General features: G+C 38.8%; 2 protein-coding genes across 3 annotated transcripts in view; both read right to left on the reverse strand.

Annotated features, from left to right (window-relative positions):
- Nucleotides 1–15,320, reverse strand: part of LOC110445271 (sodium- and chloride-dependent creatine transporter 1-like) — a 31,280-nt gene extending 15,960 nt beyond the window's left edge. Inside the window, exon 1 of the mRNA XM_021489791.1 lies at nt 14,998–15,320. Coding sequence (XP_021345466.1) covers nt 14,998–15,187 — 190 coding nt within the window. The 5' untranslated portion in view covers nt 15,188–15,320. The remainder of the gene's footprint in view (nt 1–14,997) is intronic.
- An 18,716-nt stretch (nt 15,321–34,036) lies between these two features.
- On the reverse strand, nt 34,037–51,552 carry LOC110445272 (paramyosin-like). Of its 2 annotated transcripts, XM_021489792.1 has the most exons (16): nt 51,266–51,552; nt 48,578–48,802; nt 47,437–47,493; nt 45,025–45,111; nt 44,545–44,790; nt 43,593–43,838; nt 43,179–43,375; nt 42,343–42,475; nt 41,675–41,891; nt 40,444–40,684; nt 38,747–38,942; nt 37,541–37,669; nt 36,673–37,044; nt 36,109–36,309; nt 35,491–35,660; nt 34,037–35,059 (listed from the first exon to the last, which is right to left on the reverse strand). In XM_021489792.1, the coding sequence occupies exons 1-15, from the start codon at nt 51,362–51,364 to the stop codon at nt 35,502–35,504; spliced, it is 2,805 nt and encodes a 934-aa protein (XP_021345467.1). In that variant the 5' UTR covers nt 51,365–51,552; the 3' UTR covers nt 34,037–35,059; nt 35,491–35,501. The 2 variants fall into 2 exon arrangements, with proteins under 2 accessions (XP_021345467.1, XP_021345469.1); XM_021489794.1 differs by lacking the exon at nt 48,578–48,802 and having other exon boundaries at nt 51,266–51,550.
- Nucleotides 51,553–55,464: the final 3,912 nt, after the last annotated feature.

The following is a 55,464-nucleotide window of genomic DNA, read 5'->3' on the forward strand; positions in this document are numbered from 1 at the left end:
GGTTAAAACAGGGACCCCCCCCCCCACACACACACACACACACACAAATAAACCCAACAAGATCATAAATTATCAACTTCTATCATTGAACTTATGACAAAGATAGTATGATAATATAGAAGAGCTGTTACGTAGTCAGTTACCTTTAAATATTAAACCTTCCTTTTCCCAGAACAGTAGTCTAACTAGGCCGAGATTTACATATTACTATTACTTATACAGTGTGTCCCTGACCAAGTAAACAAGTCGTTACTTATGAAAGACACTGGAGTCACGTTGTTTAAAATCAGGTCATAGTGAGTTTTAAGGTAAAATCGTGGCTCAGTAGGTTCTTGGTCAGAAGTCTGGCAGGGTAGTCAATTCTGTTTCACGTGGTCCCAGTTTCAGCGTTTACTGACGAGGTTAGTCGATGACATCATGAAGGTGTTGAGAGAAATGGGTTCTTCAATACGTGATGCTTGTTAGCTTCTTACTCAACTCTTCTTAGTTAAATGAAATTTGAAAATTAAATTAAACTAACTCGAGTTTGATGTACAACAGTCATGACTATTAAACTACAAATGTATACCAATTAAGTGGCCGATAGCCTTTTTAAAAATGTGAATATACACACTCGTCACGATAAGTAGTATTTTGGGAGAGGAGTTCGTAAAAGGTCACCGCTCGGTTTTTATCGTTTGCATTAACGAGGACGAGAGCGAAAAAAAATATATATTCAAAATACCTCTCACTTATACGGAATGTATAACTGGAGTTCAACGGCTGATTAAAATATATTTTTTAACTGAAACCGGGACCCAGGGGGACATGGTGGTACCGAATTATGTCGGCCTGTCCCAGGTTTTGTGGGACAAAGTGGTACCTAATTATGTCCGCCTGTCCCAGGTTTTGTGGGACATGGTGGTACCAAAATATGTCCGCCTGTCCCAGGTTTTGTGGGACATGGCGGTACCGAATTATGTCGGCCTGTCCCAGGGTTTTGTGGGACATGGTGCTACCGAATTATGTCGGCCTGTCCAAGGTTTTTGTGGGACATGGCGATACCGAATTATGTCGGCCTGTCCAAGGTTTTGTGAAATCAACGCCTGTTACGTTACAGTTTTGACAAGATTCACTTCAAATTCGTTCATAGTGTCAGTATGATACGAAAATGTGCACCTCCCTTTTTTCATCAAATTTCCATCCCCTTTTCAGCTCGTGAAATCAACTCCATCCACAGGATGAGCCAGATTCACTTCAAATTTGGTACACAACCTCAGTATGACATGAAGAGGTACACAACCTCAGTATACATGTAACATGAAAAGGTACACAACCTCAATATAACATGAAAAGGTACACAACCTCAGTATAACATGAAAAGGTACACAACCGCAGTATAACATGAAAAGGTACACAACCTCAATATAACATGAAGAGGTACACAACCTCAGTATAACATGAAGAAGTACACAACCGCAGTATAACATGAAAAGGTACACAACCTCAATATAAACATGAAGAGGTACACAACCTCAGTATACCTCTTCATGTTATACTGAGGTTGTGTACCTCTTCATGTTATACTGAGGTTGTGTACCTCTTCATGTTATACTGAGGTTGTGTACCTCTTCATGTTATACTGAGGTTGTGTACCTCTTCATGTTATACTGAGGTTGTGTACCTCTTCATGTTATACTGAGGTTGTGTACCTCTTCATGTTATACTGAGGTTGTGTACCTCTTCATGTTATACTGAGGTTGTGTACCTCTTCATGTTATACTGGCGTTGTGTACCTTTTCATGTTACATGTATACTGAGGTTGTGTACCTCTTCATGTTAACTGAGGTTGTGTACCTCTTCATGTTATACTGAGGTTGTGTACCTCTTCATGTTATACTGAGGTTGTGTACCTCTTCATGTTATACTGAGGTTGTGTACCTCTTCATGTTATACTGAGGTTGTGTACCTCTTCATGTTATACTGAGGTTGTGTACCTCTTCATGTTATACTGAGGTTGTGTACCTCTTCATGTTATACTGAGGTTGTGTACCTCTTCATGTTATACTGAGGTTGTGTACCTCTTCATGTTATACTGAGGTTGTGTACCTCTTCATGTTATACTGAGGTTGTGTACCTCTTCATGTTATACTGAGGTTGTGTACCTCTTCATGTTATACTGAGGTTGTGTACCTCTTCATGTTATACTGAGGTTGTGTACCTCTTCATGTTATACTGAGGTTGTGTACCTCTTCATGTTATACTGAGGTTGTGTACCTCTTCATGTTATACTGAGGTTGTGTACCTCTTGATGTTATACTGAGGTTGTGTACCTCTTCATGTTATACTGAGGTTGTGTACCTCTTCATGTTATACTGAGGTTGTGTACCTTTTCATGTTATACTGAGGTTGTGTACCTCTTGATGTTATACTGAGGTTGTGTACCTCTTGATGTTATACTGAGGTTGTGTACCTCTTCATGTTATACTGAGGTTGTGTACCTCTTCATGTTATACTGAGGTTGTGTACCTCTTGATGTTATACTGAGGTTGTGTACCTCTTGATGTTATACTGAGGTTGTGTACCTCTTGATGTTATACTGAGGTTGTGTACCTCTTGATGTTATACTGAGGTTGTGTACCTCTTGATGTTATACTGAGGTTGTGTACCTCTTGATGTTATACTGAGGTTGTGTACCTCTTGATGTTATACTGAGGTTGTGTACCTCTTGATGTTATACTGACGTTGTGTACCTTTTCATGTTACATGTATACTGAGGTTGTGTACCTCTTGATGTTATACTGAGGTTGTGTACCTCTTCATGTTAACTGAGGTTGTGTACCTCTTCATGTTATATTGAGGTTGTGTACCTCTTGATGTTATACTGAGGTTGTGTACCTCTTGATGTTATACTGAGGTTGTGTACCTCTTCATGTTATACTGAGGTTGTGTACCTCTTCATGTTAACTGAGGTTGTGTACCTCTTCATGTTAACTGAGGTTGTGTACCTCTTGATGTTATACTGAGGTTGTGTACCTCTTCATGTTATACTGAGGTTGTGTACCTTTTCATGTTATACTGAGGTTGTGTACCTCTTGATGTTATATTGAGGTTGTGTACCTCTTCATGTTATACTGAGGTTGTGTACCTCTTCATGTTATACTGAGGTTGTGTACCTTTTCATGTTATATTGAGGTTGTGTACCTTTTCATGTTATACTGAGGTTGTGTACCTTTTCATGTTACATGTATACTGAGGTTGTGAAGAGGTACACAACCTCAGTATAACATGAAAAGGTACACAACCTCAGTATACATGTAAATTACTAAGATTTAAAGGGGGATAGATACATGTACATGTATGTCGTAGTCAGATTACTCTTGTTCTCAGAGGGGACTATAAACTCAGAGCTTAGAATCAACTTCGGGGTTTCTTTAAATAGTGACAACGTGATGAAACGTAATACTTGGGTTTGACCTTAATCTGAAATAGGGAAGGACGTAGTTATCAACCCCGACTTACTCCAGTGATCATACACAGTACAAACTGTTCACTAGGCTAAAGTGGACGCTGCTTCAGCGTGAGATGGCCGGACAGGGTAACAGGTTTCCGGATCAACGCCGGACAGGGTAACAGGTTTCCGGGTCAACGCCGGACAGGGTAACAGGTTTCCGGGTCAACGCCGGACAGGGTAACAGGTTTCCGGATCAACGCCGGACAGGGTAACTGGTTTCCGGATCAACGCAGGACAGGGTAACAGGTTTCCGGATCAACGCCGGAAAGGGTAACAGGTTTCCGGATCAACGCCGGATAGGGTAACAGGTTTCCGAATCAACGCCGGACAGGGTAACAGGTTTCCGGATAAACGCCGGACAGGGTAGCAGGTTTCCGGGTCAACGCCGGACAGGGTAACAGGTTTCCGGGTCAACGCCGGACAGGGTAACAGGTTTCCGGATCAACGTCGGACAGGGTAACTGGTTTCCGGATCAATTTCGTATCTATTTATGTACATTGTATCATCCAACGGACAAGGTAACGACGTAGTGTGATTTTCACATCCGTTAGTTTTACAGGTGAAACTGCCTCTTATCGATTTAAAACATCAAAAAATAATGTTTTTCTAACTTAATATCCAGTTTTTAACCCTAACCAATTTTTAACTGAAATACATCGTATGTTTATTTATAAATTTCACTTTTTATGCTGCAAAAGGTCGGGGAACTGGCGTGCTATACATTTTCAATAATAAATGTTAGTATGTGGTACAACAAGAGACGGAGTCTTAAATGTCCATTAAACACTGACACAATGATGTCGTACAACAAGAGACGGCGTCCTAAATGTCCATTAAACACTGACACAATGATGTCGTACAACAAGAGACGGCGTCTTAAATGTCCATTAAACACTGACACAATGATGTCGTACAACAAGAGACGGCGTCTTAAATGTCCATTAAACACTGACACAATGATGTCGTACAACAAGAGACGGCGTCTTAAATGTCCATTAAACACTGACACAATGATGTCGTACAACAAGAGACGGCGTCTTAAATGTCCATTAAACACTGACACAATGATGTCGTACAACAAGAGACGGCGTCTTAAATGTCCATTAAACACTGACACAATGATGTCGTACAACAAGAGACGGCGTCTTAAATGTCCATTAAACACTGACACAATGATGTCGTACAACAAGAGACGGCGTCTTAAATGTCCATTAAACACTGACACAATGATGTCGTACAACAAGAGACGGCGTCTTAAATGTCCATTAAACACTGACACAATGATGTCGTACAACAAGAGACGGCGTCTTAAATGTCCATTAAACACTGACACAATGATGTCGTACAACAAGAGACGGCGTCTTAAATGTCCATTAAACACTGACACAATGATGTCGTACAACAAGAGACGGCGTCTTAAATGTCCATTAAACACTGACACAATGATGTCGTACAACAAGAGACGGCGTCTTAAATGTCCATTAAACACTGACACAATGATGTCGTACAACAAGAGACGGCGTCTTAAATGTCCATTAAACACTGACACAATGATGTCGTACAACAAGAGACGGCGTCTTAAATGTCCATTAAACACTGACACAATGATGTCGTACAACAAGAGACGGCGTCTTAAATGTCCATTAAACACTGACACAATGATGTCGTACAACAAGAGACGGCGTCTTAAATATCCATTAAACACTGACACAATAATGTCGTACAACAAGAGACGGCGTCTTAAATGTCCATTAAACACTGACACAATGATGTCGTACAACAAGAGACGGCGTCTTAAATGTCCTTTAAACACTGACACAATGATGTCGTACAACAGGAGACGGCGTCCTAAATGTCCATTAAACACTGACACAATGATGTCGTACAACAAGAGACGGCATCTTAAATGTCCATTTAACACTGAAACAATGATGTCGTACAACAAGAGACGGCGTCTTCAATGTCCATTTAACACTGACACAATGATGTCGTACAACAAGAGACGGCGTCTTAAATGTACAACAATAGCGATGGTTTAACGAGACACATTAATGTAAGTATTTAAATAAGTATTTCTTAATCCTATACTTACTTATGTATATAATAAATGATATTGAAAAAAAAAAATATTTAAATTAATAGCGATGGTTCTTCGTCTCACCTAGCTCCTCTCGACATTTAATACTCTTTTTTCTCTCTCAACATATTGTATCACTCAGCTGGAGCCTATCAATGAGCTGTTATATTGTTGTGTACTACATATATCTAAATGGGTTTACCAACATTACAACATTTTAATACCGTATCATAACTATCTTCCTCGTTAAAAGTAATAAAAACAAGTGTTCCGGTTAAAAACAAGAGGCCCAGAGGGCCTGTATCGCTCACCTGAATATGTTAAATATAATTGGTATGAAGTAAAGATATAGCACTCCATGGTAGGTGCTGTAAGTACATATGAAATTTCAGAAAGATTCATCCAGTACTTGAGATATAGCGAGAACAAACTTCAAACAGAGCCCCACCCCTATGCCCCTAGGGGGTCATACCCACCGTTTATACAAAATTGAGTCCCCTTGGCCCAAGGATGCTCCAGACTAAACAAGGATAAAATCCAGTCATTCGTGCAGAAGAAGGTATTTGAAGAATTTGCTATGTTTCCCCTATCGGGCCCACCCTTCTGCCCCCAGGGGGGTCACACTCACTGTTTATACAAAATTGAGTCCCTTAATTTTGCCCAAGATCCTCCAGACCAAATTGGGAAGAAAAATCCCTTCATCCCTATGGCAGAAGAACGATTTTAAAGGTTTTACCTCTATTTCCCCTATTGGGCCCCACCCCTCAGGTCCCAGGGGGACTACACTCACCGTTTATACAAAATTGGTTCCCCTTCACCCAAGGATGCTCCACACCAAATATGGAACAAGTCCTTTCATTCCTACAGAAGAAGGATTTTGAAGAATTTGCTATATTTCCCCTATTGGGCCTCGCCCCTCAGTCCCAGGGGGTAAGACCCGCCGTTTATACAAAATTGGTTCCCCTTTACCCTAGGATGCTCCACACCACATATGGACTAAATCCTTTCATTCCTACAGAAGAAGAAGGATTTTAAAGAATAATTTGCTATGTTTCTCCTATTGGGCCCTGCCCCTTAGGCCCCTTGGGGGGCCAGACCCACGGTTAATACAAAATAGGTTTCCCTTAATCCAAGGATGCTTCAGACCAAATATGGACTAAATCCTTTCATTCCTACAGAAGAAGAAGGATTTTGAAGAATTTGCTATGCTTCCCCTATTGGGCCCATCCTTCCTTCTGCCCCCAGTGAGGCCACACTCGCTGTTTATATGAAATTGAGTCCCTTTTGCCCAAGGATGCTCCAGACTAAATTAGGATAAAATCCCTTATTCCCTATGGTAGAAGAAGGATTATAAAGGTTTTACCTCTATTTCCCCTATTGGGCCCCACCCCTCAGGTCCCAGGGGGGCTACACTCACGGTTTATACAAAATTGGTTCCCCTTCACCCAAGGATGCTCCACACTAAATATGGAACAAGTCCTTTCATTCATACAGAAGAAGAAGGATTTTGAAAAATTTGCTATATTTCCCCTATTGGGCCCCGCCCCTCAGTCCCAGGGGGGGTAAAACCCGCCGTTTATACAAAATTGGTTCCCCTTTACCCTAGGATGCTCCACACCAAATATGGACTAAATCCTTTCATTCCTACAGAAGAAGAAGGATTTTAAAGAATAATTTGCTATGTTTCCCCTATTGGGCCCTGCCCCTTAGGCCCCTTGGGGGCCAGACCCACGGTTAATACAAAATAGGTTCCCCTTAACCCAAGGATGCTGCAGACCAAATACGGACCAAATCCTTTCATTCCTACAGAAGAAGAAGGATTTTGAAGAATTTGCTATGTTTCCCCTATTGGGCCCCGTCCCTCAGCCCCAGGGGGGTAAGACCCACCGTTTATACAAAATTGGTTCCCCTTTACCCTAGGATGCTCCACACCAAATATGGACTACATCCTTTCATTCCTACAGAAGAAGAAGGATTTTAAAGAATAATTTGCTATGTTTCCCCTATTGGGCCCTGCCCCTTAGGCCCCTTGGGGGCCAGACCCACGGTTAATACAAAATAGGTTCCCCTTTACCCAATGTTGCTTCAGACCAAATATGGACTAAATCCTTTCATTCCTACAGAAGAAGAAGGATTTTAAAGAATAATTTGCTATGTTTCCCCTATTGGGTCCTGCCCCTTAGGCCCCTTGGGGCCAGACCCACGGTTAATACAAAATGTGTTCCCCTTTACCCAAGAATGCTTCAGACCAAATATGGACCAAATCCTTTCATTCCTACAGAAGAAGAACTTGATTTTAAAGAATTTACTATATTTCCCCTATTGGGCCCAACTTCTCAGGCCCATGGGGGACCAGACCCACCGTTTTCACAAAATGTGTTCCCCTTTACCGAAGAATGCTTCAGACCAAATATGGACCAAATCCTTTCATTCCTACAGAAGAAGAAGGATTTTAAAGATTTTTACTATGTTTCCCCTATTGGGCCCCACCCCTCAGGCCCATGGGGGGCCAGACCCACCGTTTATACAAAATTGGTTCCCCTTCACCCAAGGATGCTTTATGCCAAATATGGAACAAATCCTTTTATTCCTACAGAAGAAGAAGGATTTTAAAGAATTTGCTATATTTCCCCTATTGGGCCCCGCCCCTCAGCACCCAGGGGGGCCAGACCCACCATTTATACAAAATTTGTTCTCCTTCCCCCAAGGATGCTTCTGACCAAATTTGGTCAAAATCTTCTCAGTCCTTCATGACTAGTAGTTTTTTAAAGGAAAAGTTGACGGACGGACGACGGACGCTGCGGTATGGCATAAGCTCACCATGGTCCTTCGGACCAGGTGAGCTCAAAACTCGTGTAAGGGAAAGAGAGTATGTATTTTTGATGTTTATTTTATTTACCTGTTTAGCTATAAATTTATTTTTTTGTGGGGTGATGGTGGTGGGGTTAGACGGAGGTTATAATTTGTTTGTTTTATTTTCAATATGAGTTTTAAACATTATTACTTTATGACACATCCGACAAAGGAATATGGAACCTGAACATTTTAGATCAAAGGAGGCGTGTCCACGTCAGTGCTGTATTGGACAATAAGGGTACAATGAGATTCTGCAGCAGTACAGTCTGGGGATAGATTATTGTTCCTAGGGGTCAATCAGTCCATGCAGAGAAAAATGAGGGGGTGAAGTTGTAAAGGTGTAAACATGGTATTTTATTAAGATTATTATAGTAAAACTGAAACTCTAACATTTGTAAATACATTCTACTCCAAACTGTTATATAGTTGGGTAGCATGCAAAGCGCAAGGCGCTTCATTCCCTGCCCTTTTATTATTGTATTATGTAACTCGCCGTTTGAAACTTTTCCAATATAGTTTTATACATTAATTCGTTTTAACATGTAGAATATATATATAAAGTTCTAATTACCTTTCATTGTTTTGAAAATCAGAGCTCTAGTTTTTTTCTATAATAGTCTAAATAATACCTTTCCCTACCGACACATTATAAATCCCCCAACCCATTCCTGCAAATCTAAGTATATATCATAATCTAATATGGGAGAAAGTTCGGTAGCTAGTACACCACGTTTCACCCCTTTTCAATTTCACTTCTGCATTGCTCTAGGCAGCGACTGTATAATTGCCTAGCCCTATAATCTAAACAAATGTACCAGTACTCCGTTTATCCGTCAGGCGCATCCGATTTTGTGGGTTAAACATCATTTGATCTACCTTTATGACGCAAGTTTATAAAAACGTTCAGTTTTTAAATATCTCAAATGAATGACATTACAGGTAAATTTCCTGGTTTAATGGTTTAACCTGTAAGGAATATGCACTGTTCCATTGAAAGTACATGTATGTGGTATTTTTAGATACAATGGGTCATTCTTTGATTCTGCATAATTACTTTTGGGCTAGATACATAGCCTGCTTTATACGAGATACACCTAGACGCCAGACATGTTCAAAGTCTACCATATCCTTACCCACTATTCTGTCACAAAATGTCATTTCTCTCTATAAAGAAGATGGATCGATGCACAATTTATAAACATAAAAATGGTCATATCCTGTTTCTATACCTACCTATCCAAATTGTATTAATTGTTTATGAAAGAAAAGAAATAACAAAGACCTGCTATATTTCGGTTTTTTATCGTTATATGTGTCTTTTATTGGGCCCCCTTACCGAAACGAGTTTTATCGTCTGCTTTTTCCTGGTGAACACAACAGACCAACACTTGTGATCTCTATTGGTTCATTGGTTCATTGCAGGTGACACCGTTGTAAGCGTCTAGTCGCTTCTTGAGGTGATTCCTTCTCCAGTGTCGCCCTTACCAACACCTCGTTTTCGGCGGTGTCTCGGAGCACCTATGGTGTTCTCGTTTACAGAACAATGTGACGAGGTGTTCCGAGTGCCTAAAAATGGTGAAACAAAGAATGCTGTGTTGTGACGTCACATTAAGAATTTATCAGGGCTTTTAGGACAACACCCATAGTTGGTTGTTTTGGCATAAAACTTTGCCCTTCTGATCACTTCAAGTGAAGATTATTAGAAGTGTTGTCATCGCTTGAAAATGTTTAATGCATTGGTAAAAATGTAATAAATTCCCTGGTTTGAAATTATAGCTTCCTTCTATATTCCTGTAACAAGGTATAAACACTTAGGCTCATCAGGACAGAAGCATGAAGAGATTATTATACCAAGTACGTGATTGTCTGTGGTAGAAATTGTTCTCCACTGCAGCAGTCATTTCCCCGCCATTAGCATAACAACAGTATATCTTGGAAGTATATCAACATATTTCGTCAGCTTAGGACGTTGAAGTGGCTGACAATAGTCTACAAGCTCTTAAAAATTGCATTTTGTATATTATATACAAAACACAATTGTTGTTTTTATATGTGACTATTCCAGTGTTGTAGGAAATTGGAGTTGCCAATCATTAAACATGTAGCAACTTCGCAGACATTTTTCAAAGTTCCCAATGGCTCTTCGGAACACTCGAGTTTCTTTCGGAAAAGTTTATAACTCGGGATTATTCCAGCCATTTTAGTATATATTAATGTGTGCTTCCTACAACCAATCTTTTAAAATTTATGCGTAAATATAATAATTAATATTTAAATATTTCAATTAAACTTATTGATAATATTTTATATTGGTGTAAGTTCTACTTCCTGTTCAAAAATACGAAACTATACGTGCGCAAAGCTAGTTTTACACAGCTCCCGTTTATCGGACTCAAAATTATGACTTGACGGAACGCCAATGATATAATGACGGAAAGAACCGGAGTTTGAAGACGTGCACCTATCTAAGTTCTTGCTCTTTAGGTATCTGGAGCGTTAACCTATGTGACGTAGATACATGTCTCGACCAGTCTCGACGGACGTTGTACACTCTAGATATATAAAACTAATATATATATATATATATATATATATATATATATATACATAAATAAATGCTTATCTGCTTTATAATAAACTGAGGAAACTACACCTGGTTGTCGATGCAATTGTTCATCTGGGTAGACTAGAACAAACACGACAGGATTAATAGCATAACTACATTGGCTTACTGCCGTAATCGCAATTATACCGACGACCTTTGGTCAGTAGACAGACGCACGACCGACTGCGCTATGACGTCACTGATATCTGATAAAATAAACACAAATGTGGTGTTGATAAAGTCCATAATAATCAGAGAGTAACAAAATACCTAGCTATCGGTGATTTGTTTTAAAACTAAACGTAAATGTAGAACAAGGCGGTCATTGACACACTGACATATTACTTACAAGGCAGTCAAGACACATATTTACGAGATGTAGCCGCGTGTTGGAACATTTCATTAATCAATTAACCCAATTCATGCTTGTTTTCTCAATATAAATTTTAAAACTAAAACTAAGTTTGTTTTCATATTCTGTCTGAATGCGATAATATTGTCAGGATGTTTTTAAATGGTTTGAACAAGAAAGTCTGGCGTTCCACGTAGACGACACAGATTTGACCGAAGTTTTAACTTGCATGAGAGACGTCAAGTTTCTATTTACCCGCTCTAGGCCCATTATCCAAGGCCAAGTCAGGACAATACAGTGCCCAAAAAAACATACTTCCACCGATGTATGCCTTTATATACACAGAGCCCTTTACAAATATGAAGGTGGTGTCATATTCAATCTGCTTGTCCCCGAGTGTTTTGGTCGATCCGTCTTTAGATGACTATCTCTATCCGCGAGTTATGTGTTACGTGTTGTAATCTTTTTAAGATATGGAGATTAAGATTTGCATGTTAATACCACAGAAGAGATAATCTAGCTTTCTTTGTCCTTATCTGTGAACACATGAAATCTCCAGGTGTAAACGCAGACTTAGCATTAACTTATTTCAGATTCGGTTCATACGCAATATGAATGCCAATTGCATCATAGGAAATGACACGAGCCGCTTTTTTCTCATTTCCGTCTATAAAGGTATATATTATGGCTAAAGTGTTAATTTCGTGGTGGAATAGGCAACTCTCGTCCAGAAACCAAAGTATGATGACCCGAACCTTATTTCCTTGGTTTACATAGTGACATTGCAGCTTAGAATTGTAACCAATCACTGTGACACGCACGCTTAGGAATTTAACCTATCACTGCTGTGACACGCACGCTTAGGAATTTAACCAATCACTGTGACACGCACGCTTAGGAGTTTTTATTCAAAAACATCCTATCTCTCCTAGCAGAATCTCCGTGTATAAAGTTTGGCGATTTTGGGAAGAGTAGCGTATTTTATATGAGAAGTTCAATTTTGGACAGTGACGTACATAATGTAATTCTTATAGAAGCGCAATAGAACCCGCCATTGTGAGATTATATCTAGAATGGTTGCGGCCTTCACCTTCAGAAAAGATACCAAATGAACAGAGATATGAGTGAAGTTATGAAAATATGTTCATCGACTAAAAGTTAGAGTTCGGTCAAATTTCATATGTCTAATTTGATTTAAAATCGCATTATATTTCATCCGCGAATTTTTATTTTTTTCTAATATAATGTTTTGGTCAATCAAATTAACATTTTACCACGAATACGAGTTGTCAAATATCCAGGAAAAGATCAGCCAAGCCGTTGTCGTCTGCCTATATATATATATAGTAGTCCAGGGTTACCCTCCCTTTATGTAAGGTGGAAACGCGATATCTCTAATCGTGTCAAATATGTCTCGTTGCTTTTTCTCAACGATATTAAATGTATAAAGAATACCTAATGAACTACCTCTCTGGGAGTTCATCCGGGACCCTCACGTATCACAAAACAAGTCCGCGCTTTACAAGGGAGCCACCTACTGTCGGTTGCTTCGAGTCGCGACAAGAAAATTAAATGAAAGGAATAATTACCAAATTAGTTTTTCTATTTCTGTAATTGCTGTGAATGTTTTTTATTCCGCGGGACAGGAAGTTTGCTTTAACTCTAAAGGGGACGCGTCCGTCGGCTCAAATTACCTAATGGCTATGTATGTATCCGTGGTAATTGTGGTAAACAGACAAAATGTGGCAGTGGTAATTAACCGGGGACATATAGTGGTCATGTCGTAACTACTGGCTGTGGTGTAGTGTATAGCCGCTGCACCTCGGAGATTAAATTTAAAATAAAAATAATAACGCTAGTGGTCCTTAACGTCTTCAAACACATCCACAGCACATGCGTATCCTGTCAGTTTGAATGATGCTCGTGAATCGGAAAGATTTACAAATATCAGCTGGTTAAAACCACAATTACCACAACGCTGAGCAATCTTCTAGACGACTTCTGATTTCGAAATCTACATCATCACTGCATGGTCAAGTGTCCTTGGGCTTTATCACCTGAGCAATGACATGTGCCATTATGATAAACAGCCGACTAACGTGACAATGTGTTCAGTTGAAAAGTAACTGATGTAATATCAATCCAACAATGAGCCTACAATTATAAGAAAACATCTTTTTTAAACAGATCGATCAACCTGTCACCCGTTCATCATTACGAAGCTTTGGCTCAGCAACGTCATCACCGCGGAATTGTTTTATAAAATGAAATACAGTTTATTTATTATTTTATCTACACCGGAACAGTAGCAAGTCCGGGGATCTACCAGGAGCGAAGGTGGGTGATGAGGGGGTGGAGAGTCGCCAAATTTCCTCCGGTGGTCGAGTGGGTGATTTAAATGAGGGAATATTTATCTATTTTAAAGAAAATTGCCAGGCTAAGGTGTTCGGGACCCCCTGAATACCCGCCACTGCCTAAATATAAGTTAACACTGATGTCACCATTTTCTCCTGGGTCGAATTTGAAATGGTGACCTTGTTAATTGTTAATAAACATCCAAAATAACCAGACTTTGTGTTTTTTGTATTGAACGTATAACACATTCCGATTTTTGTACATAGATAAGTTAAAAGCGGTGAACAATATGGCTTCTTCGAACAATATATAAATGTTTACGGACCAGTGCACACGTACGAATAGCTCTGTACTGACAGTATGGACCCGTATTTGGCTGGGAACACCGAGTTAAGGTCGGTTATTACACACTGGGTTTAAATAACAGACACCAGGCAGAGGACAGTCGTACACGCCTGTACTAACTTGAAAGTTTCATATTTACATATATTTCAATGCAGACATCTTTAGGTCAATCGTCTGAAGACTTTTAGATATGCAGACATTAAAAAATAACAAGACATTCAAACCTTGTGGCCATCACCAGGCGCACTTTTATCCTTACATTTTACGACATGATGACGCAATACAGTCGATAGGGAGGTGATCATACAATGGTATTTGCTGACATATTTGCCACATTATTTACGATAATGAGCTCTACATACTTACCAAAGTTATGTCACGCGAAAAAAAAACCCGCTAGCATTAGTTTTAATATGATTAATTAAAGCTGAAAGTAACCGTGAACCGATACCACCAGTTCCAGTATTGTAAACAAGCCTTACAACACATACACAGTCTGTTCTTTTGCATGTAAAAGTTATATTTCTTTTCTTCTATGCATTTAATTTATACCAAGAATTTAGCCAATTCCTTTCCTCTCCCCAAACTTCTTAGTTTTATCTTATGCAAATAGCATGAAAACATTTTCTACACAAGTTTTCAGGACGGGACCAGCCCCTCCCTATTCGTGTGACCAAACAAAACGATGATAGCTATCTAAAGCAATTTACTGGTCCCCATTCAATTTTTAGATAATAAACACTTTCTACCATATGACCTCTTGACCTACAAACAGTCCTGTTTGACCGTTGTAAATTTGGGTTGTACCATATATACGACTGTCATCAGTTTAATCATGCATATTCAAAACGCATTAACACGTGAAATTCAAAATGCAAACATGCGTCTTTGAACAAATAAAAACATCCACAAACCTCCGCCGTTCTTGTAGCACAGATATGGAAACCTCCACACGTTTCCCAGGCCCACGGAGAACCCTATACAAGCCAGGAGAAAGTCCATTTTCGTCGACCATGTTTCTCTTTTGTGGAGCTTTTCTCCATCATCAACAACTTCCAAAGAATTCGTAGGATTTGATTCAATTTCTTTTTGTTTAGAAGACATTTTCAAAGAAGAGAAAAATCACTTCACAGCTAGCACAACCTCCGACGCCCTATATATTGCCAGTGTACTTGCTGATCACGACTAAGCTTTAAGTCGCTCGGCGTTCCGCAACGTTGATTTTGTCTACTCGTGTTTGTAAACAAGGAGTCTTTTGGCTTGTCAATGTGACATCGCTATTTACTGACGTTATCAAACTTAACCGCAACCGTCGCATGATGATGTTAAAATTTTACCACTTAATCAAACACTATTCATTTTATAAACAACTAAAAAAATATGCTTTAAGTTTATTAATCTTTTAAGAGTTTCTCAGATAACCCTATATTTGAGGGCCAGTTATACTCGTTCAGTAACACTGTTATATGTTTATAACGTTATAAACGGGCCAGATACACTGTTATAAGAGTGACTTAAATCAAAGAATCGAAAGCAGATTTGAAAGAAAACTTAAAGTGTTTCGCTATTTACTTTCTTTCTTTTATTTTTTAAAGTCCTTGAACAGGTAGTGACACAGACCCCACCTGTAGGTAGCACCTACAGAAGGTGTATTTACTGTACATTACTACGGACATACCTCCATTAGGATCCAGTGTTATACGGGATTTTACCGTCTATATTACTCCTCTGACCCTTACTGTACATTATAGATATATAGACGTAAAGATATGTCGATCTTTTAGAAAAACCGGTTTTGATAAAGTACTCATTGAACAGCACAGCACACACCCTTTACTATTATTATAGGTACAAATTGGGCGTTCTTGCAGAAAATTCTCCGAATGGTATTCAGTTGGTATCATTTTCTGTCACCTAGAATTAGAGTCTACCATCGAACACATTACACGGAAGTGCCGGTATAATCTGTGTACATACATGTAGCCGGCTACCCCGAAGGTCTCGGGTCGTAAAGCTAGGTGATCATTATATGGATGTGGGGCTATACAACACATATATATTCTGTGACACGTTCTGAGTCCGGTGACTCTCACGAGCTTCGTGTTACAAATAAATAAACACGTTACTGATAGGTACAATAAGAACACCTAAAACCACTGGAGCGCAGTGATGGAAATAACGTCTGACAACAAAAGTATGTCGGTTCAAGTCTAAATAATATACGTGGTAAGCCCGACTGTACGTGGTAGGCCCGACTGTACGTGGTGGGCCCCGACTGTACGTGGTAGGCCCGACTGTACGTGGTGGGCACCGACTGTACGTGGTAGGCCCGACTGTACGTGGTGGGCACCGACTGTACGTGGTAGGCCCGACTGTACGTGGTGGGCCCCGACTGTACGTGGTAGGCACGACTGTCCGGGGAGATGAACATGATCATTTATGATATGCATAGATCGTTCTGCAGAGTAATCGGGTAAAGATATCCGTACACTGCACCAGGTGTCACAGAGTAGAGAAAGTCGTCCGTTTTTAATTCTATATGATTTTAAATTTCACCACTTTGAAGAAAATTCACGGTAATCAATATTTTTACAAGTATTGATTTAAAAAAAATATATTTTGAAATGGACTCTTGCAATATGACATTTGTTTTAGCAGATTTTGTTATATGATTATGAGCCAATCACAGTCTTTGTTGCATACACTGTATAATTAAATTCGTCACGCTTGACGACAAGGCTGTGCGCCATTTTGAATGGGATAATCAACGCAATTCCGACGTTTTCTGCTATTTTCTGGTATGATTGCTTATAAAAATGTTATTAATTGTATTTTGATGTAAATACTTAAGTTTGTATACCAAACTTTTACCATAACAATCACTTATCCTACCGTCGCTTCATTTGAACCTGAACTTGACAAAAAATCGTTGCCTTTGAATGCAGCGAATAGAAGATACCGTTATGATTGGTCAATACCAAAAAGTGATATTTTCACACAGTGCAAATATCACTTTTGATATTTGTCACAGTGATAAGATATCAGTTTTATCGAGTTGATAGAATTCGATATTTAACATATTGTTACATTCCAAAACCTCACTATTTTGATTAGTGTATTAGTTTAATTTTCTGGTTATGTAGTACTGTTGCAAACCAGTTAAGTATTGAACAATAATATAATGTGATGTATTATATATATATATATCATGCTATTAATATTTAGAATTACAGGTATCTACGTAGGGGAATATTCAACCCAGACAGATAATGTGAACCCATTGTTTATTAGGTGGTATATCTGTATTACGAATACAATTTCAAATCGACGACGTAGGAAGCACGAGCCAGCATTGTTGTTTATTGTAACTACACGACACACACAGTTAAGTGGAGTTACCGCCCCTTTTCATTTATATTCCCGCTGCGCACTCTATAGTTACTGGTCGGGATCGCTATATCGAAAATTATAGCCGAGCGATCGGTTAATGGAGGACTAAGATGATACAACATGCATCAACATATGTGTACCTGTGTTTTCCACCTGTCTGCTGATTGCGTAACTCTGATCTGCATCGTTTAACACAGCCCAGGTCGTTCATCAGCAAGCTATTGACAGGGTGACACCCAGACCGGACAGATATAGGCCATTTATTGTAAACGTCGACACTAAATCTTTGTCACCATCTTACATTTACGTTTTAAGACGTCACGTTGTAATTGGATAATTCGATGATATAGGACATGAACACGCCTGATTGGATTGTATTCATTAAATGTCGAAAGAGGACGACAACAATAACACGTAGACCTGATCACCCTCACTTGTTTTATTGTGGTATTTAGAAATAATTTAATCATATATTGTCCTTTGTCATCGTGATCCATTATTATTCTCAGGGAAACAAATAATCATGTTTTCCTGCCACAAAGGTAATACGGTATGATAGGGGAGTTCTGGGCAGTGTGGCAAACATTTGCTGATTTTTCTGTGTAAGCTAATTATACAACATTTGTAACAGAAATTCCATGCCTTTCACGAAAAAAAAAGGCAAAACATGTCCGCATTTCAGGAATAACTTTTTTTTCTGTCGGCCTACGTTTGAATCGTATTATTATGACGTCATAAAGCATGCAACACCAGATTTTCCCGCCAATTTCATTACTTGTTATGTGTTGCACAGGCCGTTCTGTTCCAAATTGATATTCTAATAAGTTCGTATATTACAGCAACACGAAAGTCAATGCTAGGCTTTTATATATACAAGATTACCATCATGAGAAGCTGTCAATTTGTTACACGTATGACATAAATATGACACATCCTATACACTATTCCTACACTTATATATAGAGCGAGTGAGTTTTTATGAATTCCTCTCATATTACTTATATTATATGGTTTGGGTCTACTGCCACATTCTAATTAATTTGACAGGTCACACGTTATTTGGTTGGTCGATTAAATTAAGTTACAATCATATAGCCTCAATATACTGTCAGTGAAGTAGAGTGGTCGGGTAGACAGTGGATAGCGCAATCGCCTTTCACCAAGGCGACAGGGGTTCGATTCCGATTATAATGACGTCACGAACAATAGCCTTACCCCAAAAGGTCAATGCAATTCCGCTTCATTTTGAATTCATATTTCTGAACAACGCACTCAAAAAACACTCAACCCTTCGTTTCTGATGTCAGTAGATAGACTATTTGTTAGAATAGGGGTAGTTTGCGGCGGTAGCTACATAATTATACATAATTACTTTACTATATTGTCATTCATTTCCTATGTCTGATCAAGTCCTGTGTATCCGGATTCATGAAACCATTCTCGTGCTCAAACTCACATTCTGTGCCCAAGCCATTTGTTGTTGTTTGTTTCGGCTTTAAGTAAACAAAAGAAACGGGTAACTATTTAAACAAACTTTTAAAAAAAATGCATATTGTTTTACAAATTAACTTTTGCGCCCACGTTACTTAAGTGTTGTGTTATATAGTTAAGTTATATATGACGTTGTTGACTGGTGAGAAACTGCTGCTGTTTAACCTGCTATGTTTGGTTTATGTCTGGCGGCTACATGCATATTACATACACATTGACAAATGTTAAAAGCTACGGGTATTTGAATCAGAAACCTGTTTTCAGTGCATGTCATAATTAACAAATTAAACACGAAGTTATTAAAGGGTGATGCTGGCTCCGCCACATAGCCAGACTACCAGACTCCTATGATCATAATAATCATATGTATAGCAATACTAAAAACCTATAAAAAATCAACAGATGTATGACATATATTAGTTCGTCTGTTCATATACTGATACATATCACATATTCTGTATTTATATCACACAACAAACCTTTTTAAAGAAATAAGTCATGTTGAAAATTTAACCATAAAATTGTTAAGCTTGATGCAATAAACCTAATACAATGGTATATGCTACTTTCATCAAAACTCTCGATGGCATAATATTTTTAAACTCTTTGATAAATAGCATAGTTTTAAGCAGGCTGCAAACCATGACCGCTTCCGTGTATCGCGACCCAAACGGTTGAACCGATTGGACAACGTTTATGAAGTAAGATCCGACTTAGTAGGTAATCAGATGATGTTTTCAGGCGAGACTTGTCAAAGCCTTGCAAGGCCTGCATATATAAACAAATGTTACATTTAAAAACAGCCCAACCGGTTGTTTGGCATATTACCGTATTATGCTCATTAATAACCCCTTCTTTTATAGTATAGATGAGGGTAGGAATCACGCTACCCATACTACTGATGTTAGATTAGCACAGTCTCGGTAATATTTGTATAGGGTCTCCACACCAGGTCCGACGTATGAACGGTATCTACTTTCTTTGAATGCAGCGAATAGAAGCCAATAATATAATGTGATGTATTATGTATGGGGTCTCCACACCAGGTCCGACATATGGACGATATCTACTTTGTATAGGGTCTCCACACCAGGGTCGACGCATGAACGGTATCTACGTTGTATAGGGTCTCCACACCAGGTCCGACTTATAGACGGTATCTACTTTGTATAGGGTCTCGACACCAGGTCCGACATATGGACGGTATCTACGTAATATTTGTATAGGGTCTCCACACCAGGTCCGACGTATGGACGGTATCTACTTTGTATAGGGTCTCCACACCAGGTTCGACGCATGAACGGTATCTACGTTGTATAGGGTCTCCACACCAGGTCCGACATATAGACGGTATCTACTTTGTATAGGGTCTCCACACCAGGTCCGACATATGGACGGTATCTACTTTGTATAGGGTCTCCACACCAGGTCCGACATATGGACGGTATCTACTTTGTATAGGGTCTCCACACCAGGTCCGACATATGGACGGTATCTACTTTGTATAGGGTCTCCACACCAGGTCCGACATATGGACGGTATCTACTTTGTATAGGGTCTCCACACCAGGTCCGACATATGGACGGTATCTACTTTGTATAGGGTCTCCACACCAGGTCCGACATATGGACGGTATCTACTTTGTATAGGGTCTCCACACCAGGTCCGACATATGGACGGTATCTACTTTGTATAGGGTCTCCACACCAGGTCCGACATATGGACGGTATCTACTTTGTATAGGGTCTCCACACCAGGTCCGACATATGGACGGTATCTACTTTGTATAGGGTCTCCACACCAGGTCCGACATATGGACGGTATCTACTTTGTATAGGGTCTCCACACCAGGTCCGACATATGGACGGTATCTACTTTGTATAGGGTCTCCACACCAGGTCCGACATATGGACGGTATCTACTTTGTATAGGGTCTCCACACCAGGTCCGACATATGGACGGTATCTACTTTGTATAGGGTCTCCACACCAGGTCCGACATATGGACGGTATCTACTTTGTATAGGGTCTCCACACCAGGTCCGACATATGGACGGTATCTACTTTGTATAGGGTCTCCACACCAGGTCCGACATATGGACGGTATCTACTTTGTATAGGGTCTCCACACCAGGTCCGACATATGGACGGTATCTACTTTGTATAGGGTCTCCACACCAGGTCCGACATATGGACGGTATCTACTTTGTATAGGGTCTCCACACCAGGTCCGACATATGGACGGTATCTACTTTGTATAGGGTCTCCACACCAGGTCCGACATATGGACGGTATCTACTTTGTATAGGGTCTCCACACCAGGTCCGACATATGGACGGTATCTACTTTGTATAGGGTCTCCACACCAGGTCCGACATATGGACGGTATCTACTTTGTATAGGGTCTCCACACCAGGTCCGACATATGGACGGTATCTACTTTGTATAGGGTCTCCACACCAGGTCCGACATATGGACGGTATCTACTTTGTATAGGGTCTCCACACCAGGTCCGACATATGGACGGTATCTACTTTGTATAGGGTCTCCACACCAGGTCCGACATATGGACGGTATCTACTTTGTATAGGGTCTCCACACCAGGTCCGACATATGGACGGTATCTACTTTGTATAGGGTCTCCACACCAGGTCCGACATATGGACGGTATCTACTTTGTATAGGGTCTCCACACCAGGTCCGACATATGGACGGTATCTACTTTGTATAGGGTCTCCACACCAGGTCCGACATATGGACGGTATCTACTTTGTATAGGGTCTCCACACCAGGTCCGACATATGGACGGTATCTACTTTGTATAGGGTCTCCACACCAGGTCCGACATATGGACGGTATCTACTTTGTATAGGGTCTCCACACCAGGTCCGACATATGGACGGTATCTACTTTGTATAGGGTCTCCACACCAGGTCCGACATATGGACGGTATCTACTTTGTATAGGGTCTCCACACCAGGTCCGACATATGGACGGTATCTACTTTGTATAGGGTCTCCACACCAGGTCCGACATATGGACGGTATCTACTTTGTATAGGGTCTCCACACCAGGTCCGACATATGGACGGTATCTACTTTGTATAGGGTCTCCACACCAGGTCCGACATATGGACGGTATCTACTTTGTATAGGGTCTCCACACCAGGTCCGACATATGGACGGTATCTACTTTGTATAGGGTCTCCACACCAGGTCCGACATATGGACGGTATCTACTTTGTATAGGGTCTCCACACCAGGTCCGACATATGGACGGTATCTACTTTGTATAGGGTCTCCACACCAGGTCCGACATATGGACGGTATCTACTTTGTATAGGGTCTCCACACCAGGTCCGACATATGGACGGTATCTACTTTGTATAGGGTCTCCACACCAGGTCCGACATATGGACGGTATCTACTTTGTATAGGGTCTCCACACCAGGTCCGACATATGGACGGTATCTACTTTGTATAGGGTCTCCACACCAGGTCCGACATATGGACGGTATCTACTTTGTATAGGGTCTCCACACCAGGTCCGACATATGGACGGTATCTACTTTGTATAGGGTCTCCACACCAGGTCCGACATATGGACGGTATCTACTTTGTATAGGGTATCCACACCAGCAGGTCCGACATATGGACGGTATCTACATCTGGTGGGACCTCTCTAGGGCCGCTATAAAGTCCCGTCAAAACGTATAACACCTGGACACGGCACCATTCTATTCCACAATATTCTGAAAACACATTGATCAGAGGTACTGATACATGTTTATTATGTTAAAGATGTACAGAGAATTCCAACCTACATCACAGTACGTTTTTATTCAGTATTTTCGAAACAAATTTGGAGAACCCCATTCAAAGTTTCAAAGGTGTGCCCAGTTCAATATCATGCATGTATATATATATGATGCTTACTTTCTGCGCGTGTTTTTCCCGTTCATAATCCATTGTAGTGCGGTTTGCATGATATTTTATACTGCTATATGTAATCAATCTTATAACGTTCTGTGTTGTTTTAGATGATGTTTATTAGCGTGTCTCTGTCCAATGTTATTTTTGCCATAATGACAATTATGTGTATTCGACTTAAGTCTATTATTACAATAACCATGTATATGTGGTGTATGAGATTTATGTTTGTAGGACCTTTCACGTGTAAGTGAGGTTATCTAGCTATCTGTGATGTTGTGATAATGTTTGTTGTGATTATATTTCATTGTTATTGTAATAATAGATCCGCCGAGCTTAACGTTGCGATGTTTTAAAACACGACGTTATATAAAGTCTTGTATTTTGTTCTTTGAAATGATATGTGTTGGTGTATTATTTGTAACGATATCTGGGACTCAGATTTGTTATGATATTTGAGACTCAGACTTAATTATATTTGGGACTCAGACATACAATGATATTTGAGACTCAGACTTAATTATATTTGGGACTCAAACCTATAATGATATTTGAGACCCAGACTTAATTATATTTGGGACTCAGACATACAATGATATTGGAGACTCAGACTTATTTGGACTCAAACCTATAATGATATTTGAGACCCAGACTTAATTATATTTGGGACTCAAACCTATAATGATATTTGAGACCCAGACTTAACTATATTTAGGACTCAAACCTACAATGATATTGGAGACTCAGACTTAACTATATTTGAGACTCAGACTTAATTATATTTGGGACTCAGACATACAATGATATTTGAGACTCAGACTTAATTATATTTGGGACTCAAACCTATAATGATATTTGAGACTCAGACTTAATTATATTTGGGATTTAACCTATAATGATATTTTGGTCTCAGACATACATTGATATTTGAGACTTAGACTTAATTATATTTGGGATTAAACCTATAATGATATTTTGGTCTTAGACATACAATGATATTTGGGACTCAAACCTATAATGATATTTGAGACTCTGATTTAATATATGGGACTCAAACCTATAATGATATTTGAGACTCAGACTTAATCATATTTGGGACTCAAACCTATAATGATATTTGAGACCCAGACTTAATGATATTTGGAACTCAAACCTATAATGATATTTGAGACCCAGATTTAATGATATTTGGGACTCAACCCTATAATGGTATTTGAGACATAGACTTAATTATATTTGGAACTCAAACCTACAATGATATTTGAGACCCGGGCTTAATGATATTTGGAACTCAAACCTATAATGATATTTGAGACCCAGACTTAATGATATTTGGAACTCAAACCTACAATGATATTTGAGACCCAGACTTAATGATATTTGGAACTCAACCCTATAATGATATTTGAGACCTAGACTTAATGATATTTGGAACTCAAACCTATAATGATATTTGAGACCCAGACTTAAATATATTTAGGACTCAAACCTACAATGATATTTGAGACACAGACTTAATTATATTTAGGACTCAAACCTACAATGATATTTGAGACACAGACTTAATTATATTTAGGACTCAAACCTACAATGATATTGGAGACTCAGACTTAACTATATTTGAGACTCAGACTTAATTATATTTGGGACTCAAACCTACAATGATATTTGAGACCCAGACTTAATTATATTTAGGACTCAAACCTACAATGATATTGGAGGCTCAGACTTAATTATATTTGAGACTCAGACTTAATTATATTTGAGACTCAGACTTAATCATATTTTGGACTCGGACATACAATGTTCTTTTGGACACAGTTTTACAACTATCTGAGGACATCATTTGTAATGATCTTTAGGACTAAAATTAATCATTATATGTTGGACTCATTTTGTAAAGATATGTGAAATTGATTTTTTAATAACGAGTGGTACTCGAATTTGTATTCACAAATAACTATTCATTATTATTTGTACCGATATATCGTGCTATTATTTTCAACTGCATGACAGTATTATTCGCATTGCACCGAGATCTTAACCTATAATTGTGAGAAACAATGAATACATTTCACATGTGTGACATCCTCTTTTAAAAGGCTTCACAAAAGCAAATAATATAAATTTTGCAATATAATATGAACGTCAATCACTTGCTCGTTCTTTATAGACGTTAAACTACAATTGTGGGACTGTGAATGTTATCAAAATTACCTTTTATATTGTGACGTCATCAATGTGGACATGCGCATACGGCCGAACTAGGCTTTCCAGTATCATGCTCGTTTTAAATGTGAGTCAGTTGAACATATAAAGAATTTATAACAAAGTTTCTGTCTCTACCTTTCACAAGTCTTAGTGATCGGTAATGTTTCACTATAGCAGGGCTACCAAGCATGGCGAACAGTTTTCTAGTATAATACGACTCATTGTAATCAAAAGATAATCGGTACAATTAAAAAAAAACCAGACCTGGGCAAAAGCTGGGAACACGAAAATTATCTGTGGTAAATCTAACATGTGGTCAGACATCTAACCTCCATCAGCTATTTACACGGGTCAATCACAGGTTTTTTTGTTACACACATATACTGATATGGGTCACAGCACACCTTAGCATCACAGGGACCTGATAATTTGTTACAGCTATATTTGGACCTAAACTAAGGTGTTCAGAGTAATTGTACATGTTTTAGGGGTTTAGATCGACTTTCGGTAATAATGACACCCAATCACAAATGATTGATATGTATACTTGGTGTCAATTTTACCGAAAGTCGATCTTAACCCCTAAAACATGTCAAATTATTCCGAACACCTTAGTTGAGGTTCAAATATAGCTGTAACAAATTCTCAGGTCCTGTGCTCAGCATTGTACTTTAGACATTTGTAACGAGCCCCTTTGGTTCAGTTCATGGGTACATTGTAATTTGCGGTTTGGTTCCTTTATATAAGACGTGGTATAAGTCATCCCTGTTAACCCTTTCACTGAAATTTGACCCGCCCTACTGAACACGGACAGACCGCGCTGTCCTTGTAAGCTTACAATCAGTCGGGCTGGGATTTTATGTGAAATCAAATCGCAAAAAAAACCTCCTAAACAGTATAGCGCATAATTATGTTTAGTCAACGTTGAAGCGTTGCAACAAGGAAAACATGACAAACATGTATAAAAATACCAAAAATCGGAGGAAATCTGTCTTCTACTTTAAACTTTATTTTTGGCGAGATACCCGGGTAACTTGTCCATAGCAGACGGATACCCGACGCTGTTAAACTGTAAAACACCCATATTTGTTTTGGTCTGGTAATAATGAATCTCGACATTACAATGTGACAGAAACTCCAATATTTACTGTCTTTTTGTTGAAGATCACGGACAGTTTACTTTCTTTTGGGAGTTAACAATGTTCGCCGCTGTTGAAGGTTTTTAATGTGTACAAAGCAAATATACTACCGCTCCACAGACTCTAAGGACCATTAGTGGTGTTAGTATTCTGTTACCTTGATACAGGTTTTCAGTTGTTATTCAATTGCACAGATATTTTATAACTTATACTATGGTAAGTACGCCATAACTCTATTCGTAGTTGTATATCAGATTGCGTCTCACGTGATGAAGTGTATTGTAATGAAAACGTCACGCGTGACGGAGTAAGATTGATATGTACTTTATGAGAGTCAATTATATTTTCTCACATCTATACTGATAATTCAAATTCAAATTGAAAATTTTGTTTGCACATTTGTAACTACAAAGTAGTTTGAAGGCAAAATAGAAAATCACAGTGAAATACATTCATAGACATGTACATGTAGAAAAGTCGCAAAGTGATTGCTTATATTTCTAATATATATTAACATGAATAAAATTAACATAGCTTCAAATAGAAAACTTGATTTAAACATTTTTAGCTGCAAAGTACATACCTTACACTGTCAGCAACCCCACTCTTCTCAGTTCTAGAGACTGTTAAATGAATAAGCAAGAGTCCAGTATAAATTGGGAGTTGTTTGTAGATAATATTGAGATCAAATAAGTGGTATCTATGGTAACATCATTGTGATCAACTCTTTATGATTACTCGAGTGTAACACAACTTCCGTAGTCAGAGAGGAACACAACTGTATAGAATGAAGGGTCTGGGAGAGGGGCCTAACATTAATGAAAGTTCTAGGATGAAGGGTTTGGGAGAGGGGCCTAACATTACTGAAAGCTCTAGGATGAAGGGTTTAGGAGAGAGGCCTAACATTACTGAAATTTATTGGATGAAGGGTTTGGGAGAGGGGTCTAACATTACTTAAAGCTCTAGGATGAAGGGTTTGGGAGAGGTACCTAACGCTCTAGGATGAAGGGTTTAGGAGAGAGGCCTAACATTACTGAAATTTCTTGGATGAGGGGTTTGGGAGAGGGGTCTAACATTACTTAAAGCTCTAGGATGAAGGGTTTGGGAGAGGTACCTAACGCTCTAGGATGAAGGGTTTAGGAGAGAGGCCTAACATTACTGAAATTTCTTGGATGAAGGGTTTGTGGGAGTTGTTTGTAGATAATATTGAGATCAAATAAGTGGTATCTATGGTAACATCATTGTGATCAACTCTTTATGATTACTCGAGTGTAACACAACTTCCGTAGTCAGAGAGGAACACAACTGTATAGAATGAAGGGTCTGGGAGAGGGGCCTAACATTAAAGAAAGTTCTAGGATGAAGGGTTTGGGAGAGAGACCTAACATTACTGAAAGCTCTATGATGAAGGGTTTAGGAGAGAGACCTAACATTAATGAAAGCTCTAGGATGAAGGGTTTGGGGGAGAGGCCTAACATTACTGAAGGCTCTAGGATGAAGGGCTTAGGAGAGAGACCTAACATTACTGAAAGCTCTATGATGAAGGGTTTAGGAGAGAGACCTAACATTACGGAAAGCTCTAGGATGAAGGGTTTAGGAGAGGGGCCTAACATTACTGAAAGCTCTAGAATGAAGGGTTTGGGAGATAGACCTAACATTACTGAAAGCTCTAGGATGAACGGTTTGGGAGAGGGACCTAACGCTCTAGGATGAAGGGTTTAGGAGAGAGGCCGAACATTACTGAAATTTCTTGGATGAAGGGTTTGGGAGAGGGACCTAACGCTCTAGGATGAAGGGTTTAGGAGAGGGGCCTAACATTACTGAAAGCTCTAGAATGAAGGGTTTGGGAGATAGACCTAACATTACTGAAAGCTCTAGGATTAAGGGTTTAGGAGAGAGTCCTAACATTACTGAAAGTTCTAAGATGAAGGGTTTGGGAGAGAGACCTAACATTACTGAAAGCTCTCGGATGAAGGGTTTGGGGGAGAGGCCTAACATTACTGAAGGCTCTAGGATGAAGGGCTTAGGAGAGAGACCTAACATTACTGAAAGCTCTAGGATTAAGGGTTTAGGAGAGAGTCCTAACATTACTGAAATTTCTTGGATGAAGGGTTTGGGAGAGGGGTCTAACATTACTTAAAGCTCTAGGATGAAGGGTTTGGGAGAGGGACCTAACATTACTGAAAGCTCTAGGATTAAGGGTTTAGGAGAGAGACCTAACATTACTGAAATTTCTAGGATGAAGGGTTTGGGAGAGGGGCCTAACATTACTGAAAGCTCTAGAATGAAGGGTTTGGGAGAGAGATCTAACATTACTGAAAGCTCTAGGATGAACGGTTTGGGAGAGGGACCTAACGCTCTAGGATGAAGGGTTTAGGATAGAGGCCTAACATTACTGAAAGCTCTAGGATGAACGGTTTGGGAGAGGGACCTAACGCTCTAGGATGAAGGGTTTAGGAGAGAGGCCTAACATTACTGAAATTTCTTGGATGAAGGGTTTGGGAGAGGGGTCTAACATTACTGAAAGCTCTAGGATGAAGGGTTTGGGAGAGGGACCTAACGCTCTAGGATGAAGGGTTTAGGAGAGAGGCCTAACATTACTGAAAGCTCTAGGATGAAGGGTTTAGGAGAGAGGCTTAACATTACTGAAATTTCTAGGATGAAATGTTTGTGAGAGAGGCCTAACATTACTGAAAGCTCTAGGATGAAGGGTTTAGGAGAGAGACCTAACATTACTCAAAGCTCTAGGATGAAGGGTTTGGGAGAGGTGCCTAACATTACTGAAAGCTCTAGGATGAAGGGTTTGGGAGAGGGGCCTAACATTACTGAAAAGCTCTAGGATGAAGGGTTTAAAAAAATATATGAAAAACTGAAAACTCCAGGCTGCATTCTGAGCCTGTAAGTAACACAAATTGTTATACAAAAAGTATAAGTAACGACCAATATTTGACTTTTGACCTTAATAAGCTATAGATGTACATCATCAGTATTACTGCCGAGCTCAGTGATGCTACTGAGCTCAGGAACGTTACCGAACTCAGTGACGTTACCGAACTCAATAATACTGCCGAACTCAGTGACGTTATCCAACTCAGTGACGTTATCAAACTCACTGACGTTACCGAACTCCGTGATGCTGCCGAACTGAGCGTGGCAAGACATAATGGGAAATGTGATTTGGAGGTCCTTCACCGGAAACTTTTTTATGAGAGAGAGAGAGAGGGGGGGATCTGACTGCTCTTTCTCAATGCAAACGAAACTAGTGACAATCTATTCACTATATTCGTTCACTGTCTGCTGTTCTAAGGTTTATCACATCCTGTGCTAGCCTGTACACTCGTCGCTTGCTCCACTTTTCCGTCTGCACAGAGAAACGCCAGAAACATGGTTTAGTTTCATTTTCAAATATTAAATGATTATACAATTAATGTTACACAGATTAACTATATTATTGTATTACAGAGTCAACTGAAAAACAACCTTAGTATAAGATTAGTCTAATTTGTGAACCTGTTGGGAGTGCAAGAGATAATATTCAAAATCTGTGTGTATCTCGAGTGTATTGCCGCGTCTGTCTTACTCTTAGTTCATTATCTTACTGGGACAATTCGTCACTACCATATAACACTAGCTGAAAGTCAAGTGGGATGAAATCATTCAATTCATAGAAGATTTTAACTCTCTGGTCCGCATAGTTAAGAACTGGTATGTATGAAAATTGGCATGAACTAGATGGTTATTTAGGATACTAGATATATCAGAACTTTTATGTTTGGCCCCTGACTAGGGGTAGGGTTAGGACAATGACTATTTTGTTCAGGTTTTTGAGAAAACATCATAATTTCTTTTTTTTTAAACTTCAAACACACCCTTGCAGGTGGGGGATCGTGAAAAGAATACACCTGCTGATACCCACTGCATGTATCGTAGGAGGCGACTAACGTGTGAACACTCTGTAGAGTATGGGATTTGCTTTGATGTCCTCTATTTGGGGACACAACAGCGACCAAACAATATAAGCTGCACCCATTGTAATATTTGGGATTTTTATCTTTCTGTCTACTTCTGACTACCTTCTATTTTTTTCTAGCGCCTTGCCGGGCAACATTTCACTTTTTGCCTTAATGTTGAGCGTTCGCCGAGGTGAGGAAGGCAATGGGTTCTGTCCCCAGGCCGGGACATACCAAAGTCCATAAAAATGCTAGTTGTTATTCCCTGCTTAACGTTCAGCATTTAGGGGAATGGCAACAACTGGTTCACCCGTTGTCAGTATAATGTGACCGGGCGGAATACTGTGCTAGATGCCTTCGGCATGGTATTTCAGTGAGATAGCACTATAAAGTCGGCATCAGATCCGCGCTATCACAAGGAGGCAAGCACACCAATGGTCCAAACAGGAATTCGTCAAGGTGTAAATCTCTCACCGTTACGTTTTGCAATCTTCTTGAATGACTTATCGGACCATTTAAGTAAAATTTACAAGTTTACCAAATTTTACAAATTATGGACTGACTAAAAAAGCAAAATTAATGTTCTCTCTTATAAAGAAAGTCAGATAATTATATTTACCACTAGATTTAGCATTAGACTTATTTGATTAATTAGTTACACCAGTTTTACTTAAAAATTGTGAGTGCTAGGGTCACGAAAAATGTAATGTAATTGAGGTATTACATATGGTATACTGCAAAATAATCTTACATGTACATTCCTGTACATGTGATGACATAGTAAAAGGTGGGTTTGGTAGACTTTCTCTTTCAGTTCATATTAAGACTCGTATGCTGTCATTCTTGGCCGATATTGCCAACAGTGAGCAAGACAGCATCATTTGTAATATAGTATAGCGTGTACTGTTACGTCACTATACTAGGGGTTCGTTTTACTCCCCGGGGTTATCTCATACAGCAGATGTCTTAAACAGGTGTCGATTGTCTAACATAGGGTCTACTCAAAATGTTGCTTATATCAATTGGTTCAAGAAAACAGTAAAATTGAGACTATGTGAAATTTCTTCGCAAGAGTGGCAGGCTAGTAAACCATAAAGATATTTGAGTTACCTCCCCTTACACCTAAATCAAGCTTTATGTCGGTTCAGACTACAGATAGTAACAGGGTACCTCCACTCTTGCCGTTACGTGTCCTTTAAGTAGGATGTTGCCTTGTTTGCCATTTTATAAACTTGATATTGTAACTATAACGTTCTCTCATGAATACCTTGGTATTACTTGTAGTATAATGACAAAGTAAGATGTAGAACTGGAACACTTGGCCTCTAAATGCTGTAAAGCAGTATATTCGGTCTAGGGACAGTATATATAGGTATCCAATTAAAGTTAAAACTAACCTGTTGTGTGTTTAAAACTGTCAATGTCAATGTTATGACTGAGAAACATATGGGCATCAGCTGACATTATCTTAAATCACATTCTCCCTGCAGTCATACACGGCACTTTTCATCAAAATATGTTTCTTATTTTTGTTCTCTGTCAAAGTGTGTAGAGTAGTCATTGAAGTCCCGAGAACGAGTTCCTCTGATTCGTCCGAACTCCTCGGGAGTTTTCATTGTTGTCCTATGTTATTTATCGATCACTATTTCTAGATATTCATGGTTACATTTAAAAACAGAAGTGTTCCGCGACTTACAGTTCCCGGCGGTCTTTGAGAAAGAGTATTTCAATGAGTAATAACAAACGAGATGTTTGTTAACAGAAAATTATTGATCATCTATTACACTTATACTTACAATTGGCGCAGGTAGCAGGGCTATTATGAAAGACAGCGCGACAATGTGTCATTATATTTTACCCAATGCGATTTTCGTAAACCTCTTCATGTATATCCGTTGGCGAACAATCTTTTCCCATGCGTAGCTGAGATTGCTCAACTCAGGGAAACTACACAATTACACGAACGTTCTTTTTATAAATGAGCTAAACGTGGATTGAAGTATAAGACTTTGAATTCATTGACAAATAAATCAATGGATCTTTGCTACATTTGTATTATGTTTTAGAGTACGCATGTCCTTGATGTTGGTATTTAAAGTTCATAGTAACACTCTTGTGTAACCGTCAATGGCCTTCTCAATATGGCGGCCGATGGTGACAACAAAAAGAAGATGTTGACTTCAAACCGGAAAATCTGTTGTTTAAACATGATCTGACAATGACAGAAAACTGCATAAACTGAGAAATATGTAAACCTTACATACATCCTTCGCTTCTCGTCTGTGGTTGCCCGAAATACTTTTGGCGTAAGCGTGGAGTTTGACCGCGTTTAAAATACAAGAACGTTAAAAGTAAAACGAATCATCAAAACACATCAACCTGATCTGTCTCACCCAACTGTAATTCTTGACTTGGTTGTATTTATATTTTAAAATTTTCTCTGACCACTGATTAACCTGACCATTATTATCTGAATTTACCTGCAGTGGTACCAATTTGATAACTCATACAGTTTATACAGTTTCCTGTCATTGTCAGATCATGGTTCAAAACACCAGATTTTCAGGTTTGAAGTCGGCGTCTATATTTTGTTGTCACCATTGGCCGCCATCTTGAGAAGACCATTCCTTGACGGTCAGACTCCGAATTACGTTACCATACGATTATGAATCCATTATCCAAAACGTATTTAGATAGAAAAAGGTAAGATATAGGTTTAGTGTGTATCTCCCATCTGATGTAATGGAAGAGTGGAAGTATAGTCTGACACCGCCTTATGAATATCTTGTTAAGATCAATCTGCAGGTTGACAATGGGAGGTAACTCTGATACATAAACTGTTTGACATTTTTTGTTTACATGTGGATTTGTTTCGTGTCGTTTTAAATGTTTTGGATTTTTATTTAATTTCTTTTTCAAAATTCCATTTCGTTAAGCTTAGCATGTGTCTAAATATTAAAACAATTTTTGAAATTGTAACAGACAGACGGATGTCTGTTTTAGGATTTGGTTGTCTTGTACTCTACTGTCCGGATATTTAAATGATATTTGATGTTGGAATCGAGCTAATATCCTTCTTTTTATATTGATATAAGGTACTGTATACATAACATCATGTGTGCTTTGGAGTTATTGCTGGTGATTACACCATATTGTCATTAAGACCGAGTATGTGTGTGTAATAATGATCATAAGCTCACACGTGACATGCCATGTTTATTTTCCTCTATAATGTTTGCGTTTATTTATCACTTTTCTATTTTACTGTAAAATTAGAACTAAACTATGTGAAATCCTCCCACATCCATACGATGTCATTGAGTACAAGTCACTTCCACACTTAGTTACTTTTTTGTTTTAAATTTAACTTTTAAATGGGTTCGCATTGATTATTTTGTCATATTAACGTGTGTTTTGCGAACATCCTGTTATAAATCATCCACAATCAGTCTTATGATAAAATGAAATGCTTGTTCACCAAATGACGAAACATAACCGAAGTATCTCGTTGTCCCGTGACTTCCTTATACAAACTGTCGTTGGTAGCCATCGTATTCTTTTTCAATCCTTGTTATCAGGAACAGCCGGTGTTGTCAATGGAACTCATACATTGTAGTAGGCTTATCGCCATTCTGCCGAACATCAAAACTTTTTCCAAATCTTATTGACTGACTGACTTCAGGACGTATTAGAAGCATTTTGTTTTTACATTGATAATATGTTTTGACTTTCGGAAGAATGGCAGTAAGCTGTAGATGAAATGATTTTCCAGGTTTTGATTGTTTGTATCTAAATAGATAAACAACAAAGGTAGTGACGATAAAAGATAAGCTGACTCGGTATGTATAAGCAACAAATAATGGAATTTATTTTAGCAGAGGGAAACGTATAACATACTGTCGTCGTTCTCTGTAAAAGTACTAGCATGGTGAACACTACAATGTATACAGAGCGCACCGTGCCTGCAGGTATCGACAGTATCTGTCTGTAGAGACACGTGTCCTCCATACAAACAGTCCTTCGTTCGACTTAATTATTCATTGCTATACATTATTTAAATATATCGACAACTCTGTATAAATTATCAACATAAAAAGTACCAAAACATTATTTAACATAATTTTCGTTTCTCTTAAATATCACATTTATAAAATGACTATATTGCACATTGTTTGAAACGTTTGACAAAGCTAAGCTCAAGAAACAGAATAGTTCGTTTTTGTTGGGTTTTTTCTCTCTCCGCCAAAAAAGTACCAGTTACTATAGCAACAGTAAACTTCCTGTTCGTCTCTCTTGTGAACGTTTCCTGTCATCGCTTGTCATCGATTTCGTCACTTCCTCTACACATTGACATGATAAGTACATAAACATTGGCGATGATCTCTAACAGCACATTGATAAAGAGTTTGAGCGTTTAGGTCGAATAAAATGACGTCATGCTTTCCAGTGCCCTTAATGTGTAAATATTTACACGAAACGTTTTGTTACGAGAGTATTTCTGTGACGACGCCATACATCCAAGTGCCTCCTACCGAATAAAACGGAAAATGTAGAATTTGCGTAATATGACGTCATTCCTTCCAGGATTACGTATATATCTAAAGAGACTTCCGCTTTCCCCGTGCCGAGCAATAGCCGGTCTCCCTAAGTATTCCTGTACAATTCCATCATTAGCAACACACACATATATGCTTTTTAATCACATCTGCACAATGAATAAGATTAATAACCAAAAAATAAACGTCTCTGTACAAGTTTAGGGACATTTCGGAATTCAGTCAGTGAAATCCCCATATTTAAATAAATAGCGTCTCTTTGATGTCAATGTGGCACTGGCTTTTTGTATGTAAAATGATAGGCACCATAACTGTAAAAGGAAAACTAGGTTAATATAACACCAAAACAAACCAGTAATTAGACTATACTGTTGTATATTCAATCTGATGTACATTTAACGAAGGCACGAACTTAATCAATAAAATATAACCTGGCAGTTTTTATCGTTTACTGTGATACCTGCACGATAGAAAGAAAACTTCACTTTGTTACTTGCAAGCATATGCATATTTTTCCATCCTTTAATTTTTTTATCATATACAGATTATTTGCTTATAACACTAAACTTAGTTCATTATACCAGATTTATATTTTGATATCACGGAGACATTTTTTCGAATCGTGTTGAAAAAAATCAGGATCTAAATTTAATGCTTACTTAACGTATTCTATGCTCAAAATTTCAATTAACCTAAAAACAAAAAGTAAACGATCCGAGTTTTCCCGACCGGAAGTACTCACATGTGTTGTGTTTACATCCGGACGACCTTGACATCCCGTTGGACGGACATTGATCGCGTTCTGCGGGTGTGTGTAAGGTTCTTCTCGGCGATGTCTGCTCTACCCTCAGCCTCCTCGATCATCTGTTGTGCCTTGCGGTACTTGCTCATTGTAATACTGGTTACGTCTTCCTGTAAACAGTTATAGGATTCTAGTCCATTATCACATTTTCAGCAGCAATAATTTTTGTAATGACATTAAAAACGAATGAAAGAAACGGTTATTTTTTATTTAAAATAATATTTGTCATATCATAAGAAATGTTTTTTTTCCCCTTTTTTAAATATAAAAATATAAGAATAAAAAGGATTAGACTACTAATGGAATAGATGATGATAAAGACCAACTAGTGAAACATTTAAATCGTTAATTAAAGCCTTAACTTTGATAATGATATACGTATAACACTGACGTCAAGATTTATAATGTATTTGACACATTTGTTCAAGAGCTTTTATGTCCGGATTATACAATCCAATTGTAGTGATTTATTCTGTTGTGTGTGTGTGTGTGTTTTTTTTGTTTGTTTTTTTTTTTTTAGAAATGACGTCTTAAAATAATTGAAAAGTGAGGACGTACCGCCTCCTCGATCTGTCTCTTGTAGATTTTGATTTTCATGCTTAGCTGATCGTTAATACTGGTCAGTTCGGCGACCATGCGGTGATCATCTTCAGCCACGCTAAATAGTTCTTTGTATTGACGTTCGTATTTACGCATGTTTCCGATGGCCTCCCTGCTTCGCCTCTGCTCAGCTTCCATTTCAGCCTCCAAATCTCGGATCTATACGGTACACAAACAATAGGTTTGGTAAATTTAATAATGTGATAGTTACGTGGTCTTTCTTGGGTAAAAGTAGTAAATTCCAATTCAATTTCAACATAAGAAAAAGGTCTTTATCTTTACGAGAGTATAGAAAACAGAAATATATTTAGTTAAAATATCTCTTCGAGAAGAAATAGCAGTAATTAATTCAATAAAAGATTCAATATACAAGCGTAAGTCGAAACTACCATTTATAAATATACCATGTATTTAGGATAGCAACTGCCTAGCCCAATAATGTTACATACATATACTCTCAAAGAGATATTACGGAATATTAATACTTCTTTCATACAAACACGACGTAAAGCCAACACGTACTCTAGCCTGTAATTTGGCGATCTGTCTCTTTCCTTCCCGAAGGGCGAAGGCCTCCGCCTCCTCTAGCCTGAGGGTAATCTCGCGGATTTCAATCTCAAGCTGCTTCCTGAGGCTCTCGGCGTTCTTGTAGTTCTCCTGTTCTTGGCGGAGCTCATCACAAAGACGCCTGTTCTCGTTGTAGAGACGCTCGGCACGCTCCTCTGCGGCTCTCTGGCCGTTGAGGGCCTCGTCAAGGTCAGTCTGCATGGCAGAGATGTCGGCTTCCATGCGTCGCTTGTCGTTGACAAGGACATTGACCTGGATTTGAATTTCTGACAGGCGGATGGATACCTCGTTGAGCTCAGTTTCGGCGTTCTTGCGTGCCCTCTCGGACTGTTTGAATCATAATACACAGAACATGATGCTTTTTTTTTAATATCATAAAATTGTAGTTTTTGAATCATTAAGAAACATAGCTTAATTCATTCTATATTGTTTTTCTGACAAGATATTTTTGTGCCGTAAGTTTCAAGGTTGATGTCAAAAACGTCATCCAATCATGACTTGTTCGAGATTATCAAGTTATATATAGGCAGAGATATGTATGCACTTCAATATCATATATTGAAATCAACAAGAGTACAAAATGTTCTTTTAATTTTGTTGTGCTTAAATTTTGTTTGTTTGTTTTTATTTTTCAATTTTCAACATGAATAAGATATTTCACACGACTGCTAAACATCATTAGTTTGAAACCATTCTACTGCTCATCATATTTAATATAATATATGAATTCGTAGAGAACAAAAACGATCCCTAATTTAACGATTTTACAGTATAACTAAAACTTCTTTATTATTTGTACATTAGAACCATAGAATTTACTCACGTTCTCCATGGCGGCCCTGAGGTCTTCAACTTCGGTTTGGAGGGCGACACGTTTCCTCTCGGAGACGGACAGTTGGGCGAGGGCATCATCAAGTCTGCGGGAAGTTTCCTCGTTAATGGCCTCGAGCTCCTACAATAACAGAACGATCACATGTTACTGTAAATAACTTCGCGACAAACTTAATCCGCTAATGTTAACATTTATACATAGTGCATGCCTTTTGTTTTAATCTGTATAAATATTTACAAGATTTCTTAAGTGTGATCCATTTGCTTCACGAAAAACAATGAACAAGACAAATATCGCTAAAACCCGTGATTTATTAATATTCTGTACCGTTAAAAAGTTTTAATAATTAGATCTATATAAGATTGCTGTACGTGCTACATATGTTACACAGCCCTGTGCGTTATAGCTCACCTCACCTTAACCCTATAGCTAAAACGATACATTTTATAGAACTTTTAATATAATTATTCACTGCTTTATTTTCAAAGTTTCACCATAGATAGGGCAGTAACGTTATAAATCTTTTAAACGCAGTTTTCAGGGAGAACAGCACTTGTTTTACTGCGGCGTCATGCTAAGCTCACAAGTCGGAGAGCTCATTTTTTCTGCCCAGAGAACACACTACCATGTGATATATATTATCAGATATCAGATAAGGGCCTACTAAAGCAGTGTAGATCATGTTCATAAGTATGTGCACACCTTAGTTCACCGGGCCATTTCCAGAGTTTCTATTATTAGAATAGGCTAAATAAATTACAGTTAGAATCGTTATATCATTTTCTCAGATTCACAGATCATTTGAACGGATTAGCCGCGAAATACAGTGAATGAGATGTTTATGTACACGGGATTCTATTTGGACGGTGTATTCCTGTTAACCCTTACCCTCATAATGAACAAGTGATGGCTTACCCTACTAAACTGCTACTCCCCAATTTTTCATCCCAATAGCAGACAAGAATTAAACTAATAAAGCATGTGGACTTTTAGTGAATCAGTCACTAGTGACAATGTTCAATTGTAACTATTGTGTATTTATTTTCTGACCATTTTGTTTGAAAATGACATTATCTGATTATCATTAATATATATATATATATATATATAAAGTACTGAAAACTTTATGATTGAACAGACGCCGACTGAGAGATCCGATCTGTTACACCAGCTGTAGGGCTGATTTGGGTGACTTACCTTGACGCGGATGTGGAGAGATCTGATCTGTTTCACATATTCGGAGTTGGCCCTGTTAGCATTGTCAAGAGCAGCTTCCAGTTCTCTGATGTCAGTCTCGTACTTCTTCTTGATGCGGCTGATCTCGGACTTGTAGCGGACCTCCACCTCCACAAGGGTCCTCTGTAACTCCTCGATAGCCCTGGCGCTGCTCTTTCTGTAATACAAACACGTGAGGACCGTGAGTTTACGTCATCACTACACTCCAGATTGGTAAGGTCTACTCAATTGACTTATGTTGTTGTCGCGTCATAATATGATATTTTGTTACACCATGAATTGTGTTCATATGACTCATATGTCTTGCAGGGACGTTAAAAAATTAGATATACAATTTGGAAGAAAAATCACGTTTTCTGGATACAAAATAACGGTAACATTTGATAATGGTATTTAATTTAAGTAAATTCAGATTTCTTAACCAATAGAAAAAACCTCGTTCAGTCGAATTAGAGGCAAGTAGTTCGATATCGCGTGAAGCTCACAAACGTATTGTTTAACTTGTTTCATGTTTTTACGAAGAACAACAGTTCCAAGAACAATTTTGTAATTATATTTTAAATACAGTCACACAAATTGCAAAAACCGAAAATCATTGTTAGTTCTAAAGCTTATGTTTTGAACATTATATCTTGCTATGAATTTCAGTGCATACTATGGCTGCCATGCCTGACACTGTAGCCACTACGCCATGCTTGTTTATGTCACAAATTATTTCTGTATGTCCCAATGTGAAAAGTCTACTCCTCAAGAATATACATGGTCAATGAGTCCTTTCTCCTTTCTAACGATATTGATACACGCATCGTCTGTATGGGATTACATCAAAAGCACACTTCGGTAATACTGTTTCACACCGTCCACTATCACATAATATGACGATGTCAGACACAATCACAAAACTTGATGACGCATCACACACTCCATGTAATCGAATAATGGAAGAGTAACTTACATGTTCAAGGAACGAAAATAATGACCGAAAGTGTGAAGTTCATCCTCTCGCCCAGCCATTTTGAGAACTTATGTCTATGAATATTACCCGAACTCTACCTATATTCTACAAGAGGTCTGGTTGTACAGGAAAGGCAGTGACTAACGTCAAGATAAGTCAGCTATAAGGTGATACCAGCGATACCACAGTCAGATCAGCCGCGGAGATTCAGCCCCATAAGATAGTAAAACATGAAGTTACTACAGAGTGTCAATGTTGAACATTTCTAAATGAAGAATTTATATTCCCTCTGGACTATGTACAGGGGGTGGCAGTATCTGTAGAACAGCGATGTGGACTGATGGCTCGGTGGTAAACATATACCAGACTATTTCACTGATTACTGGTGGTATAATGTTTTATTTTCGTTCTCGTTTGATTCTTGATATTATGATGGTCTAAATAATAGTTAGGATTTTTAAGCTTCATGAATTTTGTCGACCAACTCAGACAGTCCACTGTTTAATAAGGGAGGGGGATTATTTCTAAACGAGTTATGATATTTAAATAAGGGGTTATGGGTGGGGGAGGGCGCTAGTCTCAACGAAATATTACAAAAGCCGCTGTCATTTACATATATCCCTGTATTTTTATTCTGCGATCATTTTTCTGTATGCGAAAGGTTTACTTTCTAAACGCATAGAGCAAGGTAAATTGTACTGACCTGATGCTGTCGATTTCCTCGTCCTTCTCACGGAGCCTCTGTTCCATTTCAGCGCGGAGCTGAGCAAGGGCGGCTTGGGCGGCGGCGAGTTTGTTCTCGGCATCACGCAGGGCGTCCTCGGTGTCACGCAGGGCGGCAGCCAAGCTATCCCTCTCGGCGAGGAGGGCGGCGTTGGCGGACCTGAGTTCCTCGTTGGCTTTGTTGGCTTCCTTGAGGGCTTGCTTTGTCTCCCTGAGAGCATCTGAACGAGAAATTAACTACTTATTAATTTAATGCATATTTCACATAGAAATTGTTAGTTCGTATTTCTATTTGGGTTTTCTGCCTTCTTATCATATACATATATATAAAAGCTCATATAAAAACAAAGATGCTAACTAAGGGTCTGTCATTCAGAAATGACAACACACCGAAGTATTACAACCTTAACACTGTAACTTGGCAGTCGATCGGTAACGATATTCTGACAACAGGCTTACAACGGGTGTCCTGGGTTGGGAGGCACCAAAGAGGTAAGTTTAGATAAAAAAGGGAAGATCAGATGAATCCCTAAGGAGTTTTAACGAAGGGAGCCGATCAATATTAGTCTCTGCATGAGCGTCACTAGCATAACGACACAGAAGCAAAACCCTTGATTATGTAGGGGGATCCATAGCATACGATTATGCAGCAAAGATCCGACTTCCAAACGTCCAGGTGTGAGGCTGTTATCTAACCTCCTCAACATGTTGCGATACATTACTCATTTAAGCCATACGCCTACTTTTCATAAAAGGTTAAAAGCATATATCAGTCATAGCGATGGTATAAATCATCTTTAATAATAATAATAATAATTCGAGGTTCTTATCAAGCCGCTATATCACAACCTAGTAGGTTGTCTCAAAGCGGTTCACAGATTATTATCCGTGGTTTTTCCTGGCCTTTGCAACCAGCCAATATCGTTCTCAACTCCCTGGGGAACATGCAGCCTGTGCTGCCATTTCGGCGCTTACAGCTAGCATTCTACAATTCTAGCACTGCCCAACCGGGTACTCATTTACAGCTGAGTAGACTGGAACAAGCGGAATGAAGTATCTCTAACCCGCTACCTTTCGGTCACGAGCCCGGCGTCCTACCACTAGACGACCGCGCCTTCTAATGAATGTAAAACGAATAAATTGCTTTTTCAAAATTGAACTTAAGTTTTGTTTCCTCAGATTCTAATCGAGGTGAAGATACAATAACATACCCTCCAATTTCTTGTTTTCGCGTCCGAGGTTGTCGTTCTTTTCCTGGAGCTCGACGACCTTGACCCTGAGTCGCTGGCACTCGCCCTCGAGCGCAGCCTTCTCTGAGCGAAGAGCAGCGTTCTCGGCAGAAAGGTCGTCGACCTTCTTTTGGAGAGCGGCGTTGTCGTTCTCCAACTGTCTGTTCCTCTTGGTGAGATCCTGTACGATGATGGTGAGCTGTAAGAAGAAAGAGGCATGCTATATTATAATTTATTTTGGGACAAAATGCAATAATGTAGAAAAATACAACGTTATACAAAGCGTTTTTTATGGTTACCAGATTGATAGGTTTCAGGTATTACTTTAAAGTCATAGAAAATGGGCGAAAGGCTGGTACTAGTACTTATTATAACTGATCTGTTTCCTGTAAAGTTACGTTGTACGAGCTCACTCGTTATTCGCACGGTGATCAGAAGCTTGTCATAACATCTATAAATTATGTCTGTGGATTGTACGGATTTTTGTTTTTAAAAGGGTAAGAGAAATCTGAAATTAAAATGGCCCAAAATCGCTTTACACAAGTTCTGGTAATTTAACCCAAACAATCTTCTGAACCTGTGAAGATGACATTTTTAACAAAATCACTTTCTCGTATTTTTGTTTTGTTTTTTGTTTCATATTTACTTACGTTTTCGATTTCGATGCTGAGTTCTCTAACTTCGTTTGTGAGTTTAGCCTTGGCCTTCTCGAGGTTGGAGTTGCGGGCCCTGAGTGTGTCGCACGCATCCTCCAACTCCTGTACCCGGACGATAAACTTCCTCCTGAAAGGTTAAGGTCAGATAATGTAATACCGTCTCCCCTTCGAACATTACAGACGTGAAAATATAAACATGTTCTAATGTTTTTATTAGAAATCAAACATTTTTTTCAGGTAAAGATCAAAATCTACTCCCAGTACCGAAGCATTAGCGGGGTGACCGCAAGTGAGGACGGGCTCCTCGTTGGATGATTCGTGGAAACATTCCTTGTAAAGTTCAATTGACTGACTGCCAAACACGTGTAGATAGCAGATTTTGTTGCTAGTTAATGCATATTATCGACAACATTGAGATTTTATTGAATATTTGTTTTATTTCTTGAATGACTTATTAATACCGGTAGACGTTTGTTTCCCAGGGTCTATTTATTTTCTTGTTTGACTTGGAGCGATACCTCAGACACACTTACGGGTCGATAACTTTGATTGTGTAGATAGAAAACTGCGTTCAAGATTTGTCAAAATGTATTTTCAATTTTTATAAACATTTGACGAGTCTTCTAGTTAATCATTCAAGCTAACTTGCATAAAAGGCGGTTACCATCATTTGTCATAAAATGCCCTGGCTAAAGGTCTCTGAAGCTTTTAGATAACAAGCGTGCTCTATTATTGTTTTGGTTTTGATTGAGATCACAGTATGAGAGTCTGAAAATAGTTCTCACTTAACGGACTAAACAACGAAGCATTTAAACCAAATTATTTCTCACCTGACAGACTCAAGTTCCTCGCGGACGACGGTGATTTCTTTGTCGTATTTGGACTTGAGGGCCACAAGGTCGCTGTTGGCCTTGCTGAGGGAATTACGGAGAATGGAGGCGGCTTCGGATTCTTCTTCATAGCGGGCGTTCAGGTTGTCATAGTCACTCTGCAGTGCACTGAGTTGAACTTGGAAGTTCTGTCTTTGCTGTAAAAAGGTAAGGAAAGACCATTATTGATTCATGTACTACTTTTTGTGGCTATTGTGATTTTTAATTGTTTGAAATAATATTATTCGTTGAAATTGAAAGAAGATTTTTAAATTATATATATTAGGGGAGTGGTGTAACTTAATGCGTTTTTTTATTGTTGTTGAGGAGAATGTGCTTTTTTGTATATTTAATGGACGTTTCTACTTAACTCACCCTAGACTCGTCATCCAAGTTCCTCTTCAAATCATCAAGATGGACTTGAAGTTGAGATTTGGCCTTGGCGAGTCCGGCGTTGGCGGCGTCCAGCTCCTGTACCTGGTGTTGAAGGTCGAAATTCTCTTGGGTGAGGCGAGCTTTGAGGCCGTTGAGATCGTTGAGCTGACGGGTCATGTCATCTACCTGAGCCTTCAAACGGATGTTGGAACTCTCCAAACCCTCGACCCTCATATCAAGTGATGACTATAACCAAAGAAAGCAATGTATTAGGATCATTTTACAAACTAAAAAGGACCGACCACTGTAGGAACAGTTACGTTATTTATGCAAATTAGCTGATTAAATGATAATATTTTAAGGTAATGTGTTCCGTGGGGAAAGAGATGGGTTGTGTTTACCATTTCTTTTGACATAACCAATAAAACTAAGATAGTTCAATACACCTTAAAAGATACTCGAAAGCATGTCAATAAGGTTAAATTTATTTCTTTTTCTTATGCTCTGAAATCAAGTTTCTTGCTCTAACGAGCAATGCACTGAGCTTCTGGTGTGAACAAGCCAAAAATATGATCTGAGCAATGTTTTTATCATTTAATTTTTAAGATATGGTTGATAATTCATTAGAAACATTCCACAAAATAGAGGAAATATATCTGTTTCAATGTCGTTACTGGCTTGTAACATTTTTTATATGATAATTACTAATGTTTGTATACTTGATAGGGGCAGTGTGAAAACAATTTGAGCAATTTTAATTTTGGGAAAACAATTTCTTGACGTCAAAGGAGAAGAGAAGTTTTTACTGGACTTACGACATTGTGTTTTGCAAACGGGTACCTACCTTAGCCTTGGCCAGTTTGTATACGGGTACATGTACCTACCTTAGCCTTGGCCAGTTTGTATACGGGTACCTACCCTAGCCTTGACCAATTTATATATGGGTACCTACCTTAGCCTTGGCCAGAGAATCGTTTGCCATCTGAAGACCATCGATTTCAACGACAAGTGTTAATTTCTCTTTCTCGACCCTAGATTTGGACTTGGACATGTGTTCGAGTTGGTCCGCGAGGTCGTTGAGAGCTTCTTGATGACGTTTCCTCTGGCTGCTTTCCTGAGCCTCGTACTGAGCATTCGCCAGTTCAAAGTCTTTGCGAAGCTTGATGACTTCCGCTTCACGTTTCCTGGCAATATCAGTCTGATGAAACAAAACATTATATTTTATCTGTTCGCTGCAGTATGGTTGTATCGTGTGTAATGTTCGTTCAGTACACTTACAAATACTTTTCAAAGTTATTTTTTTTTATTTAATTTGATGTTATATTCATATCATTTGGAATTTGACGCAATTATGTATACATTTTTTATTCTGTCTTAATTTCATAATGATATGATATACCGTGTTTATTCGATGTAAATGAATTTGTCATACCTGTGTGGACTGTAGACCATAAGCCTCCTCATACCTATCGTTGGACTGATCCAGTTGGAAGGTCAGTTCAGCACATTGTTTCTCGAACTGTCAAAGGAAAATAAAATAATCCTTGAGAGGTGGTATAGCAATGGACAATAGTCTGTCTTGTTTTGGGAGAGGTAATCTGGGGACTTGTTTTGGGAGATGTAGTCTGGGGAGTTGTTTTGGAAGAGGTAATCTGAGGACTTGTTTTGGGAGATGTAGTCTGGGGACTTGTTTGGGAGAGGAAGTCTGGGGACTTGTTTGGGAGAGGTAGTCTGGGGTTTGTTCTTGGGACTTGTTTGGGAGAGGTAGTCTGTGGTTTGATCTGGGGACTTGTTTTGGGAGAGGTTAAGCCTGGGGTTTGTTCTGTGGACTTGTTTGGAAGAGGTAGTCTGTGGTTTGATCTGGGGACTTGTTTTGGGAGAGGTAGCCTGGGGTTTGTTCTGTGGACTTGTTTGGAAGAGGTAGGCTGGGGTTTGTTCTGGGGACTTGTTTGGGAGAGGTAGTTTGGGGACTTGTTTTTAGGGACTTGTTTGGGAGAGGTAGTCTGGGGACTTGTTTTGACGACATTAACGAAAATTTTGATTAAATCTGAATTCATTGCTGATTCCTTAAGATTCGTCACTGGCCTTCGAGAGATGTTTTTAACAAGAACATGCTCTTGTATTTTGCATAATGTGATATAATGTTGTGAAGAAATATATGGATTTTGATACTTAAAAATGTTTGTTATACATGACTGCTTATTGTAAGCTAAAGAATAACGTAATTGATACATATCAAGTACCAGCTAAAGATTCAAAATGAAAGTTAAAACAAATATTTACGGGGGAAAGATGTATCGGGTTCAAATTAGTCTTCTCAATTCATACAAAATAAGATAAGCACATGGCTATAAGAGGTGCATCCAATTTGATCATTAATTTTTTATTTTTGAAAGTTTTTGTTTGTTTGTTTGGGGTGGGGTTAACGTCCTATTTACAGATAAGGTCATTCAAGGACGTGTATTTTGCAACTTTTCATAATGATATACGAATAACTTGGTTACCATATGTTCGACCTAAGACGATTAATTTTGTTATATATGTTCTAAGTATTGCCTCTAAATACACATAGGTCTGTTAGCAAACTCCAATCAGACTATCCTCAGGGATGTAGCTCGCGTAATCCTCCTCACGCCCCGACCCCCTGGGGCTAGCTGTCAGACACCAGATGATAATTCCCGATCCCCCTTTACACCTGTAAATCTGACGCCATCTTGTTTGGCTGAGAGGCAGTGGGGAACCATTCTTATCATGACGTGAGATCATTACGGGATCTGACAATGAGGCCCGAAGCCAGCCTACAACTGCTGTTTACATGAAAGAGAAATTCTCAGCCCGGGTAATAGATAGATATCTACGTGGCTAAGACAGACAGTGGAAGGGAAGCTCTTCGCTACAGTATTGGGTTACACTGACCGTGCCGTACACAACAGACGGTACATATTTAGGGGCAAGTGTGCCGTTCGTAGTGTAATACACGCGCACAGCAAATCGCTGTCTCAGCAGCTCGCTAGGTAAAAGCATTACCTCCTCAAACACGTACTGCATATAAATTATCATACGTGTTGATCGTTTCCTCATCCGTCCCGCACAAAAAGTAGTAATAAAACATAACTGACTTTTTCCATATTGCCGTCATTTCACCAATAAAATACATATTTGACGGTGTCAATTCAATTTTAAACACGTGTTTTACATTCGTTCCACCGTTTTGTTATTACCAATAAAACGTACTTTACACAACAATGACCCTTGCCTTACTTTAGGAGATTTTAACATGTTACCCATTATATTACATCGCCCAATTGTTTCACGATGGTATGATTGTGAACGAATTTTAATGGGACATCTGCTTTTTAATCAGTATTAAACTTCAAAAGAAGCCTTATCTGATAGTGTCTCTCCGCGTGTTTTAAGAGGGTGTAGAATACTTTGAGGACTCGTACTGGGGTGTTAAATAAGTCAATGCTTTCCCGGCTAGATAAAGAATAACTGATCATAAAATAGTTCAGGTTGTCTGTTTTACTACCTTCAGTTTGATTTAAAAAAACAAACAAAAACCAAAAAAACAAAACCGCGCAATCTTCTTTTGACAGATCAATTTAGGTAAGACTAGTTTGATTATTGACGGCGCCTATTGACGGGGCCTATTGACGGCGCCTATTGACGGGGCGTCCTGTTTACACTTAATTATTGTATGGGTGTCCGTTATAATACTCGTGTAAAGTCTCGGTTATTGAAACGTTTGAAATGTCTTGTTTCTGACAAGCGTTAGGATGACCTTCACTTATTCAACAAAACAGCGACAAGGTTTCATAAGTAACCAAAATGACGTCATACTTACTCTGATACGCATGTCCCTCTCGCTATCCACGGCATCCTCCAGCTCCCTGATCCGACTCTGAAATGAAGTTGTATACAGTGCAATATACATTCATGATAAAAGTCATCGAAATTTTACCACAAAATACCCAAAAGATAAATGAATAAACATAGAATTATATTAAGACCAGGGAAACGTTTAAGAACATACTATCACAACATTTTTTTTGTTCATAATATAGCGCGTAGATTTTAACAATTTCGTTTATAATCATCTTTGTCGGTAATGATCAATGATCTTTATTGAAAGAGATATGCAATTCGAATATTCAGAATATCAGTGTCAAAAATTAAGCGATCACATATTTATTTTGAATAGCTTATGACATTCACAGAAGAGCACAACACATTACAAAGCGAAATAAGTTAACGGCATGCGGGTTTTAAAAGGAAAAATGAAGTTTAATTTATGTATAAAAGTTCGGAACATTTCGATTCTACGGAGGGGAATTCTGGAGCGCTTTCTGGGTATTTGTTGTAGTTGGGTTTTTTTTGATAATATAGCACACATGGATTTATGGTTATCTGGAGTTCATTTCTTATAAAGTAGAACGGGAAGTACGGTTTATAAACAATTCAATCATCGATAGGGTGAAAAAACACCAAACTTCATTGCCAATACAAGGGGAGTCTTGGAAGGTATCGAGAGCTGTGTCAAGGTATATATGATTGGAGGTTTTCCTCAACGGAAGTCACTCTTCAAAGGGAAATCACTCTCAAAGAAAGATTCAGTCAGGTCATCCATTCTGTCGTATATCTTCTCCATAAATTCCTTCTTCCTTTGTCCATTTGTACAACGCCTCAATCCCACTGATGTAACCTGTTGTTTCTTTAATTCGAATCCTTGATGAGAATCAATCGGATTGTTTTTGTCATTATTATAAACATTTCACTTCAAATTTGGCAGTATTTCATACAAATTAGGAGATCTCTAGTCATTGAAACAGGAATTCTCAATTAATTTTAAACGCGACCATGTTCTTTTGTAATTTTTCACTGTCGTAAAGAAGAAATAGCTTGCAGGAAGTGACGTCAGGACATGCTTGGAGTGGGCGGAAGTGCACTCGCAACCTCATTGATGTACCTGAATATACATACACTACCTGAAATCGTTGTTCCTCTGCATGAAACAGGTCTTGTTCATGTTTTAATACGCGAGATGACCTCTCTACATTGACATTAGAAGATGACTGTGCAGCAGTTGATGAAGAGCTGATAATGGTACGTTTCACTTGGCTTGAACTTGTTCTGAGTTGACTCGAACTCGAGGCAATGGCACCTGATTGTATCTGACTCGTACTCGCTCGTCTGGAAATAGTCCCCGTGTTCTAACAAACCAAAGTTTGTAGTCTGTTATAAAAAGGTACCCGAATTTGAATGAGGGAGGTTGGCAAACAGGAAGGGGCGGGGCTTCGTTAACGGGGTGCTGTAATTCTCAGATTTTTTTATTTATTTTTTTATTTGGAACAGATAGTACTTACTTAAATGATGAAATGACTCATGAAGATGACACATGCAAACAATGAAGTAGTATGTATGTGTTATTACATTGAAATCCTGGTTATTATCGAACAAACGAATCGATTTAAATTGAAGTAAATATGTTACTGCACTCCTGGTATCCTGAAGGTGACGGTGGTTTTACACGCGTACACACAGACGTTAGGAGATACATCTCTCCCACGGGCCACTGGACGCTTATCTAACCAATATAAAACTAATTCAACCAGATGTTTACCATAATTCTGAACTCTCTGAAGTTTCATATTGTTGAAAGATGTTCGTCAGAATGTATTATGCATGCAATTGCTCATCATATAAACCACTTATTTGTATTTACATATCATTGGTGAAAAATAGACAGGCGTTTTATACTCGTGGCCAATAATGGGTTATAAAATATCAATTTTTGTTTTATAGCAAGTTGTAAAAAAGAAACGAAATATGTATTTCATTATCAACAACCAGGATTTCAATTTAATATTTATTAACCACATCATCATAGCTAGAACACAGTATGTGACGTTATAAGTTTATATTATGTAAGCATGTTACGTCGAATAAGAATAATAATTAAAAAACATAAAACCGCACAAATAGACAGAGAAGTACTGCATCAGCATGTACCAGTGTGGTTTAATATTGATCATATCGTGATTAAAAAAGATGAACTTCTTTTTAAAGTCTGTAAAAGGTTTATAATTTTATTTCCTCTGGGTCTATTTATAAAATATGATTGCTTTAATACTTATCTAGAATATGTAGTCATGGCTTCAATGAAAAAAATCTAAGTTATCTTCTGCAGTTTAGTTTGTGTTTTATTATAGACCCAAGAAATATTTGCCTGGAGAAATTCGCCTACTCATGATAAAAATCTGAAGTATTTTGGCTAGATTTCAATGGCAGTCCGTGGCAAGCTGTATACACAAACGCCGGTTATTTTTGGCTCGTGTAATGCAATCCCTATCTCTATGGCTCTTCAACCATCGTGCAATGCCCAAAAGAGGAAAGTAGCCATCTTCCGTCGGTGGCCGGAAACGCCCGACACTTCCCGAAGTTGATTCGACAGTTTCTGTATACTTTCGCTGATTTGACCTTAAGGGACATTCATGTATTTCCAAATGCTTTATTATTCGATTGATACAATTATATATAAAGTCAATCTATTTTAAAGACTTCTACATCCTTACTAAATGTTTTGACTATTTTTGTCGAAAAAGTAACATGCAGACGATATATTTACGTCAGGGAAGGGATGAGTATGAACATTCCTGAAATTTCTGTACCAATTCACGTGCGCTACTGGTGAGAGATAACCGACAGACGCCCAGTGATCGTTGCTATACCCTTTACCCATTAAACCCCAAGCCTTATCAGATTATTGACTTGCAGCATCGTATTCACAAACATCGCTTCCAAAACTGTTATCCCGCTGTGGGGCTCGCGTGTTTCTGAGATAACGGTTGTACGTTATACCATACCAAATGTAACAGGTTTCACTACCAACCCTCTACTATGTCTGATATACGGTACTTAGCTATCAGTACTTCCTGACAGTACTAAATTTAAGTTATATAACTAATATCTAACTTATATAGACATGTACATAACTCGAACGCAATATTGAAATAAGTTATCATATTTTGAATTATTTATATGTATTAAAGGTATTTTAAATAAGTGAGTATCACTTCCTGTTTTTATTTACTTCCGAGTCACTACTGAAAGTGGCGGTTAGTTTCTCCACAATGCAGACTTAATACAAAGGGCAAATCGTATCTATCCTCAAAGTGTTAATCCAACAGGTGACCAGGGAGCCGCACTATTTAACTTAGCCAGGTCTTTTCACAATAAAGGCAGCAACATTCACTTTAATCCAGTCTATAGCTCCAGCCACGGAACAGCAACATTGATAGCACAATAGCAAATGCAAGCACACCACTTGGCAACATAGCTTGACAACTTGTTAATCCAGTCCGGCAAACACAAACGTTGTCCACAGTTTGAAGTTAAGCCACAGTTAAAGCTAGGGTATACATTTTAGAAAAACTTTCCATCTTATTACAACATTAGATAGTATGGGAGTATAAAATTCATAAGATTGAACAATTATTAATTTGAAATTAGATTAAAATTATGAATCAATTGGATGTTTTTCATCAGTTGTGATCTAAAAATAGCACAGGCGTTTTATCCAAACATCGCACACAGAAAGCAACAGAGGAAAACACGTATGTTATAGTTTGATATCAACATTGAAGAGGGAAAGGGATTTCACACCAAAAACTCACCTCGAATCGGTTCTGTGTGGTGGGCGATGTGCCTCGGTATACCTGGTAGGTTCGCTTCACGTGCACAACCTTGTTAATATCCGAATCAAAATCACCCATTTTGTTAGTTCAGGAATACAGCAAACCACAAAAGAAAGAAAAATGAAATCTACAGGAAATCACGAAATGGAGCTGAAAGTGAAACTACTTTTAATCCACTGCTCGGCACTGAGTGGTGAGTTTGTACACTAACGGCAGAGTGACTAAAACGCCCGAACGAATGCTTTAAATACTAGCCCTTGTAATGTTTTATACTGCTCGCGCATCCGCTAGGGGGCGCCGTGGTTCAGTCAGTAGCAGAAGACACCGCCAGGGAGTAACCCGATATCCCTACGAGTCAAAGAAGGCATGATTAGTTAGTAAGACATTGGCTTAGCGAGGGTATCCCCCAATACTTCATACGTCACAAATGTGATGTCACAGATCCCGCGCATCCCCCTCCACACATCACGGATAATTTATTTGCGCGTCCTTAGCTATAGAGAACGGGAAGTGTTAGCGATTGTGAAGAAAATAATAAGACACTTCCCCATTGGTACTTGGTGTTTACACCTTACGCCAAATATGGCGACCAGGAACAGGACTCAGTGTACAGTGGTGAATGTCGGGGTTTGAGAGTGATGGATGAACCGTGAATATAACAAAGAAGATAGAGGGAGGAGAGAACAGACAAATAGTATTACTATCGGCTGGTTGATGACGTGTAATTGTTAGCGCTAGGTGATATTGTGCCGAGCTGGCTTTCATAAACCGGACTTCATCTTGGCAGAGTATTTCTCGTGCATAAGTTCGTGTTGGCGGCATGCAAAACCAAATATGTCGGGATGAAAAGTGACGCTATAGCGTATGTCGCTCTCTTACATTCTACTTCCGCATTGTTGGGTATTATAATATAGAGTGGAATCCAGACTGATAATTCAATACCTGTAATGAGTCTGACATGTCTAGTGGAAAACAAATAAATAAATATGTGTAACGTCATTGACGATCATTATAAGGGGAATGTATTGAATGTTTATCTAAGGTTTGTGTATAGGAAGTGTGAAAATAGGTTACAATAGATACAGGGGACAGAATCACATATGTGTTACTATAAATACAGGGGAAAGTTCACACGTGTTACTTTATATAAAGGGGACAGGATCATAGGTGTGTTACTATAGACAGAGGCGACACATTCTCACGTGTGTTACTATAGACAGAGATGGCAGGTTCACACGTGTGTTACTATAGACAGAGGTGGCAGGTTCAAACGTGTTACTATATAAAGAGGGGACAGGTTCAAACGTGTGTTACTATATAAAGAGGGGACAGGTTCACACGTGTGTTACTATAGACAGAGGTGGCAGGTTCACACGTGTGTTACTATAGACAGAGGTGGCAGGTTCAAACGTGTGATACTATAGACAGAGGTGGCAGGTTCACACGTGTGATACTATAGAAACAGGGGACAGGTTCAAACGTGTGTTACTATATAAAGAGGGGACAGGTTCAAATGTGTGTTACTATATAAAGAGGGGACAGGTTCAAACGTGTGTAACTATATAAAGAGGGGACAGGTTCGCACGTATGTTACTATAGATAGAGAGTACAGGTTCAAACGTGCGTTACTATATGAAGAGGGGACGGGCTCACACATGTGTTACTATATAAAGAGGGTACAGGTTCGCACATGTGTTACTATAGATAGAGAATACAGGTTCAAACGTGCGTTACTATATGAAGAGGGGACGGGCTCACACGTGTGTTACTATATAAAGAGGGGACATGTTTACACGTGTGTACTAAAGACAGATGAGGGGCAGGTTCGCACGTGTGTTACTATAGATAGAAAGTACAGGTTCACACGTGTGTTACTATAGACAGAGAGTACAGGTTCACACGTGTGTTACTATAGATAGAGAGTACATGTTTACACGTGTGTTACTAAAGGAAAAGGGGACAGGTTCACACATGTGTTACTATAGATAGAGGGGACATGTTCACACGTGTGTTACTATATACGGAGTGGAAAGGTTTACACCTGTGTAACTATAGATATAGTGGACATGTACACACGTGTGTTACTATAGACAGAGGGTACAGGTTCACACGTGTGTTACTATGGATAGAGAGTACAGGTTCACACGTGTGATACTATAGATAGAGAGTACAGGTTCTCACGTGTGTTACTATAGATAGAGGGGATAGGTTCACACGTGTGTTACTATAGATGGAGAGTACAGGTTCACACGTGTGAACTATAAATAGAAAGGACAGGTTCACACGTATGTTACAATAGATAGAGAGTACAGGTTCACACGTATGTAATATAGGTAAAGGCGACAGGTTCACACGTGTGTTACTATAGACAGAGGGGATAGGTTCAAGGTGGCAGGTTCACACGTGTGTTACTATAGACAGAGGGGATAGTTTCACACGTGTGTTACTATAAACGTGCGTTACTATATGAAGAGGGGACGGGCTCACACGTGTGTTACTATATAAAGAGGGGACATGTTTACACGTGTGTACTAAAGACAGATGAGGGGCAGGTTCGCACGGGTGTTACTATAGATAGAAAGAACAGGTTCACACGTGTGTTACTAAAGAAAGAGAGTACATGTTCACACGTGCGTTAATATAGGAAGAGGTGACTGGTTCACAGGTTTGTTAATATAGAAAGAGGTGACAGGTTTACACTTGTTTTACTATAGATAGAGAGTACAGGTTCTCACGTGTGTTACTATAGATAGAGAGTATATGTTTACACGTGTGTTACTATATACGGAGAGGAAAAGTTTACACCTGTGTAACTATATAAAGAGGGTACAGGTTCGCACGTGTGTTACTATAGATAGAGAGTACATGTTTACACGTGTGTTACTAAAGGAAGAGGGGACAGGATCACACGTGTGTTACTATAGATAGAGCGTACATGTTTACACGTGTGTTACTAAAGGAAGAGGGGACAGGATCACACGTGTGTTACTATAGATAGAGAGTACATGTTTACACGTGTCTTACTATATACGGAGTGGAAAAGTTTAAACCTGTGTAACTATAGATATAGTGGACATGTACACACGTGTGTTACTATAGACAGAGGTGGCAGGTTCACACGGGTGTTACTATAGATAGAGAGTACAGGATCACACGTGTGTTACTATAGATAGAGAGTACATGTTTACACGTGTGTTACTAAAGGAAGAGGGGACAGGCTCTCACGTGTGTTACTATAGATAGAGAGTACATGTTTACACGTGTGTTACTATATACGGAGTGGAAAAGTTTACACCTGTGTAACTATAGATATAGTGGACAGGTTCACACGTGTGTTACTATAGACAGAGGGGACAGGTTCACACGTGTGTTACTATAGACAGAGGGGATAGGTTCACACGTGTGTTACTATAGACAGAGGGGATAGTTTCACACGTGTGTTACTATAGATAGAGGGGACAGGTTCACACGTGTGTTACTAAAGATAGAGATGATAGTTACACATTTGTGGTACTTAAGAAAGAGGGGACATGTTCACACGTATTCTACTATAGATATTAGGAACAGGTGCACACCTCGTATTACTATTGATACATGAAACATATTCATACGTTTGTTACTATTTTTAGAAGATAGAGGTCGACATTTGTGTTACTTTAGATACGTGAGAAAGGTTTACATGCTTGTTACTATAGATACAGGAGACAGGTTCACACAAGAGTTACTTAAAATACAGGGGACATGTTCACACGTGTGTTACTATAGATAGAGGGGACATGTTCACACGTGTGTTACTATAGATAGAGGGGACATGTTCACACGTGTGTTACTTAAGGTAGCGGGATAGGTTTACACGTGTTTTACCTAATATAGAGGTGACAGGTAAACAGGTTTTTATCTAATATAGAGGTGACAGGTAAACAGGTTTTTACCTAATATAGAGGTGACAGGTAAACAGGTTTTTACCTAATATAGAGGTGACAGGTAAACAGGTTTTTACCTAATATAGAGGTGACAGGTAAACAGGTTTTTACCTAATATAGAGGTGACAGGTAAACAGGTTTTTACCTAATATAGAGGTGACAGGTAAACAGGTTTTTACCTAATATAGAGGTGACAGGTAAACAGGTTTTTACCTAATATAGAGGTGACAGGTAAACAGGTTTTTACCTAATATA

The sequence above is a fragment of the Mizuhopecten yessoensis genome, unplaced genomic scaffold (assembly GCF_002113885.1).
Source record: "Mizuhopecten yessoensis strain PY_sf001 unplaced genomic scaffold, ASM211388v2 scaffold2159, whole genome shotgun sequence".
Classification (NCBI taxonomy): domain Eukaryota; kingdom Metazoa; phylum Mollusca; class Bivalvia; order Pectinida; family Pectinidae; genus Mizuhopecten; species Mizuhopecten yessoensis.

Coding starts and splice junctions, on each gene's coding strand:
- LOC110445272 (XM_021489792.1), bottom strand. CDS start 51,364: ATGGGTGATTTTGATTCGGATATTAACAAGGTTGTGCACGTGAAGCGA. Junction 37,670..38,746: donor CTCTCCACATCCGCGTCAAG/GTAAGTCACCCA, acceptor CTGTTATTGTAG/GAGCTCGAGGCCATTAACGA. Junction 35,661..36,108: donor AGAGACAGATCGAGGAGGCG/GTACGTCCTCAC, acceptor AACTGTTTACAG/GAAGACGTAACCAGTATTAC.